The sequence below is a fragment of the Thamnophis sirtalis genome, unplaced genomic scaffold (genome assembly GCF_051295495.1).
Source record: "Thamnophis sirtalis isolate CommonGarterSnake01/CBP01778 unplaced genomic scaffold, rThaSir2_p1.2 scaffold_6, whole genome shotgun sequence".
Lineage (NCBI taxonomy): Eukaryota > Metazoa > Chordata > Lepidosauria > Squamata > Natricidae > Thamnophis > Thamnophis sirtalis.
In genome coordinates, this window is record NW_028261386.1 from 94,048,933 (window position 1) to 94,121,021 (window position 72,089).

The window sequence follows — 72,089 nt, forward strand, 5'->3', positions numbered from 1 at the left end:
GACAAGCATTCCCACATGCCGTTGCACCCTCCTTGTAGCCCTGGGACTTGGAAATTTTCTGTCAGTGAGAACAATCAACCAATGGAACAGAAGTTGCCTTCAGAAGTTGTGGGAAGCTTCATCACTGGAAGCTTTCAAGAAGAGACTGGACTGCCATTTCTCAGAAATGGTGTAGGGTCTCCTGCTTGGGCAGAGGGTTGGACTAGATGACCTACAAGATCCCTTCCAGCTCTAATCTGTTATAATTCAGTATGAAGACCGATGTTGTTTTCAAGAGGCAATGAATCTCCTGAATCTTTCACCTCATTCTGTAATATATATATATATATATATATATATATATATATATATATATATATATATATATATATATATATATATATATATATATATATATATATATATATATATATATATATATATATTCAGCCTATCTTTCCTGTCCCCCTCCCCTCTGCTTAATTTCACCTTTTTACAGGATTGTTCAACAGGTAGCCGCTGTCCCTTGAATTGGCAGAAAATTGCTTTAATTTTTTTTATTATTTGCTTGCCAGGCAACAGGAAAAGAGCTTTTAGAATTTTCTGCCTCAGGTGCCAAAATAACTTGGCCGCCTTACTCGGGGATCAGGCTTATGCCCTGTGATGTGCAGGAGTAAATGATAAAGATCCCCTGTTGCACTGTGCTTTAAGAAGCAAAATAAGAGTTCCCAGAGTCGGGAGAAAGGGAAAGCTTCTTTTGCTGAAGAAGCTTTTTATTTTTATTTATTTTTATTTATTTTATTTCATCAACCATGGATTAGATAACAGATATAAGTATAGACATGATTATGAATACATGAAATGAATACGAATAGAAAGGAATATTAGGGCAGGGACAGTAAGCACGCTGGTACCCCTTAAAGACCTCTTAGGAATGGGGTGAGGTCGACAGTAGACAGTCTAAGGTTAAAGTTTTGGTGGTTTGGGGAAGAAACCACAGTGTCCAGGCATTGGTAACTCTGTGGCTGAAGTCGTATTTTCTGCAATCGAGTTTGTATCTATTGTGAGCTCATGTGTTGTTGTGGTTGAAGCTGAAGTATTCATTGACAGGTAGGACATTGTAGCAGATAATTTTATGTGCTACGCTTAGGTCGGATCTAAGAGGGCGAAGATCTAAATTGTCTAAGCCCAAAATTTCAAGTCTGGCGGCATAAGGTATTCTGTTGCGAGCAGAGGAGTGGAATATATCTTCTCATGAAATATCTCTGCTGACTCTCTCCAGAATCGAGGACGGTCATCCAGCCTTTCCCGCGGTGGGCTATCCGTCCCATCTTCAGCTTATGCCCGCTTTTTCCCGCTCTCAGAAGGTAGCTTCTGAGTCCTTCGGCTCCCGCTCGCCATCCCGTCCGCTTCACGTCTAGGTTTCCACCTCCAGCTGCGCCACCCGCTCCCTAGCTCAGCCCTCGAGGCCAGGAGAGACTCCCGCCAATGAGGAGGCTCAGCGACTGGGGAGGCGTGAAGAGGCGGCGACGGGCAAGAGCGGCAGCTTCAAGCCGAAGCGCAGCCCGGGCCCTCAGTAAAAGGCGCGCTGGCGCCAAGTCCGACTCTGCGTCCTGGAGCGCGCGCGGAGGGTAAGATGCGCTGCTGGCGGCTGCCGCTGCTGCTACTGTTCTTCTTTTGGGCTATGCCGCCCGTACCCGGTGGGCGCCACTACCCGCATAGCGCCGTGTTGGACGGCTCGTCCCGCTACCGGCTCTCGTGGGCTCACCAGGGCGACACCATCGCCTTCCGCCTGGAGGTGCGCACTCGGGGCTACGTGGGCTTCGGCTTCTCCTCCACAGGAGCTATGACTTCGGCGGATATGGTGGTGGGCGGCCTCGACCGTGGCAAGCCCTATTTGCAGGTGAGCAGCGAGGATGGGGGGGGGGGAAGACAGGGGCCGTTGGAGGGCAACCTCCTCTTCTCCAGGTGAGCATAAGCCGGGAAGGAAGAATCAGTCGTTCGGTCTTGGCTTGTTATTACCCTGCTAGCATTTTGAGTATATTCAGAGATAACTCCTGTTTCCACCTGAAGTTCTCTCGTAAAGCTTAATACTTGAATTATTGGACTCGGAGCAGCTAACAACGGAGGCAGGGATGGGACAGCCTTCAGTTCCGACGTTCGAGTTTGTGGGCTGCTCCAGCATCCTCCCTCAGTATGTTTATTCGTTTAGTGTCAAGCAGATTTCCAGTGGAGACATTTAAATGCACACATGTATATAAATCTAATAAGTTTCTTGCATGGTCAATAAAAAGACAACACAACTACTACATTTGACTATTATGATGACTCTCTCTCTCTCCTCCCTCTCTTCCTCCTTCTGTCCTTCTTTCCTTCTCTCTCTCCTTCCTTCCTTTCCTCCCCTCCTCCTCTTCTCTCTCTCCCTCCCTCTCCCTCTCCCCGCTCCCTCCCCCCTCTCTCTGCAGGCAAGATCTTGAAATCCTATGTGAAAGCCATTTTTAACAATAACAACTGGCTTCTTTTATCATTTCCTTTTATCCTTGGGTGTCTTTCAGAGTTGGCTAAGTTTAATTGCAAAGTGGCCAGCATGCCACCTAGCAAAGCCACAATTACAAGGGAAGGTTTCCTGTCCATTTCACTGGCAACAATTGTGTCCCTTTTGTGTTTTCAGTCAGTAAAGATGAATTTCAGCCTTATCTTAGTATCTTGAATTACACACTTCAGCATTTAGCTGATATATATATATATATATATATATATATATATATATATATGTGCAAGGTTCTCAGAAGTAACAGATGAATATAGGTACTGTTAATAATATTTGTCTTTGTTTATCCAGATGTTTGTGCAATTTGAGATATTCTTGTTTGCCAGGTCTTTGGTAGTGGCCCCAGGGTGAGAGCAAATTAATTGAATAATGTCTGCCTTTCTCATTTAATAATTAATTAGCATTCAAACTTATAAATGTTTACATTATATGGTAAACACATATGTGGACTGAGTTAATGCATAATTTAATATCTTGGAATCATGTAGCTGTGGAGTTGGAATCAACTACAAATATCATCTAGTCCAACCTCTGTTTTGAGGTCATAATATAAAGTACCATGTAATCTCTAAGTATTTATTTAAATGGCTCTAGGCAGAAATGTAGCAAATATAGATACAACTTCAGACCAATTCATATTTAGTTCAATGATCTGTGGTTATAGCTCAGTTAGCAGCTAGGTTCTATCAAAATGAGAGAACCATACTAACACTAAGGTAATCCCACCTTAAAGACAGTTGGATGGCTATGTATTTTAATTGATATTTTTCTCCATACAGTAATTAAATATATATGTTTGTTCATAGTTTTAAGTGGGAAGAGCTGATTGATTGGATATATGGTTCTTCTAAAAAGTGAGATTCTCACAATAAATCCTAACATACACTGAGCAAATATAACTACTTGGAAAAGCATTTTGTCTGCTTAGCTCTATAATGACAACTCTAACTTAGACTAACAGCATTAGGATGTATATTAGTTGGCAGTAATACATCATTTTTTTCTATTTAGCATCTGCAAATTTATCTACATTTTCAGTGATATTAATGATTCTTAAAAATACTGAACAAATAATAAACCAGGAGGTACAAGCTTCTTCCAAAGCTACAGCATTTTAAAAGACCTATGGCATAGAAACTAAATTCTAGACTTGTGAAAATTAACTTTTAAAGAAAATATATGCTGTGTCCTTAGAAATATCATCTTAAAGTCAGATACTGATACAATGCAGCAGTGAATTTTGGTTCTTCAGTCCATCTACTTCAGTGATTCAGTTCTGCACTGAGTGCTCACAATAAGCTTCTAGATGTTTTCAGAATAGGCATTGATTATAGTGTCTTTTTATTTAAATATTTATTAAAATATATTTTAAATATCTTAAAATATATTTTATTTAAAGACATTAAATATAGTGTCTTTTTATTTAAATATTTAATCACATTTTCTCATTAGTTATATATTTATTTCTATCCTTAAGTCAAGCAACTGGTTGTAATTGCTATTTATAATGTCATGTGTTTTCCTTGTTTCAGTAGAATTTAAAAAAGGCAGACCTCTGGCTCAAGGTAATTGCAGGTCATATCAATTCTGAAATAAAATATTTATATCACTGAGATGGCCAATTTATATTTCTGAGATGCAAGTTACCTTTTTAAATTAAAAAAGAGCTTCCATTTACTAATAGAAGAAAATGTTTTCTTTCCAATGTTCATGGTGATACTGTATGAAGAGACTTTTCCTTTCATTGCAGCCAGTTAGTACAGAAATATGACTAGAAACCTGGAGACCATGAGTTCTGGTCCCACCTTAGACATGAAAGCCAGCCGGGTGACTTTGAGCCAGTCATTCTCTGTCAGCCCAATTCACCTCACAGGGTTTTATAGGGAGAACATGAAGAGCAAGGAATATTAATTATGTTCCTGCCCTGAATTGTCGATAAAATAATAAAGGTGGTATATATATAAATAAATACATAAATGTGTATATGCGTCTGTAATTTTTGGTCATTTATGACCAGATAATGAGTTGCTACACAAGAAGAATCTAGTTGATTCACACATAGAAACACAAATAGATACATACCAATTGCATAAACAAGCCAGAATGTTCTTTTAAAAGGAATCTATTTCCCAGGTATGAGCAAAAGTTCTGATAAAAATATAAATAATACTTTTGGGGGGCCTTTTCCTGTTGTCACTATATCTTACCTGAGGTTGCTGCCTTAAAATTTGCTAGGATAGAGTACAACTTAAAGGATTCTTCCTCTTGTTGCCTCCTGCAAATAGATCAATCAGGGTGAAAGGTGCAATTACGTTGTAAAGACTTAAACCCAAAAAGGATCTTTCTAAAGGGCTGACATATTCTACAAAGTTACGGCTGAGACGGAGTGAGCAGAGGATGGTGTATTAATTATAAGCATTCTGGACTACTGAATAGGAACCTAGCACTACTTGGGAAGTGTAAGATCCATGTTTAAATAGCAGGAGCCTGTCAAATGTGTGATTCATAGATTTGTGAACTGTGTAACAAAGGAAAATACAGAGCTGAGCAAATAGGAAAATACTGTGAAAATTTATAGAACGATGTACTGTTTTAAGGCCAATCAGGAGCACGTGTTAAGGTCATTATGTGATGCAGACTGATAAGGTTATTGTGAATATGTTAAAGTATGGGGAATCCAACCTCCAACAGTGCAGGGATGGAAAGATGCTGGCTGGATAAATATGGGTGCTGCCTCAGAGAAATTGCTTAATCTGTTCAGGCTTGTAGTAATATTATGCATGCAATATTGCCAAAGTAATTTTTTTCAGACTACTTGCCACAAGAATGTTCAAGGCAGCTCTAAACTTTGCATCTTTTTTTTTTTTTTACTATTAAAAAGCCTTTAGGACTTACTTGCACACTCCTTGAGTTTCCATTCTGCAGCTCAATTCTTAACCTTCTCTTTCCTTGTCAAATCCTCTTTCTTCTGGTCTGGAATTGTGCATCCCTAACTGTAGCTCCCATTTTTCAGAGAGTAATCCTTCTTTATGAATGCGGGTTTTGTGTGATTTATTTAAGAAGGTTGCATTGTAAGGGCCTTCTGTTGAACTCTAACATAAAAATACGGATTATTTTGTGAATAGCTCTTCACTGGTATATGAAAAATGCTGTACTCATCACACTCACTAGTTTGCTGGTACCCCAAATAAAGAACATCTGCTTATCAAATACAGTATACACATGGAAATCATTTTGATATGTTATTAAGGAGTAATCAGATTTTAAATAGTGAAAAGCTGTGAATGGAACTCTTTGCTGTTTTTTAAACATACTCTTGACAAAGAAGTTTTTAGCAAAGAAACAGAAAGATACCACAAGGAGAAATGTCACAGTGGCACACATTTTAAATATCACCTGGTGCTTGTTGCAGATATTGCACGCCTTTGGGAAACTCACTGTATCTTTAGGAATCTTTTCTGGCATGTTAGCGTGAGGTTAAAAAAAGATTCTTAAAAATTCAGCGTGTTCCCCAAAGGCATGCAATATCTACAACCAAGCACCAGCTAAGGCATGTAAACACTGCTTAGCTACTGTTTTTTTTTTCCTGCTAGTGCAAGGGTCTTTCTAGAAGAAGTCATCATTTGTTATGCTTCCCTGCACATGATGTTTGAAGAACAGATGAAATACCATGCATGCACAGATCATTCTTAACCTGTAAGATATCTTGGGCATTTTGGCCCCAAAGGCAGATAGACTCTGTCTTCTGCTTAATTTAAATGTATCCTTGTATGTTTCTAAACATGATGAGATTCCTTAATCACACAATTCTTTCTCTTGTCAATTCAATTCAATACACTGCATCAGCCCCTTACCCCTATCTACTGTATATTAGAATTACGTAGAATTTCATATTTGTAATATTGTAATAGTAAAATTGTGGTTCTCCAGACATCCATATAATGGATTTTGGACGTAATGGCAAAACTTGTATTCAGATCTCACCCCAGAAATAACCAAGATCTACAACAGAATGGAAAATGTAAAAGAGTGCAGAGAAGGGGAACCAAGATGATTAGGGGACTAGAGGTTAAAACATATGATGAATGGCTGGAGTAACTGGACATGGCTAGTCTACTGAAGAGAAGGACCAGGGGTGACATGATAGCAGGATTCCAATATTGAGAGGTGGGCTGTAACAGCAAGGAGGCGGTCAAGCTATTTTCCAAAGCACCTGAAGGCCAGACAAAGAATAATGGATGGAAACTGAACAAGGAGAGATTCAACCTGGAAATAAGGAGAATTTTTCTGACAATGAGAACAATCAACTAATGACCTTATCTTCAGAGGTTGTGGGAGCTTCATCACTGGAAGCTTTGAAGAAGAATCTGGATGTCATCTGTCAGAAATAGTGTAGGGTCTCCTGCTTGGTTGGTCTAGATGATTTACAAGGTCCCTTCCAATGCTGTTAATCTGTATCTATATCTACATCTACTTTGTATGCTCTCCAAGACATACAAACTGCATTTATGGAAGAGACTGAGAGCTGGGACAAAGGCAGGTAATGCATTGAGTTTCTCATGGAGGGAGAGGAAATGAGCTAACTTGAGTGGATTCAGAACCAGAGAAGAAGCAAAACATCTAGTAACCAAAGATCAAGTTAAGGAACACTGCTGAAGAATGCTACTGTATGTTCCATGGTGATGCAAAATCACAAAAGAGGAGAATGATACAATGAATCATCCATATAATCTGTGCAGATTTCCATAGGGAGAAGAAGACCCAATTCAATCTACTTGGTGGAGATATCTGGAGTGAAAAGAAGACACAATTCTATCTACGTGGTGTAGATATCCAGGGGGAGAAGCGGGTCTGAATTTCACAGTTGTAGTAGTTGTGAAAGGCTGCCAGCTAAGTTTAGTTAAAGCTCTTGATTAACTCTTTTGGGAATTTAGTTGTGGCTACATTTTAAGTTTGGCTGTCATGTTAACAGAAGCAATAATGTTGCAGAGCAGAAAGTTAATTTCATAGCAGTAGAGCAATTAGTTCACAAGGCAATTCACTACATTCCTTTGAATACAGAAACAAGCAAAGAGTAAATCTCTATTTGCGTACCTTAGCTGAATTCTATTTGCATAATTAACTGGCAGAAAAAATCAGTTTGATGCCTATTGTTATGCTAAAAATAGAAAAATACTTTTCATTATTTATTTTGTCTCATCATGTCTAAGAGGTTATGGCCCAACCACTTTCCAAACTCTGGCCAGGCAATTGATTTAATTCATATTATTTGCATTAATTTACATCATTTATGTAAAATGATGCAAAATAAAACTTTAAAAAACAGCAACAGTGATCTAAACTCAGATTTAATGGCCACATTTTCTTTCTTTAGGTCCATTAAATTAACCTTTGTTGTGTAAGAAAGTGTCAGTATTATGTAACTCATTTCAGTTATAGACATTGATAATCTTAAAAATTATCTGCTAATCTATTATTAGAGGCCAGCCTTTTTTTTTCTACCAAAATATTTTAATAAAATAATCAAATAAATATCGTGGGCTTAAATCTTTCTATTTTCATTCATATAGTTCTATTCAGGATAATTAATTATTCATGAATCAATAACAATCTTGGCTCATTAAAACAAAATCCACATAACATTGAAATAAAATAATTATGGATGTTTTAAAACTGCACAGTGGAACAAAGAATCTTTCAAAATGATGACATTAAAAGTCAGCAAATGATGCCCACTTTGGAAAATACTTGCTAGAAGTGTAGTTTCTTAGTAACTAATGAGAGAAAATAATTTGGATTGCTCAGGAAAAAAATCAATCTAATGTGAAATTAAATGGCAAATTCTGAATTGAAGATTATTAGAGAAAATGTAAAATAAAACTCTGAATATCACCATTTATTCTCCACATATTTCTAGCAGTTTTATTGTGAATAACACAAGTAGGACAAAAATATTTGAAAAACAAAAAATATATATTTTAAAAACCTCTTAATTAGAGAGATTATAGATTGAACATATGCCAGAAAGGAAACTCTTAACCAACTTCCCGAAAGTTAAGGAAGACATGAAAACTGCTTTTCACTAAACAAATTTCACATTTAAGTGCTAATACCAAAATGCCTGCTTTAAATAAGTTGATTCAGAAGTTGAACAAACAAGGACCAATTCATAAATAAGAATCAGTCTTTCAAATATCCTGGTCGTAGATGTTTCAGTGCTTTAAATGCCATCACCCAAAAGACTATTTAGTGCAAGTAATGTAAAATTGCTTTTTGGTTGAGGATCACTTCTGGTGCTTTACATAGAGATATATATAGAGAGTTTTCTTGGTTGATCATGAAAAACTAAGTTGACATGATTGGTATGAAGGGCCATCCAGAAAGATCAAGGCTGTAGAGTAAAGGGTTAGTCCAGGAAAAGAACAATAATAAGGTACTTTGTACTTTACCAAGAAAACCACATGAATATGACATCTTGACTTTTGGATTGTATCTGCAATTGAGGTAACTTATTTTCCCCAGGTGAAATCAATAGTGGAATTCAATTTTTTTTACTGCGGGTTCTGTGGGCATGGCTTAGTAAGTTTGGCATGGTTTGGTGGGCATGGCAGGGGAAGTTTACTGCAAAATCTCCATTCCCTCTCGATCAGCTGGGACTCGGGAGGCAGAGAATAGATGGGGGCGGGGCCAGTCAGAGGTGTTATTTACCGGGTCTCCGAACTACTCAAAATTTCTGCTACCAGTTCTCCAGAACTGGCCAGAACCTGCTGAATACCACCTCTGTATGGAATGTATAGTTAGCACAAAAATTGCTGCATTTTGGGCAAACAGGAATTTTTGACTACTGTTTCAGAAGCAGCTGTATGTAGAATGCATTGTAATAACTGAAACAAATATATTGTACATTGTTGTAAACTGCCCAGAGTTGCTTAGGTAAGATGGGTGATGTAGAAATGAATAAAATAAACAAATACTTCTACTTGACTAGGTTTCTATTTTCATGGAATAGACGACATACTGCTAGGTTCATTTCAGTTTTCCATTGCTACTACCACCACCTGAGGCTCTGGATCATGCCTAAAGAATTTTTAGTACAACAAATAGATTTTTGATGGGATTAATTTTTCATTCAGTCTCCAACCCACAATTTGAATTTTTCCTCAATGAGCAGTGTCTGTTGTTTGATGACTCAGTATTAAGAATCAGTATGCAGATTTTATCATAATGACGTACATTCCATTTATATTTGACACACAGGTGAAACTTGAAAAATTAGAATATCATGCAAAAGTTCATTTATTTGAGTAATGCAACTTAAAAGGTGAAACTAATATATGAGATAGACTCATTACATGCAAAGCAAGATAGTTCAAGCTGTGATTTGTCATAATTGTGATGATTATGGCTTACAGCTCATGAAAACCCCAAATCCACAATTTCAGAAAATTAGAATATTGTGAAAAGGTACAATATTCTAAGCTCAAAATGTCCCACTCTAATCAGCTAATTAAGCCATAACACCTGCAAAGGGTTCCTGAGCCTTTAAATGGTCTCTCAGTCTGGTTCAGTAGGAATCACAACCATGGGAAAGACTGCTGACCTGACAGTTGTGCAGAAAACCATCATTGACACCCTCCATAAGGAGGGAAAGCCTCAAAAGGTAATTGCAAAAGAAGTTGGATGTTCCCAAAGTGCTGTATCAAAGTACATTAATCGAAAGTTATGTGGAAGGGAAAAGGGTGGAAGAAAAAGGTGCACAAGCAGCAGGGATGACCGCAGCCTGGAGAGGATTGTCAGGAAAAGGCCATTCAAAAGTGTTGGGGACTTTCACAAGGAGTGGACTGATTTTGGAGTCAGTGCATCAAGAGCCACCACACACAGATGGATCCTGGACATGGGCTTCAAATGTCATCTTGTCAAGCCGCTTCTAAACAACAAACAACATCAGAAGCATTTTACCTGGGCTAAAGAAAAACAGACCTGGTCTGTTGCTCAGTGGTCCAAAGTCCTCTTTTCTGATGAGAGCAACTTTTACATCTCATTTGGAAACCAAGGACCCAGAGTATGGAGAAAGAATGGAGAGGCACACACTGCAAGATGCTTGAAGTCCAGTGTGAAGTTTCCACAGTCTGTGTTGATTTGGGGATCCATGTCATCTGCTGGTGTTGGTCCACTGTGCTTCATTACGTCCAGGGTCAACATAGCCATCTACCAGGAGATTTTGGAGCACTTCATGCTTCCTTCTGCAGACGAGCTTTATGGGGATGCTGACTTTATTTTCCAGCAGGACTTGGCGCTGCCCACACTGCCAAAAGCACCAAAACCTGGTTCAATGACCGTGGGATTACTGTGCTTGATTAGCCAGCAAACTCGCCTGAACGGAACCCCATAGAGAATCTATGGAGCATTGGCAAGAGAAAGATGAGAGACATGAGACCGAACAATGCAGAAGAGCTGAAGGCCGCTATTGAAGCATCCTGATCTTCCATAATACCCCAGCAGTGCCACAGGCTGATAGCTTTCATGCAATGCCACATTGAGGCAGTAATTGCTGCAAAAATTGCCCAAACCAAGTACTGAGTACATATGCATGCTTATACTTTTCAGAGGTCCGATATTGTTCAATGTACAATCCTTGTTTTATTGATTGCATGTAATATTCTAATTTTCTGAGATTGTGGATTTGGGGTTTTCATGAGCTGTAAGCCATAATCATCACAATTATGACAGATCATGGTTTGAGCTTGTCTTGCATGTAATAAGTCTATTTCATATATTAGTTTCACCTTTTAAGTTGCATTACTGAAATAAATGAACTTTTGCACAATATTCTATTTTTTTGAGTTTCACCTGTATATTATTTATGTTTTTGATAGATTATTTGAATGTGTAAAATCCCAGTAGCCATTTAATGTACATTTAGCTCTGTTATAAATCCTACATTCTCAAAAACGTTTAGTACTTTATTATTTTTTTAAATAGTAAGATACATACAATTTTGCATAATGTGGATAAAGTTAGTATACCCAAATCTTCTATCTGATTTAAAATACTGGCATGTAAAAACATGAAACTGAATGGAAGATTCTCAGTAAATAAAAAGAAATTATGTTACATTTCTTTAAGTGCATTAAATATGGAATTTATTGCCAGATTATACAGTGAGGTTTAAATTTGAATAAAGTTAAAATGGATATATATTCACAAAAATGTTTCACTTCTCATCCAAGAAGCTTCTTCAGGTCAGAAGAACTGAACTGAAGAAGCTTCTTGGATGAGAAATGAAATGTTTCCAAGCAAAAAATCAAGAAAGTCCAGTTGCCTTTTGAAAAGCACTTTTGTGTAAACCATGTTCTGGATGATTGGGAATCTCCATATACATTCATTTATATTCATGGAAATGCACTATGGGCTACAAGTTGTGGAAGCTAAAAATAATAACATGCCAGAGTTACTCATCAATTGCTGGAAAACAGAAGAAAAAAGCAGTTCAGTTTACAGCCTGTTTTGAGCTTACAGTAATAGGATCTGCTTCACCATTACAAAAAAGAATGCTGGTTTACAGAGATGGTGGATGGTGTGATGCTACATAGTTTTCTTTACATTCATAAAGATTCCTTACTTCCGTATCCAACATAGTAGCCACTGTACCAGTCCAATAATTAAAATGTTGCTAGCATAAAAGCTTGTATGCAGCATACAATTGATTTAATCAAGGTTTCAGATAAACTTGGTAAGCTTTTATGCTAAGACCCCTAAACAGTATTTTCTAATTACTGATTTCATTGTTAAAAGAAGGCAAAATCTGCAGTAGGTTGCATGGATATAGAGGATTTCTGTTCTGTATAAAACACCTGTTCAGGCCTATGAAGACAGCTGTCATTTTTTTTCTCAAGGTTTCTTCTGCAGCTGTGCTCTCATTTTTTTAGGGATAAAATAAAACTTATTTGCATCTTTTTGCAACATCCTTAAGAAATTACTCCCTGCCGTTTTGTATAGCAGTAATCAGAAACCATATCAACTGCAAATCCTTTTTAAGAGAACAAGTTCAGGGTCACAGCATATGAGAAGCAATTCAGCCTCAATGCCTTCATCTATAAGAAATTATAAACCACAATTTTTATGATCTGTAAAATCATCTTACTGTATATTACTGAAATTTCTAAATGACGTCTATTGAATGAAACATATCTGATTCATTCATTCTATCCAGCAGCCTAGAATTGCCTATAGTAGGCTGTGATTGTATGTGAATGTGTGTATATAGGTTGATTTCAATAACTGCTACACAACATGTTAACTTTACCATAATAGAGATAACTGACTTGCAAAATAGACAGCCCAATGTCTTCCAGATGTTTTATCTTCCAGCCTATAAAATAAGGACTGCAATGAATGAGAATTGTTCAAAATATCTGGAATGCAGTGACCCAGATTGCCATGTCATGGAACCATGTTATTGAGCACCAAAATGGTGGTGACAATAAATATTCCATTCAAGATAATATGTAAATTGAGTTTAATTTTGCCTAATTACAGGTAGGTTAAAATAGATAATCTAACATAAATTGGTTGCTTATCAGGGAAGTGACTAAATTTCAAACAAGATAAATAGTTGCATCTCTGAACTTCTACCAATCAGTAGTATCATATTATTTCTGATTAGTACAGTTAGTATGTCACATTATTATTTATAAAAACAAACTTGCAATACAATTGCTAAACTAAGTTCCTTACCACAAAAGGCTGCTAGAAATTTCATTTTGCCCATAGATTTCCATTTTTTTGATTTTGGGGATTGATCTTGCCTATCTTTTCTTGTCTTCCACTTAGCCTAAAACCTTTGGGAGTGGAGACATTCACAGCCGTTTCCTTTTATTTACATCTAAAAATAAGACATAGATATTTATTTAATTTTATGCAAATTTCCATTAAAAACAAAACACTTCTTTAAATGGTAGCTTTGCCACCTCCTTAAAACATCTGCAAATTTTATATCTCTGTGTGGTCACTATGCAAACTAGAAACAATTGCATAAAGTTCTTCAAAAACTCTTAGAAAGAACATTAAGCAATATTATCATCCTAATCTCAATGGAATGTGTTTTTGGAATGGCAATCACAAGAGTTGCTGAAATTGTGGTGACCTAGATGGTCAAAAAAGCAGCTGCACCTTATAACACAGAATTCAGAGGTGAAGAGGTTAATGATAGTACATTATTAACGCAGCGTATTCATAATATCATTTTTTGCTACAATGAGGACTAGGATAATCTGTCCTTGAAACAGCAGGGAGACTCTGTAAAACATTTCCATAGTTTGACAAAATGAGGCGGTATACAATATCATGTTCCATTTTAATGTTTCCTCTCTAGAGAGTATATATTAGGATCACAATAAGTGGTATGCTTATCCCCTTATAAATAAGTGCCTGGGAACTAATAAAATGGATTTACAGTTACAGTAGAAATATCATATTTCTTTATTTTACTCACCACCCAATAGGGAACAACAGTAAAAAAGCACACACACAAAAATAGTGCATATATTATATAGTAGCCAGAGAAAATCACTATGAAGTCATGTTGAAAGTGTATAATGCAGAAATACGCTATTTTTACAATTTGTTCTTGTGGATCATTTTTTTTTCAAATATATGTAAGTCCACTAATACCCTTATGCTTGCAAAATAGATACCTCTTTAGATAAGGGTCTTTTATTATACAATAGTTACTGAATGTGGACTTTATGCAATGTTAATTATATTCAAAAGTCTAGATTAAAAATAATTAAATTTTCACTCATTGATTAGTATAAAGTATTTATTTGGAAAATTAACAACACATTCTTTCCCACAAAATTGAAAATGTTGTGGAGTTCAGAACATTTAAAAAGAAGAGCAGCAGGATAATGTTTTGATTTCTATCTTGAACAGGATTGCTTCACAAATGCAGACAGAATACTGAAAAAAGATTCTCAGCAGGATTACCATCTGGAGTATGCTATGGAAAATAATACTCACACAATACTAGCTTTCAGCCGGCAGCTTCACACTTGTGACCCAAATGACAAGAGCCTAACGGTAGGTAAAGGGTAATGCTAAACCTAATGATGAATCTAAATTAGACAAAAGAATGAAGAAGAGAGAGAGCTTAATATTAGCTTCTTGCTTTCAATCTAATCATTATGCTGATTATGCCATAATAAACAGTCTGTTTTGCTGTATGTTCTGATTAGGGAAGGTACAATGTAAGTGTCTCTTCTGATCTGTAATTCAGTGAGGGTTTATTCTATTGTGTGGGCACAATGGCTTAGTGATTAAAGACACTGAGTTTGCCAGCTGAAAAGCTGATAACCCAGGTTTGAGACTTGAGTTCTGCACTATGAGATGAGCTCCTGTTTTTGCTTCAGTTCCTGCCCACCTAGTAGTTCAAAATCATGCAAATGTGAATAGATAAATAGGTACCACTTTGGTTGGAAGGTAACAACATTCCATGTGCCTTGGCGTATTGTTATGCTTGCCACATGACCATGGAAGTTTCCTCAGGAAACCCTGGCTTCTTTGGCTAAGAAATGGAGATGAATACAGCCCACTAGAGTTGGAAACAACTGGACAAGGGAATTGGGCTGAGGGCTGACGAATTTTCTGGGACAGAATTTGAATATATAGATGATGTGGCAAGTTAAGAATAAAAGTTATAGGGCCTTTGAAGTCTATTCTAGATCAGTGGTCCCCAACCTTTTTATTGCCGTGGACCAGTCAGCCTTTGATAATTTTACCGTGGCCCGCTGAGCGCGCGCAGGGGTGGGGGGGCGTTGTTCGCGACGACACATTGATTGTTTATATATCAGATTGTTTTGATTAAACAACTTTTATTTTATTGTATTTAAACATGCCTTACAAAATAAAATACAATTACATAAATATAAAGTGCTTTAATATCCCCCCCCCACCCGGACAGACTTATGTTCCTCAAAGACCATCCTGAACCCTCAACCCGGACCAACCTTTCTGCCCGCCCTCCCCCTCCCCACCACATTCGGCGGGCAAAGAACAGAGCGCGCGCGCGAATGCCGTGGAGAGAGAGAAAATAAATATATATATAAATATATAACTGTTTGGGAGTAAAAGCGGGGAGGCGCACCCGGCCGGGGGGGGGGAGGAGGAAGGAGGGTGGGAAGGAAGCTGGCAAGTGAAGAACAGAAAGTAATTAGCAAGGATTAAAACGACCTGCCGGAAAAAGGAAAGGGGAAAAAAAAAACACCAGATCTGACGGCTAGTGCAGCCTCCACCGGAGGGGCTGCAGAAACACACACCGCCAGTCCTGTCCTTCCTTTCCAACCAGTCTCTCTCCACGCGCGCATACACACACACACACACACCACACAAACACACACCCGCCGGCAGATATGCACGCACACACACTTTTTTTTTTTGCAATTGGCAGAACTACGGTTTTCTTTCTTTTTAAAAAAAATAATTAAATGGAGGTGGGGGGGGGTGGAGAGAAAGGGAGAGAAGCGGACACATAAAACCGAGCCGCACTCGCGAACCACAGCATGCATCTGGGTGACAAAATTGCAGGGAGAAAGCAGGAAAAGCCGAGGAGAGAGCAAAAAAAGAAAAGAGCCAGGCCAAGCGCGGCAGGGCGGGAAGGAAGGCGATGATGATTGGGGGAGGTTTGAAAAAGCAGATCCAAGCGCAAAAGTTACTGAGTCATTTCAGCGGCGGCCGGAACAGTTTTCTTGACTCCCTCCCTCTCTCCCTCTCTCTCTCCTCTCTCACTCTCTCACTCTCTCTTTCCCTGGCGATGGATCGGTGCGGGAGGGGAGAGAGAGAAGGGAGGAGACGGCGAGGGAGGGAGGGAGGGAGACAGAGCCGAGGGTGGGACCAAAGGGGGGGGAGAGAAATGCATTTAAGAGGAGCGGATTTAAAAGAACGATCATGGCCCCCGGCCGCTGCGCGGCCCGGTGCCAGGTACTCCACGGCCCGGCACCGGTCTGCGGACTGGGGGTTGGGGACCACTGTTCTAGATAACAGCCTGACAGCCATACTAGTCTGTGTAGAGTATGCTATAGTAAACCAAATGTAAGGTTACCTAAGGACAAATTACTTTTGTATCAAAATATTTACAGTAAAAATACAAAAGCAAAATGTAAAATTAAAAAAGGGAATTAATAATCCTACTCAGAGTTGAAATAATATACATTTACAACATATATTAATATAGAAGTGTGATCAGGAGTATTTGAAACATGTGACCCATCAGAGGTTTCTGAACTTCTGAACCAGTGTTCTTCAACTTTGGTCATGCTGATAGCAACTACAAGCAATTCTAATTTGGCAACATCTGGAGGGCCATATGCTCCCCAAATCTTTGCAAGATGGAAAATATATTCAGGTAGGCTGTGATCATAGGATTAGTTTTGTTTTTACATAACTCAGCAGCAGCTTTCCTTTTTTCCAGGAAAGCACAGTACGAGTAATATGGGCCTATCATGAGAAAGACTTTAAATATGGAGGTCAAAACTACCATGGTTCTAATCGGGGAACGAAGAGTCTTCGTTTATTGAATCCCGAGAAGAATGCTGTAATCCCGTCCTCCCTGCCATATTTTGACTTGGCAAACCAAAACGTAAGTTACTTGGGTTAAGTATCAGTGTAAGAGGGACAGAACTGTATGCTGAATTGTCTTGGGAAAAACACACTTCATATTATATTAGATTTTTCTTTCCATTTTATTAAGACAGGTGGCTATACCAGAACAGGACACGACCTATTGGTGTCAAATGTTTAAGATACCTATCCTGCATGAAAAGCATCATGTGATAAAGGTATGTGAGCTAGCTAGTGATGCATACAGAGCAGTGGTGGGATTCAAACATTTTTACTACTGGTTCTGTGGGCGTGGCTTGGTGGGCGTGGAAGGGGAAGGTTTTGCAAAATCCCCATTTCCTCCTGATCAGCTGGGACTCAGGAGGCAGAGAATAGGTGGGGTGGGGCCAGTCAGAGGTGGTATCTAAAGGTTCTCCAAACTACTCAAAATTTCCGCTACTGGTTCTCCAGAACTGGTCAGAACCTGCTGAATACCATCTCTGATATACAACTTTCTGTTCGTAATTCTATTTCTTTCATGATGTGATTAACACATAGTCTTGGAAAAATATACTTTAAGAGCTAGAGCATATTTGTTGATTTTTTTTAAAAAACTGGTTTTTAAATAGTAAATATTAAAAACATTATGCTATTATTCCTTATTTCAGCAACAATGGTTTAAGGAATAGATGATCAATGAAACATTACCAGCATGCAAAAAGGAGGAGAAAAACATGAGATTCAAGCAGATATAAGATATCTTTCAGAATTATTTTAATTATACACTTTCATTTTGAATGAATAGTCCCAAGATAAGATGTTGCTAGGTACATTCTTTTTGTAGATTATGAAGTTTTACAAATTTAGATCTGAGCTATATGCAATCTTAACATAGTAGCCAAAACCTCTATATGGGAAATTTGTTTTGTGGCTAAGTATGGTTTTACATCATATTGCTTTGTTTATATAACTGATGCCAGAGGCAAAATTCCTTGCATATTATTTTTGCTGACACATAGTATTAAAGCCTTAGGTGTTCTAAAAGACAAGAAATTACAAGCCTATATATATTATACACTCAACTCAAACTTTCCTAAAAATCTGCCTTTGATTCCGTTTCATGATTGGAGAGTTTATTGTTCTTCTCTAAAGTAATTCATAATTGCAATAGGATGATTGGCTCTCCAAATCCTTTCTTGGATCTCTGTTTATTTAAATAAACATATGGAAGGTATAATTGCATGATTCTTATAGATATAGACAAAGGGAATTCCTTAAGATGGAATGGATACATAGGAATCAACTGAATACCTGTATGAACAATTTTTAAAAGCTTTGATTCCTGTTTGTGATGTTCTAACTTTGGGAAAAATAATGGTATTGTGTCTTTGGCACATAAGGCCTTTGTGTTGAAAGGTTTTTATTTTCCTCGCTCCCTCAAGCATAAAGATTTTTAGTTCCCTAATCAAGCTTCAGGAATAAAGAGATAACCATAATTGGAGTTTGGAGTTTATTCAATTTGTAGGCCGCCCTATTCCCCGAAGGGACTCAGGGCGGCTGAAGAAAAGCCAAGGGAGGGGAAATTACAAAAAGTAAGACAAAGACAATCAGACAATACGAACAATTTAAAAGCACAACAGACACAGCAAATTCGAGTAGGGGGGGGGGGGACTCAACCCCAGGCTTGCTGGGACAGCCAGGTCTTCACGGCCGTCCGGAAGGCCCGAAGGGTGGAGAGGGTCTGAATCTCCACGGGGAGCTCGTTCCAAAGGGCCGGGGCAGCCACAGAGAAGGCCCTCCTCCGAGTAGTTGCCAGCTGACATTGGCTGGCAGATGGAATACAGAGGAGGCCTAATCTGTGGGATTGAATGGGTCTGTAGGAGGTAATCGGCAGAAGGCGGTCTCTCAAGTTAATTAAAGGTTAAGAAGAGATGCTTATTGTTAAAGATTAAGAAGCTCTCTCTAGTATGTGTGTGTGTGTGTATGTGTGTACATCTGAATAAATATATAGTATTCATTTAAATACATGTTCATACATACACTATCTAAAAACTCACAGTCTTTAAAATAAATGGGAACAATAATTTGAAATCTGTATCTTTAATTAAAGATTTTATTGTTTTTCTGTTTTAACAAGTTTTTTTAAAAAAAATCATTTTTAAAATATTTAATATTTAATTTGCCAGTCTACATCACCTTGTTGAATCAATAATTTTTTTAAAAACGACAATGGATACTAAAAGCAAAATCACAATTTCATTCTGATGTGAGATATGAGGAATTCAAGTTTCAAGGAAATGTTTTGACTTGCTAGATCATTTTCAAATAGTTTTTTCAGTTAGCACTTGATTCCAGATTGAGTGATTCAAGTCAAGAAACACTATTTTCCTTTCTCTTATTTAAGAAAAAGATATGTATGTATGTATGTATGTATGTATGTATGTATGTATGTATGTATGTATGTATGTATTATGATTCAGTAAATAGGCATTTATCAAAAAATTAATTTTATAACCCAAAAATGCCATGACAGAACAATCGGATCACAGAAATCTAACAAAGTTTACATTGCTTACAAGAACTGATACCTATTTAGATCTGGTAAATTTCCAAAATCAACAGATAGCATAATTGTTCTTCGTCCTATGCTGTAACCATGCTAATTACACTTACTTAGTAAAGTTTTGGAAATTGCAAATATTTATTATTCTTCAGTCTTCAAAGAAATCACTAAAATCCTTATTTTCTTTTGACTTTCTATTATGTTATTTATTCTTTCATAATCTATTCAAACTCATTCTACATTACTTTTTATTGAGTGTAAATAAACCCCATGGAAAAATACATAAATGAAAACTAATTTTCTTTTAGGTTAGATTACTCGTAGATCAATTACACAATTCAAACTGTTTGTGACCAGTTTACTCCCTGATACATTAAAAATTAAAATGTTTATTACATTTTAATATTTACTTTTTCATCAGCTAGTGGTAATTTATCTTCATGCAATGCCACAAGACTCTGTTTTTCTCTAATTCAGTTAATTCTCACCTTTTTCTTTAATGTTCAGTGCATTTTTGCCCATATTATAATAAACTAGACTATGAGTATAGATTGAATTCTGATAAATTCATGAAGACATTAATATGTTTTGCTTGAGTACAATTTATTTTAGATTTTTTGGAAATTATTGTTAAATAATTATTCTTAAATAATTATTCTGCTCCTCTGGATTCTGTTTCCCATCTAATAACTGACCCTATCCAAATTTGCCAAATAATTCTTGAGAGTAAGTTAGTTCAGGTAGGTATTCAAAAGTACTTGGACCATTAATATAGCAAATGCTGTTCCCTAGCCTTCCTTGTGCACCACCGCTGCTCCATCCTTCTCATTCTTATCCATAGCTTCTACTTTTATTCTTTCGAACTCAATAAAAAGAAGTGCAAAGACGTTTTATAAATAGTCTTAGGTCCTGCCTGCCCATCAACAGGACAACCCATTGAAAACAGAATAAAATAGGACCAAATTTGGTATAGTGGACAAACCTGGCAAATGTATGATTTAATTAGAAAATGACCAGAGGTTGCAAGGGTTGAAAAATTCCCAACCATTCTCATGCTTCCACATTAGTGGTGGTTTCCTACCTGTTTGGACTGGTTTGGCCGAACTGATAGTGGTTTGGCACCCTGGGTCACTGGAACCAGCAGCAACCCTGGCTTGCCATGTCCCTGAAACGGTTCCCCAGTTAGCACCGTTGGTGCTGCCATCTTGTTTTTCAGTTGCACGTGCAGTGAAGCATGCACATGAGTGCACCGAAGTAGTGCCGGCCAGAACCCATCCCTGACACACATAGGGAGGGTTACTCTTCCTGTGGGGTGTTTTGCCCTTGGGGAGGTACAGACCGAGTCCAGGAAAGGTGTAAAGAATCTTTAGTTGTATATCCACCTCCCCCAAAGTTTTCATTGTATTATTTTCATTGTTAATTTGTGTTCATTTTTGGTATTTAGATTTTGGAGAGAGATGTATATATGAATATTTCACTAAAGATTGTTATGATGGCAAAAGGTTTAAAATCCTGATATTTAGAATCCTGATATTGGGGAAGTAGTTCAGCATATTGGCAACTGCTCAATTCTACACTGCCCACAGTCCTTTCTCCCAGCCCTCCTTCCCAGTGTTACACATACTTATTGATTCTCCATGTGTACATACACACATGAACAGACATACAACAGGTGGAAAAATACACACATCACTCAGAGATGCAACACAGTCTTCGGTCAAAAAAGAAAATATAGAAATGTAAATATCAACCTTGGGCCACTGGTGACAAAGCATTAGAAAGAAATCTGGACTCTGTTCTTCATGCTTTATCTCATTCTTTTTTTGGTTTCTGCTTCTGTATTTCCTTTGCCTTACTACCTTATCCGTACTACTGCTTGTGAGAATGTATCTCTAACAATTTCTTCTAAATGTACAATGATGCCAACCCTAGTGTTGAATTACAGAAGAGGAGCAAAAGAGAAAAGAAACAACAACTGTCCCTATTTTTAATGCTTTGGGGTGAATCATAATGCAAACAATGGCTATTTAGATTCTCCCTGTGAGAAGATTAGTGGGCAGTCAATCATGTAATATATATTGTATACTTGATATGGATCAATTTCCTCTAATGTAAATGCAGCTGGAATAGGGGGCCCTTTGCATGTCACCCTAGCTTTGTGGGAACCATTGTTTTTATGGATGACTCTTTTGCAGCTGGAATAACTCTTTCAATGACATAAATACTGGGATGGAAAGGCACTGATTATATGAGCTTTCCCTTGTATACCCTACCAACATCAAGAAACTCCCAAATTTTCATTTATAATCTATATAACTGATCGGTATTTTACCCATTTAAACTTCTGCGGTGACCAATTATTAAATAGTCTCTATACTGTTAACAGAAATGTGTTTGCTTTTTCTGACAGAAATGAAATAAAATAATTACCAAGTTGGTTGATTCCATGGATTTTAATAAGAATTTCAATGCTTGCATTATATTTGTGGTTTACTGTTTTAGTGGTTTTGCTTTCCATTGTGCAGATCTATTACATGTATATATTTCTTATATATTTCAGGATGCAGGTTATCAATGAGCAGCAATACAGCATAAAACAGATACTGTGCTATTGAGTTGTCAGTTTTGCAAAAAAACATCATAATCCCTCATAATTGAATATATAATTGTATTTCACAATAGGTAAACCAGTGCTAAAATGTGTTTTTTTTCAAGATTATCAAAATATATTCAAGATGTATCAAAATATTACTATAGGTAATTGATTAAGCAAGCAGGCACTCTAGGTAAACATGATTTTCAGATAGTTGTCCTTTGCATTATTCTTATTAAAATAGACATTCTCAAAGACTGATGACTAGTGATGTGCAAATGATCAATGTGAAGTCTCTATGGCCTCTCTATGTTTATTTCCAATCAACTTCCCAGGCCAGCCTTCCCTCACTGCATGAATCCGTGTTCACTGCAAGTGAGTTGATTCATGAAAATGCATCAGTAGTAGAAACCTCATTGCAAAGGAGTGATAATGCAAACAGCAAAATAAGTACTAACATTCATAAAATTGTTAACAGTGAACAGGCTTTGACTCTATATGTGTTCTATTAAGTAGAACACTAGTTAAGTAGTGGGAATACAACAGTGGAGAGAGAGAGGGAGAGGGAGAGAGAGAGAGAGTGAATGAGAGATTACATTTTTTTTAGTCATTTTATTCAATACACTGGATCATTATAATTGTACAGAGGTTGTCCAACATTTTTTAACTTCATAGTCAGAGACTATGTACCAACTTTCATATCAAGAGGTGTAAACCTGAGGCAGCCTTCACCAACCTGGTGCTTTTTAGAAAATTGAATCTTCAGAGTTCCCAGCCAGCTAACTGGGACTATGAAAGATGCAATCTAACAATTTTCAAGGATAACAGGCTAACAAACAATCTTACAAAATGACATGACTTTGCATTAATGATTCTGTAAATGATCTATTACTACTCTTGGCTCCTCCAACTCTGACTTTATATAAAAATATGGCTTTCAGCAATCATGAGCTGACTCAGCTTAATGTTCCTATGTCATAATCATGTTATTGTGCAATTTTGTTCTGGAACACATTCTTTATCTAATTGGAGTGTTGGAAAGACACTAAATATTGCCTGGTGCTATAAGAATTATAAATGTGCACACACTTGAAACCCTAGGAGAAAACAGTGAGAAGCATTCAATTCCATCCCAAGGGTTGAACCACTTTCCAGAATTTCTGGACTCTGCATTTTCAGACTTAAAATAGGAATATACTGATCTTAAAGTGCACAGGTCCTCTTCCTTTTATGCTCTCCATTCTCACCACTTCCTAAATTTTATCTTGATAATTTTCTTTTCAAATATGAATTAATTGCCCTGCTGCAATCTCTTACTTCTTCCTAGTTTTTCTTCACATGTACATTCATTCCTAGATTTGAACTTAACTGTGGTATAACATCATTTAACATATTTAATTCATGGTGTTACAGGCCACCAAAGTCATTATTATCATTGCCTCTTGTATACTAAATTGTCTGAAATCTGTGTGAGCACACTAGTAAAAAACGTTTAGAGTTACTGTCTTAAAATTAATTTTTTTCTATCAACTATCCTAGCTCGTGTGGTAAAGTACTATAAATATCAGGAATGTAAGTGGTTTCTCATTGAAAAACAAGTTAATTAATCAAAGGTCTTAATTACTTATGAAAACATGCTTACTGAGAAGGCAAATACAGGCTCAAAAACATTTCAGAGAGAAATCATTCACAATTTGAGTTTTAGTTCAACTGAAACACAACTCAGCAAAGAGAGGAAGATCCTAGCTGCATAAATTAAGAAAATATTTGCAAAAACATCTGAAATACACACGTCAATGGTCTTCCATATGAATACATACCATCTATAATTGAGATGATTAAAGGGTAGTGTTATACAAAAAGTAACAGTTCGATTTTCAGTGACTGGAAATGCAAGCTGGCAAGACCAATTGTCAATGTTTTATTTTGAATATTTATCTGAGAAAGTGGGGAAGGGGTTGGTCTATGTGGGAATGGAAAATCTAGTAATTTATTTGTAAATCTAAAACCAGGCCTAATGTAGCTGTGAAGGCCAAAAGTGGGGTTTAAATGTGGGGTTTGATTTTTACCATTATTTCAACTATGAATATACATGAACTACACACATTATGTCACCCACCTAGTGGATAGAGACTAAGTATGCAGAAACTACAGGTGAATGTTCTACAAGAAGTCCTTGATTTATGAATGACCATTTGCATTTATGATGGCTATGGCCAGAATAGCATCTCCCTACCTGTTGTAAACAGTCATGCCGTTTCTCTCTTGTCAAGATTGCTGCATTCACTTAAAAACACCTGCCAAAAAGATAATAAAATCACTTCTGGTCATGTGGACACCTCTATTTACAACTGTAATGACTTATGACTGTATTTTCAGTCTCAGTGGCACTCATAAGTTGAGGACTACCTATCATCTGTGGTGGCCCATCCTATTAAAAAAGTAAAAAGGAAACTTGAGGAGCAAACATCTGAAGATCCTGTTGTACATATTACAAATAGCCCAAGAGATGTAGTGTAATACAGAAAGAAATCTGGGGACTGTTAGGTTGCTGTCTGCTTAAATCACACATGCATTTGTATGTATCAACCACACGTAATCCGTGGCACGACAAAACCACGCTCGACTAAGCCGCGCCCGATTAAACTGCGTCACTGACGTCATCAACAGGGCGACAACAGCGAGCGCGGAGAAAGAAGGGCGCTTTAAATAGTGCTTTGAAAGCAAGCCGATTCAACTTAAGGTAAGGGTTAGGTTTAGGGTTAGGGTTAGGTTAAGGGTTAGGGTTAGGTTTAGGGTTAGGTTAAGGGTTAGGGTTAGGGTTAGGGTTAGGGTTAGGGTTAGGGTTAGGGTTAGGGTTAGGTTAAGGGTTAGGTTTAGGGTTAGGTTTAGGATTAGGTTTAGGGGGGTTAGGTTTAGGTTTAGGGGTTAATTTTAGGTTTAGCGTTTACAGCGTGCTTCTGTCTCCGCGCTGTTGTCACCCTGAATCTGTCCAATTCAGTATGGTGAGTTGTTCTGCATAAATGAAATACCTAGTGAGATTGAGCTGATGGCTACTCCTTTTGTGAACCTGCTCAGAGTGATACATCTGATGCTTTTCAGTGGAGTTCTCCTCAACATGTTTAGATGGATTTGAGTGCGAGAAAAAAATGATTAGCCCAAGGCTACCCAGTGAGGTTTCATGACTTAAGGTGGGACTAGAACTCTCCGTCTCCTGGTTTCTAGCCTGATGCCTTAACCACTAGACCAAACTTTCCTGGGGAATTATGAATATTTTCAACATTGCTTTCTAAATGCAGAAATTTGTCCCTAATATCTAATTTGGATATTTGAATGAAAACAGAGAAGCAATGCAGAAATATAATCTGGAGAATGTCCAATGTTGATGACCTTAAGTCTTTTTTTCCCCATATGGCTTATTCTACAGGTAGTACCAACTAGAAATGCATGTAAGTTTAATGTAATCAAGTGCCTATATGAAAAGTGCATCGGGGATATTCAATTTTAACCCAAATACGAATTAGGTAAAAGGCAAGAGTTGCTTTACTTGGTATTGTTTGATAGTAAAATTGACACATAGGTAACAAAGATTTGTGAGAGCTACATGCCTTTCTGTTGCCCTTCACTTCATTCTATGCTGCTATTGAATTGCCTTTAAATCTATGAAGACAGAACAGATAGATGTTCCTATGTTATTCAGAGTTTTGCTAGATAATGGTTCTTTAATTTTTTTAAAAAAATGGATAATGATGAATATGAGTAATGTTCCCTTATAACTTGTAAGAGTGATTATGAAAGTGACCTACAAGATTTAATAGTATATGCTGAAAAATTCCCATTTTGTCTTTTTTTCTCCATTTTTGCAAGTCACTTAAAAAACTGTATATTTTTATGCAACCTAAGATAGGAAGTTTGGTTTTTGCTACTTGTTCCAAGTGTTCCAAGTAGTTCAATAATTCATATATTTATTATCTAGAATGCTTATTTAGCAATCAATATTGCTAACTTATAAAACCTACAAAATGATCTCAAAGAAAGAGATTCATAAAATCTTTGTATTTGGTGGGAGGGAAGGAGATTTATCTTTTAATAAAAATATGAGCAGACAAATAATTATTAGAATCTTGGTGTTCAAGGAACTGGGAATGAAAGTGTATGAATAGCCAACTTTAGTAATGAGTCATCACTTTGAAGATTGTTTTTTTTAAAAAAAATTGTGGTGAAAAGCATAACAAGTGTTAGTGTCCTAAAGAGGCAGGTGGCTGTTGCACAAGTTTGGACAAGTGTCCCTTTTATTTCAAGCAGAGATCAGTAGAACATTCCCATAACCTTCACACTGATTCATTTCTTATTTTGTTTAGATGTTCTGAGTTCTTTTGGATTCTCACCCTTTAAAAATTCTATTGCACATCATGTGTGGGTGGATTTGTTTATATTTCCTCCACCATAGCGTTCAGTAACAAAAGCACCATGCATTTTATGGCAGCTTGACTGCAGCTTTCATCTAAGTTTGTCCCCCTTCTCTTTCTCTCTCTCCCCCCTCTCACACATTTTATTTTACACAGGAGAACATGAAGGATTAGAAAATATTAATATATTGCATCTTGAGATGCAATTAGAAATTAAAAACTCTGCATTAAACACAGATTGCAGTGTTGTTTTGCCTACATAGCAAGCAAATTTTAAACTTTAATAGTTCAGACAGATCAAACTGAAGGATCTGGGAGGCCTTAGTCTAAATCCTTTCCCAGTGCTGAGTATTATTAAGTAATATTACAAAGGTCTTGCTATCAGTTCTAAAAACTGCACAATTTGACATCATCATAGTATCTTACCTGTATTTGATATACCACTTCAGCATGCAACTCTGTCTTAGAGTTAGGGTTGTATCCAATGCTTGGACTACCAGTTGTGGCTCTTCCCCTCCAAAAATGGGAATTTTGGAAGTTGTAATCAAAAACACAGGGAAAGTATTAGATCAGGTTTGGTTGACTTAATATATAAATAGAATCCTTTGAATTTCAAGGAGATGAAATCAGTCAATCTTAAAGGAAATCAATCCTGACTGCTCTTTTGAAAGACAGATACTTCAGCTGAAGTTCAAATACTTTGGCCACCTAACAAGAAAGGACAGATAGGAAAAGACTCTGATGTTGAGAAAGATTAAAGGCCCAAGGAGAAGGGGACAGCAGAGGATGAGATAACTTAGATAGTGTCATCAACTTAATGAATATAAATTTGGGCAAACTCTGGCAGACAATGTAGTGTAGGGGGCCTGGCATGCTACAGTCCATGATGTTGCAAAGAGTTTGACAGGACTCAGTGACTGAACAACAAGGATGTTTGTGCAGTTTGCATTTTGGCTTCTTCATAACACCATTTAAGCATTTTGAACAATTATAATTGAAAATGATGAATGAATGAATGACTTAATATTTTAGTTAGAAACTGAAATGCTTCAAATGCTTCTAATATTCCCTTATTATATTGACAGGTTGAACCACTCATTCAGAAGGGTCATGAGAGTATAGTGCACCATATGCTTCTCTATCAGTGTAGTAGCAGTCTAAATGACAGTGTTCTGGATTATGGCCATGAGTGCTATCACCCAAACATGCCAGATTCATTTCTCACCTGTCAAACAGTCATATTTGCTTGGGCTATTGGAGGAGAGGTAAGATTAATTCTTATTTAAATGTCTTTATCAAATAATGTAAAGATTCCTTTAATTCAAATTTTAATTTTGGGGAGTGCATAATTGCAGCAGGGGGTGGGGTTGGTAGAATTATTGGCAGGATTTTGCCATTCTCTTCTTCCGGGGCTCTTTGAGTTCCTAGTTTGAGTTCCTAGTTAGGCAAAAGCTCTGAACTTCTGAAGTGGTTTCCACAGCCGAGAGCTAACTAGAGGAGCCCTGTTTATTTTCTAAAATTAAGCCAAATTTGGCACAAGGTTGAATACATTCTCTACAATAAATGCTTTTAAAGTTTTTTTTTTAATCAGCTGAGTGATTATAGAACTATTATATCCTTATTTTAATTGGACATACCTAACAAATATTAGGTATGCTTGGCAGATTCTTAGTTTTTCTTGGCCCTGTATTTGTTCTTTTAGTATTTTTCCTTGATACAAGAAACTGTTTCTTAATTTTCATCTTTGCTAGGAATACATATGCATTTTTAAGTAGAATAATAATGCTTTTTCATTACTTTTCAATTTCCTTATTGTTTATTCACTTGTTTTGTATTCTTCTTTATTCTATTTCTTTTCTTTCTTTGTTTTTATTACTGTATAAAACCTTTTAATAAGAGTTTTAATAAATTATTTTTAAAATACTAGTAATGCATGATTACCAATTGTTTTCTGTTGAATGACGGAAAAGCATGTCCATACATTAATATAGAATTGTTAACATATTATAATATATTATAAATAATTCTATCAAACTGGAGCTAAATATGTGCTCAGGGTAAAAAAAAACTGCTAACATATGCTTGCTGTGATATGAGCCAATTCTAGGAGATTTATTTTCTCTCTAAAATTATATCAGTGAAGCTATAAATACATAGTTAAAATAAGAATTTAAATGTTTATACCATTGAATCCATTTACTTATGTTGATATGTTTCCAATCTCAGGGTTTTATCTACCCTCCTCATGTTGGCTTATCCATTGGAACAGCTTTAGACCCTCAATATGTACTCATGGAAGTCCATTATGATAACCCTTCATATTTGGAAGGTATGTTCCCTCAACTGTTAAAATGTGTTGAATGTATATATTCCTTACAAAAGCATGTATCTTGCCAGTTATCTACATCTGGTACAATTGTACTTCCTTAATGCCAAATCCTAGACATGAGGATTTAAGTGGGATATTTAAGATTAAAATAGTTACTTTTGCACTGAGTCTCCATTTCAAAAGAAGTCAGGAATATTGATCTATTTTCTAAGTTAGCTAGTTATCTTTAGGCTCTGCAATCTGGCAAGTCTGCTTTGTTTGTTTACTTTCAGTCTTTCTTCCTTTCGGATAGCAACAAGGAAAAATCCATGTAGTGTTCAATACCCCCAAAATGGCTCTCACTCACAAAACTATAAAAGTCGTTATAAACTATTGTTTCGTTCTGGTTCTTTGGGAACTGTACTGAACTGTTCACAGGGGATGCAGGTGGAGGGAATTTGCCTTGGGATGTCACAATGCATATCCACGACTTATGTTTTTCCATCCAGTGCTAGGATGTAAATATAAAAAGTCATATATGCCTTCATCCCCCGCCTCTTATCATAGTTTATGTGTATGTTTATACTATATGTGTGTAGGTCATAGTAAAAATGAGCATTTTGAGGGAAAAATGGATAGGACCGAATGCTGCATTACCTAATTCCTATGCTATGGAAATAGATGTGTTATTATTTAAGGGTAGAATTGGCTGCACTGTTTGCCCTTGAACAGTGGTGGGATTTTCAGTAGATATTTTAGTTAAGAATGCTACCTTCTCTGCTTTGATCTCTATCACAGCAGACAGTGAATTCCTTTCCCCCTCCAAGGCACCTCACCTCTCCTGCTTGAATGGCATGGCAAATTTCCAGATTTCCAAAACTGAGTGGACAAAACAGAAATTAATTTCTCATGATTCATGTGTGTGTGTGTGTGTGTGTGTGTGTGTGTGTGTGTGTGTGTCTGTCTGTTTGTCTGTCTGTCTGTCTGCTGCAAATGAGCTCTGCCTGCAGAGCTATGTTTCTATACTGAAAGACTTCTTACAGGAACAGTACAACAACTAGCTTATAGACTGTATTAGAAAGCTGCTATCTGGAAAATCCCCAACAGAGGCATAAAACTGAGCATAAATGTTTGTACTGATCAAAAAAGCCTAGACATTCGTTTTATTTCACTGCTTTCTTGAGATTTTGCTTTTTTTTTTTTTTTGCTTTATTGCCATTTTTTTTTTAAATTAAAAACCTGTTGTTTGATCTATCTTAACTCTAATTCCTCTTTCTCTGTGTTATAGCAATGGGCCAAATTGGCAACTAGGTTCCAAAACTAAATTCAATCAATAGGGTATTTTATGCTGAGTTATAACAGGCAATTGCTCTTTTCTTTCCAGGGATGATCGATAATTCTGGACTAAGGCTATTTTATACTGCAAATTTAAGGAGATACGATGCTGGAGTTATTGAAGCAGGGCTTTGGGTCAGCCTGTTCCATAACGTCCCACCGGGCATGCCTGAATTCGTGTCGGAGGGCCACTGCACACTGGAGTGTCTAGAAGAAGTGTGTTTTTTTACTAATGCAAATGTGCCTTTTATTGAAAATAGGCAGTTTCAGTGTCTTTGTAAAAAAAAATGGTGTGTATTATTTCAGTGGTCCTGGATCAACAATTGGAATTTGTTCAGAAAGGGATCTGGAACAACGATGGTGCCATCAATTGAAAATACAAATCTGGTTTGAAAAATAGCAAATAAGAACAGGCAAATTATGTGTGAGCATGCCATTTATTTTCTTTGGTTTGTCAGTAAAGATGGATAAATGCTCACAAATATATTAGATTCAATTTCTGCATTAGTCTTCTTGTTTGAAAAAAAAGCACTCTCAAAATTTGTTCTTTCATATACCTTTTCCTATGCATATATTTTTGCTCAGAAGTTCCCTCAATATTTACCTATGAGCATCCATTGTTAATGTATGAACCAGAGGCAATTAATTCCATTGAGGAAAAATTAGATCTGCTTATTCAAACAGTGATAAAATTATTCCCCTTATTTTATTGTCACTGAACCATTATAAATAGCTTCAAAAATCTTTTTTAAGCCTAACACAAATGGTGATTAACATTTTTTTTATATTTGTAAGATGCAGTAAGCATTGTTATGATATTTTCATTGTTTAAATCAAAGCGTGTACTTATTGTGTACTTAGCTAAGCTTTCTTTAGCTTAAGAAAGGAGAAGGTTCTCTGCTGAATGTCTCTAAAGGGAGCATAATACATATTAATAACCCAGGAACAAGTGTGAGTGTGTGACTGTGTTCTTTTGTTTAAAAGTGCTTGCTAGTTCATTTTGTGTTGGTGGGGGAGGTTCCATCTAAGAAATTTGAAAACAATGAGTGGACAATATCATTTTTAAAAAAATGAAAACCAAAGGGACTCATTTCTCATGTGGTTAGAGATGATAGGATTTAGAGTCCAATACCATCTTACTCACATCTGTTTTAAATGAAGAGCAGGTGGGAGAAAATGAAACATCATAGACTATGGAATTGATTTATCAGATAGACCTAATAAGCGGGTGAAAGACATGGTTTCTTTATTTCCTCTAACCCTAAAATCTAATATTTTGTGGTATTTGTACAGTAGAGGATGCTTTATGAAAGCCAAAGAGAATTAAAATGATTGTGCCTGATGCTACATGAGAGCAGAATGCTTCAAATGCCATGTGAATATTTCTCAATAAATCTACACATACCTTCTTCTCTAGTTAAGATATACAATTTTATAGCACTTGAAAAATATTTGTTTCATATTTGAAATTGCCATACATTTGTTCTTGTGTAAAATTTAGTAGATAGAACTGAATCACATCTACTCATTCAATAAATACTTTAACATTCTATCTGTAAATATGAAGAGCCAAGTGAAGACCTTGTAAATATATAGACTAAACTTTGTGGATTTTTGTTTTGCTGAAATTGTGACTTACAGGTTTGAGGATTAGAAAGAGTAGCTTATAGAAAGAAGGAAATTGTATGTAACCTTGGGAACAGGGTAAAATATAAATGCACTTATAACCACTGCCAAAAAGGTCAGAGGTTGTTTCTTCATAATCTTTTCTCCTTCCTTCCTTCCTTCCTTCCTTCCTTCCTTCCTTCCTTCCTTCCTTCCTTCCTCCCTCCCTCCCTCCCTCCCTCCCTCCCTCCCTCCCTCCCTCCCTCCCTTCCTTCTTTCTATAGTTTTTCTTATTCACCATTCTTTCTTATTTTCTTTGCTTCTTTGCTAATATCTATATTGTTTTTATCTTTTTAAAGATTTCTTCACTAAAATTATATTTTTTTAAAAACAACTCCCTCTTTTTCTCATACCACACCACTGTTTTCTTTGCTTTAGCATGACCCCAGGGGAAAAAATATCTTTGGCTGATTTAGACAAGTTACTTTTGTACCACAAAGCTGACCAGCCATAGTCCATGTGTTCTGCTACTATTGAATGTGTTCTCTCATGGGTCTTTTCCAGGCTCTTGATGCTGAGAAGCCAACCGGAATCCATGTTTTTGCTGTTCTTCTCCATGCACATCTTGCTGGCAGAGCATTAAGGATGCGCCATTTCCGCAAAGGCAGTGAACTACAACTGCTGGCTTATGATGATGAATTTGACTTTAACTTCCAGGAGTTTCAGTACTTGAAAGAAGAAAGGACCATCTTGCCTGTATGATGTTTGTTTCCTGTTTTTCCTAGTGTTATTGTCATTTTTCTGTTTCTTCAGGCCAATTGTCACTATTTTAGGTTGTTTTGGGGTTCAAAGTTTCAAATACCCATATTCATTCTTGTGTGACATACATATTTACACTTTCTGAGGGAAAAAGAAATGAAGAAGCATCAGAACTAAAGGACAAGTGGACAAAGAATGAAACACTTCTTTAATCTATTATGAATATGATCTAGCAGGAAATTAAAAGTTCATACACTTATATGTACTTCGTTTCCCCCTCCAACATTTTTATCTGATTTTCGTTTAAAGGATATATTTCTCTTTGGTATTTTCTGTTTTTGTTACTGCTAACCAGTCGTGGGATTCAATTTTTTTTTACTACTGGTTCTGTGGGCATGGCGTGGTGGGCCTGACATGGCTTGGTTTGTGTGGCAGGGGAAGGATACTATAAAATCTCCATTCCCTCCCCATTTCAGGGGAAGATTACTGCAAAATCCCCATTTCCTCCCAATCAGCTGGGACTCGGGAGGCAGAGAATAGCTAGGGGTGGGGCTAGTCAGAGGTGGTATTTACCAGTTCTCCAAACTACTCAAAATTTCCACTACTGGTTCTCCAGAACTGGTCAGAACCTGCTGAATACCACCTCTGCTGCTAACAGTTTTTATTTGCTTGCTAAATAAAATGTGAACTAGAGACAGGAATCTCTTCTCCACATCAATCTGTCATCCCTAGTCAGTTATACCCTGCCTGGTCATCTATAAGCCTCTCAAGATGTCCAGGGCTGAGAAGAAGGCTGTGTACTTGCAAAGCAGAAAATGTATCACCTGCAACAATGCTATTGATATGAGTTAAGAACATTAATTATTGCTTCAAAAACCTTTAAACCCAACAGATTATTCAGAAACAGGATTTTTTTAAAAAAATATGTGTATTCACTGATAATAGTATTATTTCTGATATCGAATCAGCACAAAATTTATGTTGCTAAGTGAGGCATTGGTTAAGTGAGTTTTGCCCTAGTTTGCGACCTTTCTTGCTATAGTAAAGTGAATCACTGCAGTTGTTAAGTTAATAACAAGGTTGTTAAATGAAACTGGCTTCCCCATTGACTTTACTTGCCAGAATGTAGCAAAAGGCGATCACTTGACCCCTGCAACTGTCATAAATATAAAGCAGTTGCCAAGCATCCAAATTTTGAACATGTGACCATTGGTATGCTGCAATGGTTGTTAAGTGTGAAAAATGGTCATTTTTCAGTGTCGTTGTAACTTTTAATGGTAAATTGAGGACTATCTGTATTATTCCAGAATGTATATAGAAGGCAGTCTATCAAGGCTGCTTTAATTTGTATTTCAGCACAGAATTGGATGGCCCTAAATGTTATTTCTAGGCAGGGTGTCAAATTGATGGACTGTGGGCTGGATGTGTCATGCACAGGCCACGCCCACCCCAGCTTGTGACAGCTATGTGACGCCGTGAGTTTGACACCCATGTTCTAAGGGATAAAACTTGCCTTGTGATGTCATGATGCAAACTCCACAACTTAATGCTGAGGTGCAAATATAAGGGGAGATTTGCATTGTGATGTCATGACACAGTTTTCTTCACTTTTTCATCTTCACAGTTTATATCAGAAGCCAAGGCTTCCAACTCCAGGATTTTATTATTCTGTGAAACAATGAAAGTGGATTCACATAATGATTTGTACAAAGTAGCCCGGGAATCCATATGTATCTTCTCAAGTCCTTAAGTGCATACCCAGAAGCCTTTAAAAAAATATAAATTATAATTTTCAATGTAGAAGAAATAAATTGTTACAGAGATGATATCCATATTCAATATTTTAACCTAAATTAAACTGTAAATTTAAACTAAATTAATTTTTCTTGTTTTGCTTCTTCTCTTTGTCCTGTCTTTAATTATTTGTTGAATGTAATCTCTGCCTAAAGTCTGCCTAAACCTAAATTTTATAACCCTTTAAGAGCTATTCTTTGCTCTGGAATAATGAAAATTGTGCTGCTTTTGCTATTTTGCAGATTATAACAATGTTTTACCCATGATTATAAGCATTTATCTGATCCACCAAACCTTATTTGTTTGTATAGCAGGCAAAAACGGTTCAAATGATCATATGAATCAGATTTTAAAGCTATTTGTCTAAGTGCTAATATTTCTTACTGTTTTCAGGCAGTGGTGTGCCTTGGCTGTAATGCTGGATTCTTGGGTGGGGTGTGTGTAGGGGAAATCTTTGGGTTTGTTGGAATTGAATCCAAAATATCCGAGTTGGGAAGGCTAATATAGGGGGGAAAAGTGAATTTATTTTAATATATTGGCTTCTACGGAAAACAAGAAGCAGGAATTCTAAAAGTGTTTTTTATAGCACAATTGTTAATGTGCATATGGATCAATAATGGATCATTTCAGCTTGCATTTTTAACTTGTATTACTTCATAGCAAATAATATGACCATGTATGTATGCTTAAATTATAACGACTCAAATTTGTAAGAGTGTATTTCTTGATATTGCATTTCAGGGAGATAATTTAGTCACTGAATGCCACTACAGCACCCTCAATCGATCGGATATGACCTGGGTAAGAAATTTTATGACCTGACTATGTGGAATGAAAATAGCATAAAATTAACATGTTTAAAGTAAATGTTGTATATTGTTAACATGTAAGCATTATTATTAAGAAATAAGATTTATTTTTATGTAAACTTAGAACTATTTCATTTCATTCAGTTTCTTCCGGTAGGTCAATAATAGCATGGCAGATCCCTCCCCTACTGGAGACTTTAGGAGTAGCTCATTCAAATAACTGAGAAAGATGCCTATGATGCCAAGTTAATTAAAGCCACATTTTGAGAAACAAAATCAAATAAATGAGCCACTAAACCAGTGCTTCTCAATCTTTACAACTTTAAGATGTGTGTATTTCAACTCCCAGAATTCCCTAGCCAGCATGCATTAGAAACATAGCATTATGCTCAGATTGGATTGCAATTTACTGAAAGTTAGTTAATATTCCTTTAAATAAGCTACTTTAAGTGATATGAACATTGCAATTTTTATTTTTTTATCATTATTCACCATGCTCAAAATTTGAGTTTGCTTTCACATTAAGGGCTCTAAATTTTAAGGCAGAGATTCCATGCCATTCCAAGTCCTACACAATCTTGGTTTAAAAGGAATGTTAAAGCCAAAACTTTATTTCCCTTCAAATAATGCATATATAAACTTTAAGAAAGCAAACAAGATTTCTGCATAGATAATACCTGTTTGTTTCTCTGTAAGATGCTATCCCATCTCTCATAAACATTTGAATTGCTTTTACTTTAAAACATGTCATCAGCTGAATCTGAGAATTACAACTGTACAAGCTAAGCAAAACTTATTTCAAATGGTGGTAAATGTATTGCACTATATAGGTTTTTTTTCATGCAGGCAGAAACCGAATCTGTTTCTGCCATTTGTTCATAGTGGTGATGCATTCTCTGTTAAATGCAGAAAACAGCAAGAGGCAGCATTGGGTAGTTTTAGGCCTGAGTTCAGAAGCAATCGCTGAAGCCTGTATTGTTGATTTGTTTTTCTGTTCCCAGGGTGGTTTTAGCACCAGAAATGAAATGTGCCTATCCTATCTCGTGTATTATCCAAAAATAAACCTTACTCGGTGTGAAAGTATTCCTGACTTAATGGAGCAACTCCAGTTCATTGGTGTTAAACAAATTTACAGACCAGTGAGGTATGTAAGCATACTACAGAACTAATACTTGCATTCACTGTCATTTGAATAAATGCTGAAAATTGTTCTTGATATTACTTTCTAGGGAAGGTTTATCCCTCCTTATGTATCTCATTTATGAAAAGATAATGGTCTATCTTTAGGAAAACCAATTGGTGGCTTTTCATAATCAAATTGGTGGTGGGAACATGGAGGCCTTTCCCTGGTCATGGCCCTTGACCACACTTTGTGCATCTGTGCCATAAACCAGGGGTGAGGAAGACAAGGAGTAGGAACTGGGCATCTCATTAATCAAGTAGCTTCCTGAAGGGTTAGGAACAGACTTCATTCTGATTCTGATGAATGGGCTATAAAAAGACCTTCACTTTGGAACAGGCTCAGAATGGAAACAATATGCATGACAGGCTGACATGTTTATTGAATGGTTCTGGTCTATTCTGAATCAAGCCAGAGGAAGTATATTCATCAGGATTTATCTGTATAATAAATGTTGGCTGAACTACATGATGAAAGTTTCTAGTAGCTGCAGCAGCAAGAAGCTCAGCAGTGCTTCTTTAACTATTTAAAGTTTTGATATTTTTATGTCTCAGAATAAAATATACAGTTGACTCTTACAGCTGTTTTTATATTACTGTTCCCAAGAGCCTTGTACTACAGACTGATCTGCACAGAGTCTTTCAGAGAGCTACATCCTCAGAGAATAATACTTGCAGACTTTTTCTATCTTTTTATAATCTCTCCTGACAGCTAAGGGGAAAAAAACACATGTTCTGATTTAGAGCCTACAATTAATCTTTCTAATCTCTGCAAGTAGACAGAGTAATAAGTGAATCGCTCTCCAAAAGGAACATTTATACCATTGTTAACAAAAATGCACATTTGACCCAAGAAAAGACAAATGGTTTAGGGAGTTCAAAAAAAGGAAATATAGCTTTTAAGATAAATATAAAAAATTAGTAATGGTTCAAGCTTGCACTCCTACAAAGTTCATGAGTTGCAGTTTAAAGTAAAGCTTAATGCTTTAATTTTATTTTGTGACATGTCTGTATATCTATTTTATTAAGTAATGTACTTAACAAAAACACAATGTGCAACCTGTCTGCAGTTACTTGAGGTCTACATAAATGTACTTTTTTTTAAAAGAATGTGTTAACTTGAGAAGTTCTATCCAGATTGAATTTTTTCCAAATGTTTGTTTTGATGTGCATTGTTCTTAAAAATTCAAGTTTTCATCCCTGTTTTTGCTGTTGGGTACCTGTTTCCTGTTTAGCTTTTTTGCTCTTTTCTTTCCTCTCTCAGTCTTCCTGCAATATCATAGGACAAGATAGCATACTCTATGATATTAGACTTCTGAGCAGATATGTATAGGACTATTTTTGGTACAGGATTTGCATAACTCCTTCTGCTAATAGATTGCTTTGGGAAGGAGAGGAAATAGTAGATTAATTATGTTTCATCTTGAAAAATATTTATTTATTTAGATAAATGAAAATGAATGTTATTCATAATCTGAACAAATCTGAGGCTATGCCCAATATGCATGTTACAGCTTGTGTATACTTTTTCTATCTTGATTCTCCCATGTATTTAGCAAATCTATTTCTAAGGGATTCATTCTCCAAAACACTAGAAAAGATGTTAGGGACAGAAACATAAAAGGGGAAAGTTTGCAGTCACATGTTGAACAGACCCAATAAGTATGAACAGCTCAGTAAAAAGTATTGAAAAGTTGAAAATACTTGAAAAGTATTTTTCTTTTTATATGCAGAACCTGGCCATTCATTATCAAGAGTCCAAAACAATACAAAAATCTGTCTTTCGTTGATGCAATGAACAAATTCAAATGGTCCAGAGAACAAGGTCACTCCTATAATGACTATGTTCTTAAGTTACCATTAAATGTAAGGTGTACCAAGACAGAAAATGCAGAGTGGACTGTAAGTTGATTTCTCTGTTTTCCTTTGTGATTGTGAGATCGATTGCATGGATTGTAGGACATGTGTATTCCAAAATAGCCCTGTTAAAAAGATGAATTAACTGTTTTATTTAGCAGCAGAAATCATTCCAAATAAAGGCTTTACCATAGTAACCATTGTGCATATTTGAAAGATAGAATAATGTAGACGAAACTGTAATCTTGACTGAAAACTCATTTGAGGCAAATGTTAAGTAGATCATATGATTTAACAAGGTATGTGGACCTAAAAAATTAATGTATCAAAGATCAAGATAATTCTGTTTGATAGGCAAAATTGAGTAAATGATTTTATGTTATGTTTAAATAATGGAACGATAGAGCACATAGATGAATGCTGTATTTTGGTAGAATGTTTACCACAGATGATGAAACAGATAGAGAAAATTTAAGATATGCAAATACTGGTAAAAATGTAATGGGTAATATGTGGCTTATAATCTTCAGGATGAATGTCTGTTAACAGAAGCAAAATATATGTGGATGACAGGGCAATTCTGCTTATTTTGTTATATAGAAATGAAAGCAGGGAGAGTGGCATCTTCAAGCTTTTGTCTCTTTAAGCACCACCACTGAAGGAAAGTGCAGCACTGCCTGAGGCAATTACTGTTAGGATTATTATTATTATTTTTGTTCTTGATGGCCCACTGAAATCGATTTTCTTGTAATTTACACTTTCTTGTCCAATCTTCTGGACAGTTTCTACTCTGTCTTCTGCAAACCAGTCCTTCAGATAGTTGAAGACAGGTGTCATCTCTCTACAAAGCCTACTTTTCTCCGGTTTAAATGTACTTAATACCTTCAATTGTTCTTTTCAAGTAAAGGAGTGGGGCTTCAGTGGCCTCCTATGCGTGCCTTCTAGCAGATTTTACCTTTCCTGTAAGAGCAGAAGGTGTCTGCTCTTACACCTTCTAATTTGATAACATTAATCATATTGAAAAAGTCAAACAATTATTAAACATTGCTATCTATTCTTTTGTTTTTATATCATTTGTTGATATTTATAAGGAAATGCCTACCTGAAAAATGTAGCATAAATGTATTTGAACAGAGGGAAGCTAAATTCAAACTAGCCATGTGTCTAAACAAGTAGATAATTCATTTCATTTATATTTCAGATTCATGGAATGATGGCTTTACCACCTGAAATTGAAAGACCTTATACTGCAGAACCAATTATATGTAGCTCATCTTCCCGATTAAATGCCAATTTATTTTTAACTGTGTTGATTGTAGTGCATATCTCAGCCATTGCTTCAAGGAATCACGAACCTTTTGTACAATTGTAGATTATATTCATGTATGATATCTGTGCCATGCAAGTCCTCAAATGTTTGCACTGTCACTCTTGTAGATTTATTTTTTTTACATAGTAATAAACATTTTTTTAAAAAATCCTGTGTTCATCTCAAAAATATTGTCTTTTATGTATATAAGGTCCACTGGTTTGCAATCTCGAGCTAAACTAGTTGCTATATAGTTTCATTTGTTTCATTCTGACATATCACTTTATGATTCTAAAAGCTGCTCTGTATTTAGATACAGTATCAAAGAAATAAACTAAACTTTATCTATATAAACTTATTAAGCATGAAGTCTGTTGTTATTTTGCCTCTGCTTTTGAGACCTGCAAGTTACAAAATGACATAAGGTTGTATTTTGTCAGTCCCAACTGAGCATGTAAATTATTCCTAGTCTTTTCAATAGAAGTCGCAAATAGTTCTGGAAATTTATCTTTACAACATTCCTGTGCTCTAGATATGTGAAACACACACATTTGGAAGGCCTTTGTTCATTGTTCTATTTTGTCTGAACTGGAGCCCCTATGTCTCTCTGAAATCTCCTTTCCTTAGATTAAATATCTACTAGTGATGTAATATGACCTCATAATTGTTTATATTTGGGAAAAGGTATCAGATGCTGTATAGGTGAAGTGATTAAGCTTAATATTTTAAATCTACTAGTGATGCATTTTACGGCTTTTGAAGCTAGAACTCTTGTAAATGATGAACTACAATACAATATAAATACAACTAATTGTGGTTTCACTCCAAAGAAGTTAAATCAGGGAGAACATGTTTCTCCCTGATTTATCAAAGGAATATCTTTAATTCCTTTGTTGTTAATAATAGAGGAAGATAGTTGAACAGAAAGGCTGTACTAAAGTAGCAATTTATGGAAGGAAAAAAGAGATCATTAATAACATTCACAATGTCTACTTCCTGGCTCACACCAATTTAATATGTCGACCCTAACTTTTCAACACAATAACAGAAATGGGTATCATCAACATATTCTATTTGGCTGCCCTGCTACTCATAATTTCAATGTTCATTTTAGAGCAAAGGTCAATTTATTTTTCATTTCATCTGAAATATACTTTAAAATATTAACAGTTCTACTGGGGATTCCTTCCTGCAAGAATTCCTGCTGGAGGACTATTGTCTCTATTCACAGACTATAGTAGTGCACAGATAACAATGTGGAATATGTCCACTGTGTTCTACACTGATCAAACCATACTTTTACTGTGTTCAGTTAGTAAGTACTGTGTTTAGGTATAAGTACCATACATTACTAAGAATTCTGGCTAAGTTGAATAGGTTCAGAGAAAGGCAAGAAGTAAAATCACTAGGATCACTATTGTAACAGCTATGAAAACCTAGAGCCATGGTGGTACAGAATGCAGTACTGTGGGCTACTTCTGCCGACTGCCTGCAGTTTGGCAGTTCGATTCTCACCAGATCAGCCTTCCAGATAGTCTTTGACTTATGACCAGTTGTGAACTACCTTTCATCTACCCTTACAATGGCCTCAGAAAGGGTGCTTTATGGCCTGTAAGGTACTTCTGGCCATCATAAAGCATCACTTTGCCGCTCCCCCTCACAGATTGCATCTGGATGCTTGTTTGCACTTTTGACCAATTGCCAAGTGTCCCAAAATCATGTGATTGTCATTTGCAATCTTCTCTGGTGGTTTCCCCAGAAAGTCAAGCTCTCATTTTGAGAGGCTGGCTAAAAGATCTGCTTGCCATATAGAGCTGAGATTCCCTCCCAATAGGCCATCTTTTTCCGAGAGCATCTCTATGTGGCTGTTCAGGCATTCCTTTGGATCTCCTATAGAGTGGTATAAAAATATTGGTTCCTATATTTGTTAAATGCATATGTATATGTAAATGTTTAATGTATATGGAGAGACAGAGACAGAGACAGAGAGTGATTTCTTGTTAATTTCTCTCACACTATTTCAGAGAACTTGACAAATTAGTTATAATTTTTAATGGTAGGGACTCCATACTGTAAAACAGGGGTGTCAAATTCACATTGCCATGGCAGCGTCATGTGACGTATCGGGACTTCCTCCCCCCCTTTGCTAAACCAGGTGTGGGCATGGCCAGCACATGACACATCCGGCCCGCAGGCTGGGATTTTTACAGCCCTGCTGTAAAACCTTAATGCCCCTTATAATAAAAAGGCAGGGAGGAGGGAGAGGATCAATTTCTCTATTTCTGATTTTCCACTGGATCTATTTATTTTCTCTTGGAATGAAAAGATTGAATGTGTGTTTCTGTGGCCACAAATAGAGACTTATTATTTGGAATTTTTAAAATCTTGGCAAGTATATTGTCCTAATTATACTCAGAGTTCTATTGTGTTTCCAACAATGGAAAGTATTTAGATATGTTGGGTGTTTTAAAGAAAGAAAGAAAATTTTGTTTCTGTTCCCATGGGAAACTTACTCTTTGGAAAAATCATTTTAAAATAGTGGAGAAAACATTTTTTTTTTGCAAAGTTTAGTTAGAAGGAGATTATTACCCCAGCTCAACTCAACAACTGCTGAATAGCAATGAATTCTTATAATATATATTTGTTACGTGTTCATTTTATTCCCCTTTTAGGAAAGAAGTCTTCCATCGCACAAAATCGTACTAACACACTCGCACACAAAGACATCTGATTAGGTCAATTTTCTATCTTGGCATTTAACCTCGATGGATGACCAATCAGAACAAGGAGCCTTTTGTTTGAAATAGTGCATTTATATATGTTACAAAAAGTCTTGTCAGAGTTATTTTGGTAAAGCAGTGTGACATAATCTGTCTCCATGGCATGAGACCAGAACTTCCATTATTTTCTTGGAATGGAAGGAAAAATCTGATAATTGGCTGAGTGGATTTTTTTTTTAAAGAGAGATAATCACATACTGTCTAACCTTTGTTAATGGGTTACTGGTACTGGTGGTATTAGAAACATGAGAACTATCAGTAATGTCTCCTAATGAATTTTTCCTGGAGAACAAACTTAAGAAATTGAAGAGGCCATGAGTATTGTACACTCAACAATGTAATGCAATTTTTTAAAGAGTTTTGAAGAATACTGAACAATGATGGACTGCTGAAAGTCCATGTTATGTTATTGCTGGATCTATAGTACCGTAGTAACTAGTAATAAGGGAAGCGATTTATGATTGAGATTCAGTTTGATATTGGAATGTGACCACTCTACTTCCATGGAAAAGTTGATAGAAAAACAAAGAACCTCTGGAAGGTTCTCTCACACAGGTCATCTTCTCTCTGAATTATAGAGAGCAGGTGGCAAAATAAATGAACTATTTATTTAAATAAAATTATGCAAAAAGAAAAAATTTAAAAACTAAGACTCAATTTGCTATTTCTGCCTATTTAAAATTTTTTAAAAAAGGTTTACATAATTTTTAATATTTTTTAATTTTCTCTTGGCATTGAGTCTTGTTTCCTTCGAAAGACCACATTTTACATGTTTTTATCCATCCAGTTCTTCATACATGAAGCAAGATAAAAATATATTATTAAGCAAACATTCTTGTGAAGACCAGGGTTCTTCATTTCATTTTAAAATGCATCAGATTTTTTGCTTTTTTGTCCAATTTCTCTGGTCTTCAAAACTCTTGGATTTTTTTTAAAGAAGCTAGAACCTCACAAAAGGGTAGTAATTTGAATGCAGGTCTTAATAGATAATTATAGGGTCAGTATTTTCTATTTGTTCTGGATTATTTTACTAATAAGCAAAGTAGGTGCTTAATTGTAGTCAGTAATCAATGGCATATTGCTTTTGAAGGCAGGAGCCCTCCATTTTTAAACCATGGTTAACAATATTTTTACTTTTATAGGTTTACTAAATATATTGAGTTTCTCTCATTGAACCTTTCCAAGAAAATGGTTGAGTGAGTGAGGATCTATTAGTTGATACTTCATCATAATTCCAAGAATTTTTTAGCTTGCTTTTCTACATCTTGTCAATTGAAGTACCAGACTTTCTTATCATCTGTTACAGTTCTGTAATAAAAGACAATATTTCAATTAATATTGCTCAAAGATATGTAGCTATCGTTACTTCTTTCAGGGAAACGTAATTTTTTTTCAGTTTGTCAAAATCAGATGTCCAAGAAATCTACTACATCTTAAAGAGTATTACCACATGTGACAGGTATCAACTGTTCATTAATTATGAATCACATCATTAAAAATGTATCCAGTGTAACATACACAGTCAAGGGGAGAAATATCTGAAAAAACAATTTATGCCATGTAATATACATGATAGTGTGAATCAAAACAGCTATTCCTTGCAACTCAAGTTCATTTCTCTGCAAAGCTGTAAAGCCTGTTAAATAATACTGTGTTGTGTCACACTTCCGCCTTTGGATGCCACATGTAAAGACCTAGAGAAAGCTTTAATGCTGGGAAAGGTAAAAAGGAGGAGGAGGAGGAGAAGAGCAGGCAGATGTATGGACTCATTTACAGCACAAATGTTTTCACTGTTGAAAGACCAGGTTAGGGGCAGATCTTCATGGAGAAAATCTTATAATGTGGTTGCTACAAATGGATAAAGATGATGGCATATAATCAGTCAATCAATTATCCTCTCTGCTACAGTAGGAGTGGAGTCCAATATAAATTATTAATAAGAACAATTATCAAGAATTCAGAGCTTACAATGGAATACACACATAAAGAAAAACTGCAGATTCTTGTGCTGTCTTATCATTTAGTCTTATGATTAAGACTAGAAAGTTCTGCCTTAGTTATAAAATCTGGCTGGGTGACTTTGGGCTAGTCACTTTCTCTTAAAATCTCCCCCCACCCCCTCTCTCTCACACACACAGATATAGATATGCATATAGACATAGATATGGATGGTACATATTGCTACCCATCTATATTTTATCAATACATAGTTGTATTTCTCGATTCATCTACCCAGGGAAAAAATGTTGAAATACATCACTTGATGGCAATATGATGCCACGAGTTTGACACCCGTGATACACTATACTATACATTCACTTTCATGTTACACAAATTTCTAGCTTCAGAGATAGAACTCATTGGAAATAGGTTTATAAATGGACTGTTTTGTGAATGAATGCTGCCACCTTATGGTAAAAGACATAAATGGAAATGTGAATAATTGTTCAACCTCAACAGAGGGTATTTCCAAATCAATATCTCCTTTTATTATTATTCAGCAGAATTGTGGGCTGTTTTGGATGGGAGCAGGAATTGTAAAATAACTGCATCATGAATGCAGTTAGTAAAAATAAATAAATAAATGGTTTGAGCTCATAGTTCAGCTATTTTGATTTCTGGGAAAAGCTATACCCAGGTTAATATTTTATGTTTCAAAAGCTGCAGAAATGCTTTAATAGAATAGCCAAATTACCGTAATATCACCCCATTGTTGAATGGGGAACTGGGCCTCTTACCCTGCTATTTTAGCTTTTGACTATTTAATTTCAAGATTATACATATTCCCACATACCACTTACATTGCCTGCTTTCACCACAATGTCTAATGCAAGAATGTAAGCTTCAGCTTTCAATAATTATATTATTAGACATGAGACTTCATTTATCCCCTAGCTCCCCTTGGAGATGCTCCTGCTGATATGCTTAAACTCTCTCCTTTATCCTGTTTGATTTTTTCCCCTTTTCTTTTCCCCTACCACAAGGAAAGAAAGTTCAGAGATGCCCACTTTTGATCACAGCATGTTACTTCCTTAATAAATCACCCTTGTCCTTTTAGCCTTTATGTGTCTGATTCTAGATAGTTTTAATTGGCTTCTTCATGCTTGCCCCGGTGAGCCCATATTCTTAATTCTATTTAAGAAGTCATAACGATTTAAACTGTCAGAAGTTATGTGAGGTTGATATATTGTTGTTTGGTTAAATTGTCACAGTTGAACTTAACTGTTTTAATTATGTTTACTAGCCAATCTAATCTCCAGGATACAATTATACTGATTAACCCCCTCCACAGCCAATGCACCACATTCTTGCAAATTTCCTTTTTTACTGAAATGTTGTGTCTTTGCTGCTGGGAGGGAACCTCATGGTGTTCGCAACATAGCTGTCCTCAAAGTAAGTACTGCACAGAGTTTAAAGTGAAAAGGATAACCAACACTGAAATAATATCCCTATGTTTTTGCAGACAAGAAGGAGAAGAATAGGGAGCAGAGGGAGAAGTCCATTCTGACAGCATGAATTAGCTGGAACATTGCTAATTTTGAAATACTCATTGTATTTCTATATGAATGGATGAATGAATGACAGGAGTGCAGGTATCCATGTATTCAAGTGTTCTTATGTGTGAAGGAGAATTGCTAGAAGATAACAATATGGGATGGTGATAAAATTGAGTCAGAAAGAGATTCAGCAGAGAAAACGCTTATAAAAGTTGTAACCTGCTTCTGATCTTTTAACCCACGGGTGTCAAACTTGATCATGTCACATGACGTATCGTGATGTATTGAGATGTTTTTTTCCCTTTGCAGAGCCAGGGTGGGCGTGGCCTATGCATGAGGCATGCAGGCTGCCAGTTTGACAGGTCTGTTTTAAGCTAACCTAATTAATCAATGGCCTTGACCAAGGGCCAAAGTGTTTAGGAAGTCTAGCAGAAGGAGTATCTCAATTTCTAATGTGATGTTCCATTCTATAAGTAACAGAAAAATCCATTATTTTAAAAAGTATCTATTAAATATTGGGCACATTGTTCACATGATTGAACAAATCCTGAAAGTGGGTATGTTTTGATGCTAAGTAACATGAAAAATATTTATATTTCTCATGCTGACCCAAATTTAGGAAATAAATATTTGCTCACAAGTACTCCTTGTGGGAGCCTACAAGAGGGAACTTTATGTACTGTGAGTGGTTTAATTTCCCTTCAGACATTCTTGCTTTCCTATTACAGTGATATTTTGAAATGATGAGCAAAATTCAATAATGTTTCTTTTCTGTTTATGCTATAATTGTCCGGATCACAAAAACAGGAATTCAAAAGGACTGCAAATTTATTCCCTGAAGCCTATACAAGAATATGATCAATCTGATCAATCAAGTTAAATTTAAATCCACTCTGAACCCTACCCTATATCAGTTCCCAATTTAAATTTGGAATATGCATTCAAATAATTGGGATAGAACTGGATAATGTGGTATTCAATGCAATCTTATCAAAGAAAAGAACAACTGGTCTAATGTATCCTATTATAGTCCAGATGTCAACCCTGAAGTGAACCTGGCTAAGACCATCTTGGAGGCTTCAGGTTTGCCACACAACAGAGGGAAGGGGGAAATAGCTAGATGGGAGTTTGATAGCCAAAACAATAAAGTTTTCCTGCGGAAACCAAGAGCATTCTCACAGGTGGCTGGCCGGAGGAGGAGTGAAGTAACCAAGTAACTGGCCAACAAATGGATTGGCTCAACAGAGTATGTTGCAAGTGACAATGATATACCTGAAAAACCAACAAAGGAACAAAGCACTTGCATAAATGTCATAATAATGTCATGATAGGGAAATAAGAAAGAGGAAGGGATACAGTTAAGAACTGGTCCTTTCTCAATTTAAAAGGACCCTAAATAATTTTTTAAAATCTAATAAAAGAAATGTTTGCATGTTTCATCTAGGAATATAAATTTGTACAGGTACAACTCAATTAAAAGGATTGCCTCTCTAGTGTTTCTTCCAAAGGTCATCAAAGGTTCTGCTGTTTATGGGGTCCACCATCTGATGCAGCATTTTGGATGGGTGGTAAGGTCATGGGGACAGAATATCTAGGACATTGACTGGGCAGTGTAGCTTTATTCTGCATTGGTTTATATCATACTTGATAATGGCAGAAATCCTATAATTCAGTCACTGTCACTTCTGGCACTAAATAAAATGATTAATCACAACTTGAATTATTACAAGCTAGGAGTGAGCATACATTTACATTAGAGACTTGATTCAGAAACAGCTGAGAGTAGAGTAGGGTAGGATAGGATAGGATGGAATAGAATGAATTGGAAGAGGCAGAGGTCTTCTAGTCCAACCCTCTACGGTATAGCAGAAAACGCTATACCATTTCAGACAAATGATTGCCCAAACGCTTCTTAAAAACATCCAGTGTTGGAGCACTCACAACTTCTAGAGGCAAGTCATTCACTGATTAATTGTTTTAACTGTCAGGAAACACTGCCATCATGTCACTCCTAGTCCTTCTTTCTAGATTAATCTGGGATCAAAATGGCCAACTCATACCTTCAGGTGAAATTCAAAAAATTAGAATATTGTGCAAAAGTTCATTTATTTCAGTAAGGCAACTTAAAAGGTGAAACTAATATGTGAGATAGACTTATTACATGCAAAGCAAGATAGTTCAAACTGTGATCTATCATAATTGTGATGATTATGGCTTACAGCTCATGAAAACCCCAAATCCACCATCTCAGAAAATTAGAATATTACATGCAATCAATAAAACAAGGATTGCACATTGAACAATATCGGACCTCTGAAAAGTATAAGCATGCATATGTACTCAGTACTTGGTTTGGGCAATTTTTGCAGCAATTACTGCCCCAATGCAGCATGGCATGGAAGCTATCAGCCTGTGGCACTGCTGAGGTGTTATGGAAGACCAGGACACTTCAATAGCGGTCTTCAGCTCTTCTGCATTGTTCTGTCTCATGTCTCTCATCTTTCTCTTGCCAATGTCCCATATATTCTCTATGGGGTTCAGGTCAGGCGAGTTTGCTGGCCAATCAAGCACAGTAATCCCACAGTTATTGAACCAGGTTTTGGTGCTTTTGGCAGTGGGGGAAGGTGCCAAGTCTTGCTGCAAAATGAAGTCAGCATCCTCATAAAGCTCGTCTGCAGAAGGAAGCATGAAGTGCTCCAAAATCTCCTGGTGGATGGCTGTGTTGACCCTGGATTTAATGAAGCACAGTGGACCAACACCAGCAGATGACATGGCTTCCCAAATCAACAAAAACTGTGGAAACTTCACACAGGACTTCAAGCATCTTGCAGTGTGTGCCTCTCCATTCTTCCTCCATACTCTGGGTCCTTGGTTTCCAAATGAGATGTAAAAGTTGCTCTCATCAGAAAAGAGGAGTTTGTGTGTGGTGGCTCTTGATGCACTGACTCCAGACTCAGTCCACTCCTTGTGAAAGTCCCCAACACTTTTGAATGGCCTTTTCCTGACAATAATCTCCAGGCTGCGGTCATCCCTGCTGCTTGTGCACCTTTTTCTTCCACACTTTTCCCTTCCACATAACTTTCTATTAATGTGCTTTGATACAACACTTTGGGAACATCCAACTTCTTTTGCAATTACCTTTTGAGGCTTTCCCTCCTTATGGAGGGTGTCAATGATGGTTTTCTGCACAACTGTCAGGTCAGCAGTCTTTCCCATGGTTGTGATTCCTACTGAACCAGACTGAGAGACCATTTAAAGGCTCAGGAACCCTTTGCAGGTGTTATGGCTTAATTAACTGATTAGAGTGGGACACTTTGAGCCTAAAATATTGCACCTTTTCACAATATTCTAATTTTCTGAGATTGTGGATTTGGGGTTTTCATGATCTGTAAGCCATAATCATCACAATTATGACAAATCAAGGTTGGAACTATCTTGCTTTGCATGTAATGAGTCTATCTCATATATTAGTTTCACTTTTTAAGTTGCATTACTGAAATAAATGAACTTTTGCACGATATTCAAATTTTTTGAGTTTCACCTGTAGATTCACAGTAAGATTCAGAGAAATTTCCATAGTTTAATCTAGAAAAAATATGAATGGATAGCATCCTTGAATTTTTAAGAGGAATGTACACATGCAACAACCTGAGATAAGATAATAAAACATGTAACATTTCATATCACAGAAATCAGTGGCAGTGAGTAAGGCTTTATTTTATATTAGCATTGAATTATAAATTTGCCAGATTTTGAACCAACATTAAGCTGATTATTTCTGTGATTTTGTTTCCTGTTGAAATGTTTTGATTATGAGTGTTACAAATGTTAATGTACAAGGAAAAGATGCTATAAATATTGTTAGAATAAAGAAAATTGTAAGACCACATATATACATGGAGTCAGCATAGAAATGTTAAAAGTTGATTGTGGCTTGCTTATAGTTAAATAATTTATTTAATTTAGGAAGATTCCACCATGACTGATGACTTGTAGAAAGCTGTTATATGGAGAAAGCTCTATTATATGGAGGGGAGAAAAAGAAAAAGTGACTGCAAAAAAAATGGAGATTATTTTGTTAATCATGTCTAGGAAGGTGTTTGACAGAGTTCTGATGAAAAGAAGTGAGAGGTGACAGAGCAAATTTTGGAAGTGGAACCAAGCTCTTTGTAAGGCAAGGATAGCTCTTTACTCAAATTTATCTTCACTTTGGGGGAGGGAAATCAAGATTTACCATTGGAGGGCGCTAGTGATACAGTTATTCTACCTCATCTGATTAAAACAGTGGGATTATGGTACATACAAAGAAGCTGAGAAAGTAATATAATGAAAAAATTAAAGGAGGCCAGAAGTAATTCTGATTGTATCCTACAAGTTTTTCTTTATGAGATATGAGTATTACATAATATCTCATTGACTGCTGAAGAGTCTAGCATGTGGTTTTTAAAGAGATTTTTGTTATTTTTTTAAATGATCAAAACATAAAGTGTAATGTTTACGTTAAATTAAGAACAAGGTGATTCATTTCTGCCTCAGATTCTCTATTGTTTAGTTTAAATAGTTGTACTTTTGAATTCTGGGACTTGTTGAATGTCATAAATTGGTTGAAATGTGATATAGGAAACAATAGTATTATTTCCCATCTTTGCTCAATATACTATAAACTATACTATAGGTTATAGTATTATATAGTACTATAGTACTATAAATTTGGTCATTCTATTTTGATCTTAGCAGATGCATTTCTTTGTGTTTGATCAAATGATATAAATTTTCACTGTAGTTTTGATCTCTGATTCCTTAATCTTTGACTGTTAACCTGATTCATAAACAAGACTATTGCCCTTTATAGCCCAGGAACTATAAGATCCAGATGAGATCTGGGCTGAAAGGCCAGGAAAGTAGTTAGGTAGGTACAGTGGTGGGATTCATTTGTTTTTTACTACCGGTTGTGTGGGTGTGGCATGGTGGAGGTAGCAGAGGAAGGATACTGTAAAATCTCCATTCCCTCCCCACTCCAGGGGAAGGTTACTGGAAGATCCCCATTTCCTCCCGATAAGCTGGGAATCACAAGGCATATAATAGATGGGGGTGGGACCAGTTAGAAGTGGAATTTACCAGTTCTCCAAACTATTCAAAATTTCTGCTACTGGTTCTCCAGAACTGGTCAGAATCTGCTGAATACCACATCTGGGTAGGTAGGCAAGTAAGTAGGTTGGTTGCAAGATAGACAGACATACAAGCAGACAGACAGACATGATCTTGACCAAGAGGCCAAAATAAATATATAAGTACAAATACTTGAAAATCCATTGTGAAAGGTAGGTTGTTGGACAATTTTAATTGCCTAATTACTGATAGTTTAGTATTATCTAAACAGCAGTGGTGAGAAACTTTCTATTAGATCTGAATGTGACAAATTTGCTTCTTTTAAAGAAAACCAGTTGCTAAAATCCTCCACATCTGAATGTTACTGAGCCAATATTGTCCACATCAAGCTGCTGTGTTGCCAGAATAATACAACACTTGCGGTGCTAGCATCACATACCTTACACCCGTGACCTGAATTTGACACAAGTACCTGCATCATTTGCAATATGACATATTCACATGTTTTTCATCAAGTCACCCAGTTCAGCCAGCAGAAATGTATTTATTCAACCTCAGCAAATATCAAAACTCTTAACTGACAAAAATGAGACAAAAGGCAAGCAAGAACAGGGAGAGAGAGAGAGACACGAACAACATTTTTATTACCTATATATCTTTATCAAAAGGTACAGAACTTTTCAGAGCCACTGGAAACAGGGAATAATTATCATGAATAATTCCAAAGGGATGGGTCTTTGGTTATTCCAGCTCTGTATATTATATCGTTCCCAGCCCAGGGCTGTCTTAATGCATGGGCCTGAAGGGCAGTTGCCCATGGGGTCCACAAGTATAGGGGGTCCAGACTAATCTGTTTAAGTTAAACCTTCAATAGACCTTGTATCATATAAATATAGCAACAAATTTATTACATTTTACTGCATTTTTATTAATACTAACATGCATTAATAGATACTAACACTGATTTTTTTCCATAGATGATGAGATGAGCCCACATGTTTTTAATGTTTCAACATTGATTTTGTTGAAAGTGCCAATAAAATAAATATATGTTTAATTTTATCGACCATTTACATTTTTATTCCTGTGAGTAGTTGTCAAAGTCATAATGGGTCCCAGGCAAACCAGTACACTGCTTTGCCTGGGGCCCATAATGCTGTTAAGATGGCCCTTCTCCAATCCCTAGTCCTTGGCTCAGTACTGGTCCATGGCCCATTGGAACCCAGGCCACATGAGTGGTGGACTGTTGTGCAAAACCATCCCCACCACAGAGCTGAAAAGGTTGGGGACTGCTACCGTACATAAAGACAGCAGAATAGAGAGAAAAATAAGATTCTTTCCTTTTTGTCTTTTTTGTCTTTTTTGTCTTCCCCCTCCCCCCCTTTTTTTAAACCCTAGCTTATTGTGGTGTTTATTAAATATACAACAGAGAGATATGGGATGTATAAACGTAGTAGGGATGCACCTGTGATCAAATGACATATTGTATGTGATGATGGGTTTTCCCCCCCCTTTTTTTTCTTCTCCTTTTCCCATTGTTTTTTTTCTATTGTTATGTGATGTTGTCTATGTAATAAAAAATAAAATTATATATTAAAAAAAAAACCTACAGCCAGACAGAACTTCAAAGGAAATATTTTTATCAGTCCCGGCTCGAGCTGGCTGCGAACCCAAAATAAACACAGATAAAAGGCTCTGGCAAAAGTCTTCACTCAAACTAATACAAAACAGAATTACATAAATCAAATCACTTATCCAAGTGCTTTTTCTCGATACTTGCAAACAAACAGAGAACTTGACTAGAACAGGAACGGAACGGAATGGAACAGAATGGAATGTTGACTTCTGCAACTAGGGCGTAGCACCATCAGTCTTTTATCTGCAGGAGGAGATCCTTAATGAGCCACAGCTGCTTGTTATCCTCTCCTGTGAGCATCCTGAAACCACCCACAGGAGGTTTCTGTGTCAGAGTCTGCTAGCAGCTCCAAAGGCTCCTACCGAGCCACAACACTATCCCTCACCGCAGGGCCCTTCCCCCGGGTCTGACGGTCTGGATGCGGTCGGGATGGGTTGTCCATAAGATAGGCCCGCAATCATTTCCTGTGTTTCCTCCTTTGTTTCTTACGCTGAGCAACCCTCAGCAGGTGTGCCTCCTTATATAACTCCCAAATACCTTCTGGAACATTCCACTTGATCCAATGCTCCCCCGGTATCCGGTGGCCACCACGTCTCTTCCAGCCCTGTGTGGCTTTGACACCCCGTCCAGGGTCCTCCACCTTCTCCAAGGCCAACCCAGCAGCCCCTCATACTGTCGGATACTGGCGGCAGCTCCAACGGCTCCTGCCAGGCCCTAACACCCTGTCCAGGGTTCTCAATCTCCTCCAAAGCCAACCCACCAACCCCCATACTGTCAGAGTCTGGCGACAGCTCTAATAACTCCTGCCAGGCCACAACAACCTGTCCAGGGTCCTCCACCTCCTCCAAGGCCAACTCATAAGACCCCTTGCCATCAGAGTCTGCGGCAGCTCCAACAACTCCTGCCGGCCCACAACACTATCCCTCACTGCAGGGCACGTCCCCTGGTTCCAACGCTCAGGATGCGGCCCGGAAGGGTGGGTGACAGCCTCCACGGAACACAGTTCAAGATACTGGTGCCCTGCCGGGATCCTAGAAACGAAGTCCTGTGCTACGGGGACCGGGGTCGGCAAAGGTGGGAATCTTGGTGAAGCCCTCGTCGCAGACCTGGCCCCTTGGCACTGGACACATGACTCCACGCACTTCCGCACGTCATTTCTTAAGTGGGGCCACCAAAACGTACAGGATACCAAGTGCAATGTCCGGAAAAACCCCCAATGTCTCGCTGCAGAAGCGCCATGAACCTGGAAGAGCACCCGTCTACGGATGGGCTCTGCGGGAACATAGAGCCGGCCCCGATACTTCAAAAGATCCCCCTCCAAAGTCCACAGGGAAGCCAGCCCTACTTCCTCCTTCCGTCGCTCCACCTATTCGTCACCCCGCTGCGCATCCCATATCAGAGACTCTATGCTCACAGGATGATAAACTGCAGTGCAGGATGCGATGGGTGGAACAGTCCGGGGTGGAAGCGAATCCGCAGGGTCAGAGTTCTCCGATTTCCTAGGCAGGGCATCCGCCCTTGGATTCCACACTCCATGAATGCACGCTATATTATCTGAGCAGGGTATCAAAGCTGCACAAACGTGCCAGTTGTCTGACACGATAGTTCGTTGCTGAGGGATGGCCGCAGTCCGCGCAACCCTTCTATTCTTCTTGGGGCAACTCCCCGCCAGTTGTCCAGGATCCCCACAGTAGAAACACAACCCCTCAGTACATCGTCTGTCCATCTCTGGACGTGACACTCGGGGTCTGACAGCACCCAACTCCATGGGCTCCTCCCATTCCATTGCAGTCTCTTGATGAACCGGCATGCTAGTGGTCTCCTGGAATGCATGGCGAGGCCTCCGACTCTGCAGCCGGGCGTCTATCTGGAGGCACAAGTGGACCAACACGTCGAACATCGGTGACCTTTCCACCCTCGCCAGTTCATCTTGCAAGGCATCAGACAACCCGTCTTGGAAAGTGTCCATCAGAGCTGGTTCATTCCACGCTGAATCCTGGCTACGCAGCTGAATTCACTCACATAGTCTTGCAATGGACCACTCCCCTGCTGCAGTGATTTAAGACATCTGGTTGCTGTTTCCCCCTTAATATGATCCTCAAACATACGCTTAAAGTATTGACAAAAACCCTGGAAGTCATTCAACAATGGGCTAGGCTGAATTAACAAGGGGGTAGCCCAACAGGCAGCTGTGCCTGAGAGCAAACTAATAATAAATTCCACCTTTGTCTGGTCAGTGGGAAAGTCCTCCGCTCTCAAACTCAGGAACAGCTGGCATTGTCCCAGAAACGCGGCAAACATGGCTTGATTTCCATCAAACTTATCCGGCATAGCCACTGGGCACTTTCTCCTTGGCTGTGGGGGTGGGGTTACAGATCTCTGTAGCTGAGAAATTTGATCAGCCAATACTCTTATTTGCTGGGCCAGTCTGGCATTCTCAGCGTAAAGTTGCTCCATAATTTTATGAATGGAGATTTGTCTGGGTAGAAGTCAAACTGTTCTGACCCCCACCTTGCCCGTTCAAAAACTACAGCCAGACAGAACTTCAAAGGAAATATTTTTATCAGTCCCGGCTCGAGCTGGCTGCGAACCCAAAATAAACACAGATAAAAGGCTCTGGCAAAAGTCTTCACTCAAACTAATACAAAACAGAATTACATAAATCAAATCACTTATCCAAGTGCTTTTTCTCGATACTTGCAAACAAACAGAGAACTTGACTAGAACAGGAACGGAACGGAATGGAACAGAATGGAATGTTGACTTCTGCAACTAGGGCGTAGCACCATCAGTCTTTTATCTGCAGGAGGAGATCCTTAACGAGCCACAGCTGCTTGTTATCCTCTCCTGTGAGCATCCTGAAACCACTCACAGGAGGTTTCTGTGTCAGAGTCTGCTAGCAGCTCCAAAGGCTCCTACCAAGCCACAACAGGTTAGTTAGCAAATGGGAAGTGGCATTATCTGTAGATCTCTTCTTCCCATATCCCATTTCTTATCTAGAAGCAAATCCTTAAAGGTTTCTTAACCTTGGCAACTTGAAAATGTGTAGACTTCAATTCCCAGAATCCACTAGCATGCTGCTAGGGAATTTAGGGAATTGAAGTCGAGACGCTGCTAAGGCTGAGAAAAATTGTCCTTAAAAACTTTCCAGCAAAAGTCCATTAAGTGTTTTCAGAGATTAAAAAACACATCTATTTTAAAATTGATAGAATAAACTAACTTTATATTCCTTCCTTTTACTTCTCTCAATCTTGCTCCTTAGTCCCTTTATTTATATTCTATTATAGATCCAGGGGTGGGTTCTTAACAGCTGAACAATCTGTTCACTTCATATGTGCTGTGTGCGCGTGCGCAGTTTAGCAAAAATTGAACTTCTGCATTGCAAACAATGAAGGGAGCAAGGGAAACAGCTGAGGGGCAGCAATTCAATCTGCTACCACTGATCAGCTGGGCTTTGGAAGCAGAAATAAAGGTCAGTACAACCCAGGGACAGGCGGGCCCACTTTCATGGAAACAGAGAACCGGTTCGCTCTTAGCTTGCAGTTAGAACTAACGATTTGGCTGTTATAGAATTTGATTTCATTTTTTATTTGTTTCTTCTCACAAAACTCTTCAAAACTTTAACAAACCTCTGTTGTAAATCCAATATAGAAAAATTAACCAATTCACTCTCAGTTTATTTTGTATATCACTTTAAATTATTAAGATATTAGATTGTTTCTTTTTATGTCCAGTATAACATCTTTTTCCATGTGATTCTTATAGCCTGCCATTTGTATATCCATTTTCAACTCAGTACCAGTTTTGTCAGGTAAAACTTGTTTCTCTTCTATAACACCTTTTAAACCACCAATAGAGGAAGACAAAATTAACTTCTGGGCTCATTTGTTCAAAAGTATCTTTCACTATCATGAAATCATAGGGCTAGGAGGGGACCTTGGAGGTCCTGTCATCCAACTGCCTGCCCAATGCAGGAGTCCTTATATCATCCTGGACAAATGGTTGTCCAATCTTTTCTTGAAAACCTTCAATGATCGAGGATCCACAACTCTGGGAGGCAAACTGGCCCATTGATTAATCAGTGGAAACTAATCAAGGAGAGAAGCAACTTAGAACTAAGAAGAAATTTCCTGACTGTTAGAACAATTAATCAGTGGAACAACTTGCCTCCAGATGTTGTAAATGCTCCAACACTGGAAGTTTTTAAGAAGAGATTAGATAACCATTTATCTGAAGTAGTGTAGTGTTTCCTGCTTAAGCAGCGGGTTGGACTAGAAGACCTCCAAGGGCCCTTCCCACTCTGTTATTCTAAATTCTAAATTCATTTTCATCATCAGGAAATTTCTCCTTATTTCCAGGCTGGATCTCCTTCTGACAAGCTTCTACCCATTGCTTCTTGTACTATCTTCAAGTGCTATGGAGAATAAATTGACACCCTCTTTTCTGTAACAGCCCTTTGAGTATCGGAACACTGCTATGATGTCTCCCCTAAGCCTTCTCTTTGTTAGGCTAAACATATCTAGTTCCTTTAGCCGTTCATCTTATTTTCAATGTTAACATATTTTGCTTTATTCTGTAATTGTAAATCGGGTTTGAGTGTTCTTCTCCTTTAATTATAATATTTAGTTCCCTCTAGTTTCCAGTTTTTAAGGCCTTATCCTATTATGATTTTTGGAAAATTCAAAACAAAAGGATTTCTCCATGGAAAGGATTCTCTATAATTAATTCCAAAATCTTATTTCAAATGTATCTGGCCATCAATCTGTTTGTAAAGTTTTAATCACCCGCTTGCTGTTTATTCCAGAAAAAGTGTTTAAAGTTCTTAAACGTCGTTAAAACTCCTTTTGCTAAGGATTGAAGGAAGCTCAGCCAGTGCTGTAAAATTTGTTGATCCAAAGATTACTAATAGCTGAAAAGCAGTTAATAAGCAATTTCTGAAAGTGATTAGAAAAGGAAGTATGCAAACCTAGTGTCCTTTTAAAGGCACTGCTGGCGGTTTGAACAAGATGGCTATACCCTAATCTTCCAGAAATCTAAACCCTCTCAGAGACTGCTACTTTGCCATCTCCTCGTGACAAGCAGTTGTCTGGAACATTTGTGGCAATCTTTAGTCTTCTCCTTGTCTGGAAATAAATTCTGAAAAGCCGGTCTACTTGCTAGGCCTTCATTCTGCCATGGTCATCAGCTCCACCTTTCATGGAACCATCTTCGGTCTGCCATTTCTTCCCCGGAAGTTTAATACTGCAGTTAAAAGTACTTTTAATGCACTGAAATACAAAAATGCAAAACAGCTGCAGGAGAAACAACAGCAATAAAAGCCTTTAAAATTTTGCAAACCTTGGATAAACAGAAGCCACCACAGATTTGGAAAACTTGCTCAATTTTTTAATGCTAATTCGTTGTTTTTCATTTATGGGATAATCATACCAATTTTCAAATATGTACATAATATTCTTTTCTGCAGCAAGAAATTAATCATTCTCACCATTTGCTAATATGGCTTCAGCAAATCTCCCTTTAAAATTTCTCTCACATAAATGTAATTCAGTTCAAATTCAATACTATTTGGGGTGGGTATAGTCAGGGGTGGGCTGCTATGGGTTTTCACGGGTTCGGGAGAACCTGTAGCAAATGTTATGGCCAGTTGAGAGAACCTCCAAATCCTACCCCTGGCTGGCCCCGCCGACCTGCCTCTCCCCTCCCCTCCCAGGAGTCTCCACGCAGCCCATTTTGGATGCAAGGTAAATGCAGAGGCTTGGGGAGGGGGAAAATGAGCCTCCCTGAAGTTCTGGAAGGCCAGAAACGAGTCTATTTCCAGCCTCCGGAGCCTGGGGGGAGTAGTTTTCACCCTCCCAGAGGCTCAGCAAAAGTCTCCGGAGCCTGGGGAAGCCGAAAATTCCACCCCACCCCCCCGTACCATGGTGCAGAAGGTCAACTAGGCCATGCCCACCATGGCCATGCCCACCAGCAACCAGGCAGAAAACCCATTGTTGAAATTTTTGAAGCCCACCCCTAAGTATAGTGACTACTTTATTTTCTTTTTTACAAATCCAATGAAGGGGAGCCTATTACCTTTATGGATAATTGGTTCCAATGTCAATCTTTCTTTATTCTTATAGATTTGTCTAAATATTCTATTGCAATCTTTCTCTAATGTAAAACTGTGGTTTTGGGTCCTGTACCCTAGAGCAAGAAAGCAGGCCTTCTTTTGGGAGACGTCTATCTGAACCTTCTCAGTTGCCCTTTCTCAAACCTAGAAATAAAGTAAATATATCGCCAGCTTTCAAACCATTCTCAGGCTAAGTTTCTACTCCACTGATCGCCATGATTGCCCTTCTTTGAATTTGTCTGCATTTCTCAGAATCCTTCAGCTGTGGTGCCCAAAATTGGACATAGAACTTGAAGTGGGTTATGTTAAAAGCAGAATAAACTACAACAGTTAAGTCTAGGTATTTAGAAATTTAAAAATTGTACTTCTGTTGATATAGCCAAGAAGTGAAATAAGATTATCTCTTGACAGTTCAGGACTTGGAGTATCCCACTTGGAAAAATATATAATCACAAACAAATGAGCTTAAAAGATTGTAGCTTTAAAAAAACCGTAGCAATGTTAACATTGAAAAGGTGTTTTTAGTAAAACCACCCAGAACTGATGAGGTGTTAGTATATAATTTAAATCATTCCTGACAGCTTTTTTTCCTAAATACTTCCAATGGAAATTCCACAGTTTCACTGGGCAAACAATAAACATGAACTTTCACTCGTAATGGAAAATGAATGTAATGCAATGATCATTCAATGTTTAATTATAAATGATCTTTTTAAATGTTGTGTCTTCCAGAAAGAAGCTGCTTCTTACAGCTATCTCAGCTTCATTTTGCATTTACACATGAAGACCAATGTACCATACTCCCAGTTCTTTCCTGTCCCATATTTGTCAAATTTAAGGGACAGAGAAGATGCCCTCCTTTATTTATTGTGCCTGTGATATGCATCAGAGCATGTCAAGGTAAACACCTTGTTTCTGATGCTCAGAGTAAAAAAGGAAAGTTATGCCAAACAGGAGGTGAAAGCCATCCCTGTTTTGAAAAACAGCATTTTACACATGGCAGGCCCTGCCATATTAAAGACCAGCTTTCTTCTATTTCAAAAGGTGACTATTTTGCTAATAAAAGAAAGTAGTGTAATGAAGTGGAACTCTATATTCACGATACCTATGTCACAGGCTAGCTTTGTTCAATGTCTTCTTGAGACAGTCCACAAGAATGACAGGCATATGGAGTCATGTTTTCACAACAAACCCAGACTGGTTTTCAGTTGGCTTCACTATTGCTTCCAGAAATACCACAAGTATCTTATATTTTCCAAACATCATTCTCCAGCTTTATAACCTCAAGGCAACTAATAATAAGGGAAAGCAATAAGATGCATAACAACAACTGTAATGATGCTATTGTCAGGCTTGGAAGCCATCTTTTACAGTAGGCCTCAAGCCTGCCACATATTCAAACATATTCTACTCTGGGAAACTGGGAGGGGAGATTGTATGGAGCATGAGAGATGTATAGCCATCAGTGACGTGCAGTCAGGGGAGGCAGGGGAGGCAGAGCCTCACCACTGTCATCATGAAAAGAAAAAAAAATTAAAAGGAAAAAGGCTGAGGTAGTTGCTGCCAGAGTCACAGTGGATGACTCTGCTTAGTGCTTAACTGTTTAAAAAAGCCTCTCAAAAAGTGCCCTCTACAGGAGCAGGTGGGAGAACCACGTGCCTCATTTAGTCTGACTTTATGATCACTCGAGCAAAATTAAGCAAGGGTTAAAAGCCTAAAAATTCCTTATGTAGATGAGGCACGTGGTTCTCTTGCCTCCTCCTGTAGAGGGCGTTTTTTAGAGGCTTTTTTAAACAGTTAAGCAGAGTCATCCATTGGGGACTCTGGCAGCAGCTACCCAGCCTGACCTCCACAGCTCTTGCCTTTTTCCTTTTATATTTTTACATTTTCATCATGGCAGACAAGAACAGAGTTGAAATCCTTTGTGAAACAGCTGGAAAAGATATGTGGGTCAGAGGGAGGGGGAGGAATTCAAAATTAATGTAATTTGTAAGTAATTGTAAGTAGTGTGTGTGTGTGTGTGTGTGTGTGTGTGTGTGTGTGTGTGTGTGTGCTTTTCTTCACTCAGAGGGAGAGGCAGGGAAGGCAGCCCACCAGCTTTCTTTCTCTTTGTCAGGGAAGCCCGCCAGCAGAGGCGGGTCTTTTACCCGCCTCTGCTGGCGGGCTGGCACTTTCTTTCTTGAAAGCAGCTTTTGGCCACTCCGGCGCTTTTGCTCGCTGTCAAGAAAGAGGCTTTTGGCCACTCCAGTGCTATGTCTGACATAGAGGTGGGATGCATCCAAAAGCCAAAAGCCACTGTCAAGAAAGACGCTTTTGGCCGCTCCGGCGCTATGTCCGACATAGAGGCGGAACACATCCTGCCTCTATGTCGGACATAGCGCCGGAGTGGCCAAAAGCCTCTTTCTTTCTTTTTGCCTCACCAGCCATAAACCTCACTGCACGTCACTGGTAGCCATAATAACATTCTTTCACAGAGGGACAAGGCCGTTTTGTCCCTGCACCTGACTGACATGGATGGGAGGAATCTTCCTTCGTGACAGTGGCTGATTGGGCATGTGATGGACATGTGGGTGCTGGGGTAGGGTCTTGAACTTTCAACTGGGTGGGGAAAACCTGGAAGCTTTCAGATTCAGGTTTTCCCAGATGTGCCAACATGACTCTCTTAATAAATTGGAACTTTGAGGAAACTCAAGCCTCAAACTTTTATTTTTTTGGAGAATGACATGGAAACCTGACAGCTATGAATTCCAACATATACACAGTACCACTAGAAACCAACCCTTCCTGTGACTGAATTATGGATTTAAAATATTGGGTTGGGGCAAAATGAGATTGTGATCTATCTCAATCAGTGCAATCTATGGGGACTAAGGATTTATCATCTGGCCAAGCAGTAGTGGTAGAGGAGACAATATGGTCACTAAGTGGATTTTGATCTTTTGACACTAGACAGCTGGACAGATAGATAATAATGCCACTTGTTATGAAAGACTTTTAGTATGATGGTATCACAGAGCTATTATAGTCCTGATATTGTCATTTTCTTTTTTTCCACATAATATCTAGGAATGCAAAGGGAGTAAAGAATAAACCTTAGCGGGGAAAAGAAAAGAAAAAAGAACATTTTTTCTACCCTAATTTTAAAGATGTCATATTTTTGCCAAAACATCTGTCTTCAGGGCACAAACCCCTGGATAGTCACTTTAAAAATTGCATTGTATTGTATCATCAATGCTAACCAGGAATCAGAATGGCAGTACAGGTAGTCCTCAACTTACAACCACAATTGAACCTAAAATTTCCATTGTTAAGTGAGAGATTTGTTAAGTGAATTTTGCCCTATTTTATCATTTTTTCTTGCCACAGTTGTTAAGTGAATCACTGCAGTTGATAAGTTAGTAAGCCAGTTGTTAAGTGACTCTGGCTTCTCCATTGACTTTGTTTATGAGAAGGTCTCAAAAGTTGATCACATGACCTTGGGGCACAGCGATGGTCATAAATGTGAACTAGTTGCCAAGCATCTGAATTTTGATCACATGATCTGGGGATCTTGCAATGGTTGTAACTGTGAAAAATGGTCACAACTCACATTTTTCAGTGACATTGTAACTTTGAACAGTCACTAAACAAACTGTTTTAAGTCAAGAACTATCTGTAGTTATCTACTTTACTACTTGTGGTTTTACATTGGATAGACAATGCATAAATGAATTATAATGCTATATTGACACAAACCATATTATAGGATTTTTAGAAGAGGTAACTATAGTGCAATAATAATATTGTTCATATTAAGCAAATACTTCATATTATAGCAAAAATCATATTTCATCATCTCCTGTCCCTCCCCACCCCTCAAAAGTCTAGTTATTGAATAGTCGTATTACTGTAATACTCGATGTTTGTAGACAAAAAAAACTTCCTAAGAATTTATTATAAATTTCCATTTTTCAAGACTGATGGAATTATCCTGATAGCTGCTTATCCTGTCTGGTTTCTGAGCAAAAAAGCTTTAGGCGGATCACTGCAGGCCAATAGTAACCTTAAAGGAAATCTGTATTTGAATGTGCTTCATTGTTTTCTGCAGAAATGAAGTCAAGTGCAAAACATCTGACAAAGGAGATTTTCATCTGTATAATTACTGCTATGAATGTTAGCTATAACAAATGCATTTAGTTCATAAAAAATATTTTTAATAGCTAGTAACATTTTAAAAATGGACTGCACACAGTACTTTTTTGTCTCAAGTTTTTAGTTTTTTCATTGGTTTAAGGAAACCGTCTTTCAGATTATATTCTTGCAGCTCTATCTGTAGCATCCTCCCATAAAGACTTATCTCTGCTGTTAAAAAGCAGGAATGTTAGTCTTAAATTTCTGGAGAGCAGATACAGCTGAACATTAGGAGGCAATTTCTCAAAGAAAATATTTAGCTGCTGTGAATAAAGCCATAATAGCTAAAGGTACCAAATGCAATAATTCAGTCTGCGTACCCGCACCTCTAAATTTTCATTATGTGCAGCACATGAACTTCCCTTTTTCATTCTCAGATCTTTTAAAATCCTTGCAAATTGAAAGTTTATTGGTTCTGAAAGCCATTGCAGTGCTTCAAACAGCCACAGAGCCTGCCACTTTCTTGTTCTGGTCTGAAATGTCCTACATAAATCAACTGAACAAAATGATAATTCCCGTTACTTGCAGCTCAATTGGAAGAATCCACAAATACTTTCATTTAAAAAAAAAACTTACACATAGACACTTTAGCTTCTTGAAATAGAATTTATGGTCAGATGATGGTTTATTTAGCAAGCCTAACAAACATTAAAAATAATAGCAATGAATAACAGACATGAATAGAGAATCCTCAAGAGATGTGGTATGAAATGATATGTCTTGTCTTCTTTGTCTTGTGACAAGACAAAGGTATTGTTTAGTGAAAAGACAGAAAACTAAGTACTTGTATTTATAGCTGTGTTTTAAGTTTTCCTCTGGAAGTAAATAATGTTTCAAGATGAATCATGATTAAAAGACAAGCTCATTTTGTGGTTGCATATCAATGAACAACTAGGTTGTTCATAGATGCTTAAGTTCATCACTATTTATGATTCTTTTATTTGCACCATAACCATGCAAATTACTGTTACACTTCACCACATAAAAAAAAATACTACTGAAGGTTGCATGTGTTAGCTAAAGAAACATCAGAGAGCCCCACACCTGGACATTTCTTGTAATATCCTTCCCCCTCTTCATACCTTTGAAATCTTCTCAAAAATACTCAGGTCTTCCACTGCTTCCCATCACCATGTGACCTGTTGGAATAGCCTTCAAAAGAAATGATCTCCTCTCAGTTTAAGGAGGAGATTGTGTTTGCTGTAGTTGACCTCCCACTGCTAGGCCCAAGTCACTTGGGGGAAATTATTTCAAACTTTCTTAGTTCTTGTACCTGAAGTGGGGAGGACTGGCATATTTTTAAAGTTTATTATAAAATATTTATGAGAGGAAATGGGGTTGGGCATTCCTGTTGCTAATAGAAAGTAAGAACGCGATGTTCCTTTTGCCCCTGGAACATGTCAATATGGATAATTATTCAATAGAAGACCCACATACCTCATGCGTTTGCATCTGAAAGGAGATGCTAGAGGAATGTAAACTTTTATTTGGAACAAGCCCTCAGGTGAACGATTTACCATACACCACAGAAGGAAATTCCAGCATAACCTCCAAAAATTATACTGGCGAGGAAAATTATGAATAGAAAGTTTGTATGCAGTAATGAACATGAAGCAGATACATTGCTTGAGATACGGTGACGGCACGCAAAACTGAAAACAAATCTTGGAACACATTGTATTTTTCAGAAGATACAGAAAGGACACAAGCAAACATTTTCTCTCTTCATTTTCTTTCCTACTTTTTTTCATGACTGACTGAAAGGGAAGAGAAAGAAGTGATTATATTAACTGGATCGTTTATTTTTCAAGCCTTTCAGAGTGTAGCGGATAATATTAGGAGGATAAATTCAATTTTGTTTTACATGTTGATATATTTGTATGCTCATAGAAACAATGCATAAATTTTTTCCTTTGGATCTTTAATTTTTGAATTGTATTGCTGTCATGATGTTATTCATGCCTTCACTTGAGGAATGGATAATTAATTTAAATGTATCTGTCATTTCTCTATTATGCACAGAGTTCAGTATATGTCAGGTGCATCTTCATTTAATAATCAGGAAAGAAACCACTCAACTCCATGCCTCAGAATTAAGTGTACTTTTACTAATTACAAACGAATAGAAGCAAAGCAAAGCTAAGTCTGAGTAAAAAGGTGCAAAAGCAATAGATATCATGTATGATTCAATCCCCTCCCCTGGCACCCCAGTTCATAGTCCACACCCAACCGTCAGGTGGGAGATGTCTTCAAAAAGCAGCATCATCAGGTTGGAATGCTGGACAGTTGGCCTTGGCGGGAAACCCCCTTCTTCCACATGCGCAGTGAGATGGTCAGAACATCTCCTAATAACAATCCTCCCAAATACCATACCCCCCTCCCCATTTCAATGGCAGCTGAAAAACAGCAGTGAAGTAGAGGCTGACATCCGGCCCTCCTCCAGAAAAGGACGGTCACACCTGCAGAAACGAAAGAACACAAACAAACCAACGAACGACATGACATAGAAGAGAAAAAGGGGAAGGGGAGAAATTAGCAATCCACATAGATATCAGGGTTTGTTGGGGTAAGTAGAGTAGAACTTGTGGAGCAGACGAGGAGCTCGCACATGGGACTTGTCAACCCATTCAGTGTGCAATGGGGGAAAATGTTTCCAAGCTACAAGATACTGAATACGGTTTCTCCGTTTACGAGAGTCCAAAATTTCTCGGACTTCAAAATGCTGCTTACCCTCAATCAAAAGCGGGGCGAGTGGAGGCGGAAGAGGAGTCAATGGAGAAGTATGTTCCGGTTTCAGGAGATTAACATGAAAACAGAATAAACCCGGTTGAGATGCTTAGGTAATTGGAGACAGACGGAAACAGGGTTGATGACCTTGACAATTGGAAACGGGCCAACATATTTCGGACCCAATTTCTTAGACTTTTGAGTTGTCTGAAGAAACTTAGTGGATAAAGAAACCCGATCACCAACTTTATAGTCATGAGGTTTACACCTCTTCCTATCTGCCTGCTTCTTGTGCGCGCAGTGTGCAGCATCCAGTGCCCGGTGCGTCAAAGGCCACATCTCCTGAAGGCGATCACTCCACTCAGAGAGGGAGGACACTTGTGGTTTCTCGCAAGGAATCTCTGGGATGGGCACAAAATCTTGTCCGTAAGCAACACGGAAAGGGGTAAAGCTCATGCTACTGTGCACGGAATTGTTCTATGCTACCTCAGCATGAGGCAACAATTCCACCCAATCATCTTGCTGGTAGTTGATGAAACAACGAAGATATTGTTCCAGCACAGAATTAGTCCTCTCGCAGGCCCCATTAGTCTGAGGATGGTGGGAGGAGCTTAAGCCTTGGGCGGAGCCAATCAGTTTCAGGAATTATTTCCAAAATAGCGAGGTAAATTGGACACCCCTATCCGAAATGATGCGGTCCGGCACCCCATGCAAGCGATAGATAGGTGAGATAAACATCTTAGCCAGAGATTTGGTGGATGGGATCTTGGATCAAGGAATAAAATGAACTTGCTTGGAGAATAAGTCAGTAACAACCCAGATCACTGTATTTCCCTGACTCTCCGGAAGTTCAACAATGAAATCCATAGACATCTTCTTCCACGGGGTCTCCGGGTGGGCCACAGCCTGGAGCAATCCCTGGGGTTTTCCCAGAGGGTGTTTAGCAGCGGCACAAGTGGGACAACTAGCCACATAAGATTCAGTCTTTTTTCAATGAAGGCCACCAAAATTGTCTCTTAACGAGATGCAAGGTTTTGACAAAATGTCCAACCATGCAAGAGTCATGAGCCTGTTGGAGGACCGTGGATCTAATGGATGCAGGCACGTATAATGTAGCACCAATCCAAGCCAGTCCATCTTTCATGGTGCACTCGTTCATATGTTGCTGGAACCACTCATCAGTCGTAAGAGCCCCCTTGAGTTCAGAGGCAAAGTCCTGTGTGACCTCTAACTTAGAGGTCATCTGACTCCTAGTGACAACAGGAGCAGCCAGACTTCTCATGGGCACGACTGGCTGGACAACACTAAGCTTTGAGCTGTTGTACTGCGGAAGTCTGGACAAAGCATCAGCCATAAAATTCTTCCCTCCCGGAATGTATTTCAAAGTAAAATTGAACCTATTGAAATGTTGTGCCCAGCGCATCTGTTTGGGAGATAGTTTCCTGGGGTTTTTTAAAGCCTCTAAGTTCTTGTGGCCAGTCCACACTTCAAAAGGGTGTTTTGCGCCCTTTAGAAAGTGACGCCAGGTCATCAAAGCCCAACGAACAGCAAAAGCTTCTTTCTCCCAGATAGCCCAACGTCTCTCAGTGTCAGTTAGCTTATGCGAGGTGTAAGCGCAGGGTTGCAACTTCCCTTGAGCAGAACTGCCCCCACTGCCACATCACTAGCGTCATCCTGGACGAAAAAAGTTGCATCCATGTCTGGGTGTTTTAGGACCGGTTCCTCTGCAAACAGGCATTTCAGCTTCTCGAAAGCAGCCTGACACTCCATTGTCCAGTTCAAGGGTTTGCTAGGTTTGGGCTTTGCTCCTCCTTTTGACTTAAGGAGGTTAGTGATTGGAAGAGCGATCTTAGCGAAAGAGGGAATAAATTGACGATAGAAGTTAGCAAAACCCAAAAAACTCTGTAACTGCTTACGTGTGCGTGGGGCTTCCCATTCGGTGACTGCTTTAACCTTTGCCGGGTCCATCTCTATCCCCTTGTGGGAGATCCGATAGACCAGGTAATCCACCCTCTCCTGATGAAATTCGCACTTGGATAATTTGGCATATAGTTCTGCTGCACGGAGTTTATTCAGAACTGTGCGGACAAGCTTCACATGTTCTTCACGTGTTTCCGTGTAAATAAGGATATCGTCTAGATAGACCATCATGCCTTTATAAAGATGGTCATGCAAAACATTAATTAACTGCATGAATACCGCTGGTGCCCCCTGGAGGCCAAACAGCATTACTCGAAATTGGAAACAACCAAGGGGGCAGTTGAATGCAGTCTTCCATTCATCCCCCTCCTTAATTCTGACCTGATAGTATGCTTCCCGCAGGTTCAATTTAGTGAAAATCCTTCCCTTTCCCAGTTGTGCCAGCATGTCCTTCATCAATGGTAAAGGGTAGAGGTTTGGGGCAGAAATGCAGTTAAGATTTTTAAAATTAACACACAAACGAAAGGAACCATCTTTTTTTTCTCTGAATAACACTGGGGCCACTACTTTGGGTCTCGCTGGATCAATGAAGCCCCTTCCAAGTTTTTATCAATGCATTTTCTCATTTCGTCCATCTCCCTAGGGGTCATTGAATAAATTTGGGGTTTCAGGAGCTTCACCCCAGGTAGAATATCAATGGTGCAATCTATGGCCCTATGAGGGGGCAAGTTATCAGAAGATTTTTCACTGAAAACATCTTTCAGGTCCCAATATTCCTTCGGAATCCTTTCCTCCCCCTCAATTCTTTCCTGCCCTCTGGCCGCTAGTTTGGGGACAGTTTCGTCAGGCTCTGGATCCTCCATCCTCCCCCCAGGGGGTGTGGCTGATCAAATTCGTAACCACCCATCTCTTCAGTTAATGTGTGGGTTCCATTTCCGGAGCCAGGGGAGTCCTAAAATAATGGTCCATTCCTGGTGCTACAATAAAAGTTATCATCTCTTGGTGGGTTCCCAGCCACATTTTGATGGGCTCTGTAGTAAAATGAGCAGGACTGCTCCCCGCAATAGAGCCATCTAATTGGCAAAATGCAATTGGGATTTTTAAAGTTTTCAGTTTCAAGCCCATTTTTTCAACTATACCTAGGCTTATAATGCAACGTGAGCAACCAGAGTCTAAAAGAGCCAGAATTTTCTCTTTCGTGTCAGAAGAGGGCACTCTAAGTTCAACTGGGATAAGCATGGGCCCTGAGCGGGAACTTACCCAGTGGTCCGCGTCGTCTTAGTCACTGTCGTCAGACGAACTGGGGCTTCTGCTCCCTCCTTCCTCCGGTCCAAAGTGTCGAGAAATCTCCTCCCCCCCCTCAAAACAGGTTCCCTTTTCTTGCTAGGAGGCTTCTCAGGCTTTTTCTCCCTCGGAGGGGGGGGCAGAGCAGTGTGGGTCATCTTGACTCGGCAATTCACGTTTTCCCCATGCTTCTCCAAGGAGTTTCATGGCTTGGGACATGATGAAATCTTCCTCTTCAGGTCCACGCCAGTCAGCAGCTGGTTTTCTGGGCCTCCACATCGTGACTCCAGTTACTGGTTCTTCAGGTTCCTCTTTCTGTCCCACTCCCCAAGTCCACCTGGGTCAAACAGTAGGTTCCTCCACTTGCAGATCAGCCAACATTTCCATTAATGATGGTGCTGCAGCTGCTGCCAAATCTTCTTGGTCACTGCCGTGTAAAGACATTGTTTTCTTTTTCGTTGAATGCACCCCCCCTCGGAAGTTGTTCGCTCCAGGTTGGGTGCGAGGTGAGACTTAGCTTAATGTCAGATGCATCTTCATTTAATAATCAGGAAAGAAACCACTCAACTCCATGCCTCAGAATTAAGTGTACTTTTACTAATTACAAACGAATAGAAGCAAAGCAAAGCTAAGTCTGAGTAAAAAGGCGTGAAAGCAATAGATATTATGTATGATTCAATCCCCTCCCCTGGCACCCCAGTTCATAGTCCAGTAATAATTCTCCCAACCGTCAGGTGGGAGATGTCTTCAAAAAGCATCATCATCAGGTTGGAATGCTGGACAGTTGGCCTTGGAGGGAAACCCCCTTCTTCTACATGCGCAGTGAGATGGTCAGAACATCTCCTAATAACAATCCTCCAGTACATAATGATTCCCCTCCCAAATACCATGCCCCCCTCCCCATTTCAATGGCAGCCGAAAAACAGCAGCGAAGCAGAGGCTGACAGTATATATCTGTTTAAAATATGTTGTAACATACTGTGTAGCAGTTAACATGTATATGTTACAACATGTATAATGTGCAGAAAATACATGTTAACAGACCATCTCTATTGACAGATGTCTCTGTTACAGTTACTGTGCGTTGAATTATTTATATTCAATTATTTATTGAATGTACTGAATATATTCAATTATTTATTAAATAATTTCATGGGGAGGAAATCTACAATAATTGAGTTTAGCTGATGAGATATAATTTCATTCTCACTATTACAAGGAACATTCCCAGGAATAGATGTTGCATTATTGTTATTGTTATTATATACTTATTCATTAGACATGAAACTCAGTCAACTGAACATTTAAAAATGTATCACAAATATCATTGACTGGCCCTGACGGTTGATAAGGGTTGCTGCCAGCATCCTAGGAATCAACCAAGTATCTTTTAAAAATGTATGTTGTTCCGAGTAGCAGTCTTTTGCAGCTCCACTGATGCTACAGAAGGAAGCTGCAACTTCTTGATGTATTATGCATTAAAGTAGGATTAACTCATCTGGCCACATTTCCTGTTGGATCTATCTTGCAGGCAATTATGAGGAAGGGGGTCATCAATATGGGGGTCACAAGTCTGAAGTGATGTTTCTTTATAATAACAACATCTCTGTGAGTTAGAATTGCTATAGTGAGCAAGAGACAGTGACTCACTCAAACGCACTAGGAAACTTCCTTGTTTAAAGTGGACTTGAACACACTGCTGTTCGATTCTCGTTCAGCACTGAACTGCTCTTGGCATTTTGAAAAAGCACAAACTCTCTCCTCTTTCCATAAGCAGGGTACCAACCACCTAAGGGTATTAGCAGCACATTTAAATAACACAGTTAACACAATTTTACATGATTTTAGCATACAAATATCTTTCTCTTCTATTTTTTTTAATGTATCAATATTACTAATGGGAAATAACAAGCAACAACAACAACAATAATAACTTCCAGGATGGAGAAAGGAGTAGTTCTGCTCAAGATATCAAAGCAACTTGGCAGGTTTTCAGGTTTTGATTGAGGAAGGTGGGTCTCCGCTTCAGACAGCAGGCAGTAAAGCTGACGTGAATGTAGTCTGTATGATTATATATTTTTATGGCTTGTTTTATAAATTAAGACATTCTTTATTTCTGATCACAGCGTTGTAATTTAACACAGATCCTTACAGCTTCCAGCCAAAAAGAAATTTTCTGACGCACTTTTTATTCACTCCCTTCTTTTCAAGGTACACATTGCAGAAGGTTGACAAAGAATATCTTTTGGTGTCTAGAACTCAGTGTTTGCTGAGAAAATTTGACATTCTGTTGTGAGCCATGTTCATATACAAATCCTGGGCCTTGGTTGAAAGGCATTGATAAACCATCTGAACTATTTCACTTGGCTTTGCAAGTGACGCACATGTATCACGCATAATATGAAAACACTGGACTTTAACTTGAGATGCTCTGGGTCAGTGAGCAGTTGCCTTTTCATTTAATGAATGAAGAAAGATAACACCAAGCTGAAAGAGTTCCTTATATATTGAGTTTTTAGGAGCATTTAGGCCCAGCTTCTTACTTTCACAGTGGCTATAATATCAAAAAGTGTGACACATGAATCAGGCCTTTTCAGCATGTTGGATGCTCTCCAAAATATCTCTCTGATGTTTGTTAGTTACTTTATAGCATAGGTATAATATAATCTGCATATTTGGCCATATTTATAGCACAGGTGTAATATTACCTGTATGTTTGAATATTATTTTATGCCAAGTTCATAAAAAAGAGATGTAACTCTATTTTGTTTGTTTGCCTTTTAGGGTATACTTAATTGAAATTGAGAGAACTGACACTTGCAAACACAGATGCAGTTTCCACTTTATATTTATTTCTTGGTCAATTGCATATCCTTCTCTGATATGTCAAAGGCCCAAACTTTGCCCTCTCTAGTTCTAATAACCAATAGGAAAAGGATTTGGAGGAAAATAACTCCTTTCAAGAGCTTCTTCATTGTTGCATCTTGTTCTATGATCTTTTCAAAAAGGCCCTGGATTTTATTTCCATTCAATACTCTCATAGCAGAATATTCTTTGCACAAGTGTTTCCAATACACCCTTGCCAACCTGGTTCAAAGGGTTTCTTCTGAAAGCCATCAGAACAGCTCCTATGTTAAACCATAATTAGCAATAGCACTTGGACTTATAGCTTGCCTCATAGTGCTTTCCAGTCCTTTCTAAATGGATTACAG

At 37.9% G+C, this 72,089-nt stretch overlaps 1 protein-coding gene across 1 annotated transcript; it reads left to right on the forward strand.

Annotated features, from left to right (window-relative positions):
* Positions 1-1,496: 1,496 nt before the first annotated feature.
* MOXD1 (monooxygenase DBH like 1) lies at positions 1,497-40,003 on the forward strand. Its single transcript, XM_087718472.1, has 12 exons — positions 1,497-1,882; positions 14,465-14,611; positions 16,998-17,165; positions 17,281-17,364; positions 27,776-27,955; positions 28,917-29,019; positions 30,383-30,549; positions 32,503-32,694; positions 35,233-35,292; positions 36,302-36,444; positions 38,213-38,381; positions 39,538-40,003. The coding sequence occupies exons 1-12, from the start codon at positions 1,616-1,618 to the stop codon at positions 39,706-39,708; spliced, it is 1,851 nt and encodes a 616-aa protein (XP_087574598.1). The 5' UTR covers positions 1,497-1,615; the 3' UTR covers positions 39,709-40,003.
* The last annotated feature ends 32,086 nt before the right edge of the window (positions 40,004-72,089 follow it).

Excerpts from the sequence above, each read along its gene's own strand:
- MOXD1 (XM_087718472.1), top strand. The coding sequence starts at position 1,616 with ATGCGCTGCTGGCGGCTGCCGCTGCTGCTACTGTTCTTCTTTTGGGCT. Across the intron at positions 29,020-30,382 it reads TAACCCTTCATATTTGGAAG|GGATGATCGATAATTCTGGA; the intron begins GTATGTTCCCTC and ends TTTTCTTTCCAG. Across the intron at positions 38,382-39,537 it reads CAGAAAATGCAGAGTGGACT|ATTCATGGAATGATGGCTTT; the intron begins GTAAGTTGATTT and ends TTTATATTTCAG.